The sequence below is a fragment of the Schistocerca gregaria genome, chromosome 4 (genome assembly GCF_023897955.1).
Source record: "Schistocerca gregaria isolate iqSchGreg1 chromosome 4, iqSchGreg1.2, whole genome shotgun sequence".
Taxonomy (NCBI): Eukaryota; Metazoa; Arthropoda; class Insecta; order Orthoptera; family Acrididae; genus Schistocerca; species Schistocerca gregaria.
The window spans coordinates 565855296-565927384 of record NC_064923.1 but is presented as its reverse complement, the minus strand read 5'-3'; the positions used below and the strand labels follow the sequence as shown (position 1 = coordinate 565927384).

Genomic DNA, 72089 nt, shown 5'->3' with positions numbered 1-72089 from the left:
TGCAGGCTTTGTTTAGTGCAATAAAATAAAATAGAGGCATTTAAACAACACTTAAATAATTCTAAAAATAAATGTTATGTAGCATAAATTGAAAATTTCAAATGAGTTTTGCCTTAAATCTTGGTGAATTATGGGTTAATCTGTCTCGTATTGCGCCCACTTTTTGTCCTTCCTCTCCTCCCACCTATTACAGTACATTTCCTCACCTGCTTTTCTTTGCCCTTGTTATCTTCCTCCCCCTTTTCTCTCCATCTTATCCTCCTCGCTCCCTCTGTTCAGCAGTGCCTATCCACTTACATACCCACTGGAAAGCATTCCTTCACTACCCATACAATGTGCCTGTAGTGCAGGGCAGTCTAGATGTCAGGAGTTATCAATGCTTCTCACCCCAACCCCCTCTCCTATAGGATCTAGGCAGTTCTTATCGTCACAGTACTTCTTCCTAGATAATAAATGGTGCAAAAATGGTTCAAATGGCTCTGAGCACTATGGGACTCAACATCTGAGGTCATCAGTCCCCTAGAGGTTAGAACTACTTAAACCTAACTAACCTAAGGACATCACACACATCCATGCACGAGGCAGGATTCGAAACTGCGACTGTAGCAGTCATGCGGTTCCAGACTGAAGTGCCTAGAACCACAAGGCCACTGCGGCTGGCTAAATGGTGCAGCTACCAAATTTGGTTGACATCGAGTCAGTGATCTAGGAGGGGCTGTGGAACACACACACACACACACACACACACACACAAACTCACATACACACAAGAAAACATAACTACAATAATATACCATTTTAAGAAGAATATAAGCACACCTGTGACAAGACGACACATGACCTGTGTACCCCCACAAGGTCGTTAGTCGTGCGTAACTTATATGATTACTTCAAGGCTCTTATTTTTTTAAAAAAATGACTTTTTAGCGCACAACAATCTCCACCATAAAATTCAATATGGGTTTTGTAACCATATATCTTGCGAAATTCTGACAAAGCCACCTTTGTGCTCAGCAACACACATTTGCTCTGATTGTTTACAAAATCCAGGCTGCCATAGCCATAGTGACCAGGTTGATGCCGTGTTCCTTGACTTCCGAAAGACGTTTGATATAGTTTCACGCCGTCGCTTAGTGAACAAAAGTATGAGCTTACTGGACACTGGATGAGAGTTATAACTTAGTGTAGAACTTCCTTGCAGATGGAAGTCAACATGGCGCTCTTAACGGAACGAATTCGGCAGATTTAAAGGCCGTATCCCAAGGGAATGTCATATGCCTGTTGCTGTTAACAATACCCAAAAACATAATCTAGGTTCTAGTGGATAGTATCGGAAGCCTCGCTAACTTTTCGCAGACGATGCTGTTGATTATACGAAGGTTGCCACATCAGTGGCTGTAGCGAAATGACGGAATATCTGCAGAGGACATGCAGTATGTGCATGGACTGGACGTAAATAAGGTAACATGTTGAACACAAAATGGCAAAAGAGATCCATATATGTAGGATTACACTATTACCGACAAATCACTGGAGACGGTAACTACAGTAAAATACTTAGGAGTAACCGTCCACACAGACCTAAGAGTCAAACTAGAAAAGGAGACGCTAGGCTTACATTCAGTGGAAGAATCATAAAGAAATGTAAGCCATTGAAGAAAGAAGTGGCTTACAAAAATATTCGGACAATTATTGATCATCGCATATGAGTCTCGGGCCCGCACCAGGTTGGATTGTAACAAGAGACAGAGATGATATAAAGAAGAGTGGCACATTTTGTCATGGGACACTGCAATAAGTGCGAAAGCGTTACAGAGATTCTCAAAAAGCTCAAGTAACAGACGAAACAACACAGGCGTTGTGCATAAGGGAGAGGATTACTGATGAAATTTCCAGAGGATGCGCTTTGGAAAGAGTTCGACAACATGTTACCTCTTCCAAATACCTCTCGCAAAATGACTTCGATGAGAAAATCAGAGAACCTGGATCCCACACGGAGGCTATCCGACCGTCGTTGTTTTCCATTCACCATTCGCGAATGGAACAGAGAAGGTGATGTATCGTGACCTTCACACCGTAATGCGTCTTGCGGAGTGTATTGTAGAGACAGATATAGACACATTCGAGCCAATACGAATACACGTTCATTTTCGTATTGTGTCAGATGTGCTGCTTCTTTTTCTCAGTATGTTTATAGGTGTGGCTAATGAGTTCAAATTTCAAAGATACATTTCTTTCAGCGTAAGTTTGATGCGACAAAGTTGGGTGATATATGCACTGAGGACTACTCTATAGCCGAAATCTATCTGCAATAAATTCCGATTATTCACGACTGATTGCTGTTTCTTCTATTTTTAAATAGTATTACGATGTATTTTACGTTGGTTAACCAGTTATAACGTAAGAGATATGTCGTAAAGTTTCTACATTAAACAGAATCAATAATGAACCCAGCCATTCGATGACAAACGCTGTCTACAGTACAAAAGTATAATAAGTATTAAAACTGAGTGTGGACATCGAATCTCAAGTTAGTCTACATTATAAATAGTAATACAGTATATTTTATTGATTATCCAGTTTATCATTAATACTTACCATTCCATATCTGAAAGTTGGTGACCCTCACCCGATCTTCTTAACAGTCTGCCCCCATTTTTCCCGGTATTCTGCAACTCGGAGTAGGTGGCCTCATGTTTGTTTGATTTGTCTTGTCTTTCATCTGGTGCATCCAACGTCTAGGTGGTTCCCTTGCGATCTTTTCCCTTCGACTTTCCGTTGGATGATCGTCTTTTCCAAGTTACCCTCATGTCGTTAAACTGTGTGTCCAAAGAACTGCAGGATTTTCTGTGGAAAAAAAAATACTGGACAACCTCTTATCCACTGTGGGTTCTTGAAGAACTGATTTGTGTGTCCCACCATGATATTCTCAGTAACTTCCTATATATCCATATCTCAAAAGCATCAAGTCTTCTGCTGTCCCAATCAGTTATTGTCCACGTTTCAGCCACATAAAGGGAAATTAGGAAACATAAGAGATTTTTGCACTCTCAGTTTAGTATCTTTGGTTAGGGCTCTGTCTTTCCAATGTCAGCTTTGATGCAGCCTTCTTAATCCAGAACAATTCTACACCGTATTTTTCTTGTAGGCACCCCCTCTATCAACCGCTGAACCAGGCAGACAAACTGTTTAATTCCTTCACAAGCCGAGTGATTCAGCTCCCACTATCGATGTCGTTTTATGCAACCTGCAGTGTTATATCTGGCCTTCAAACACCACGAGTGAGATTTTCGTGATCCCTCGCTCGTCACGCACTAATTGTTAAATCTACAGAAGAAATGAAAGGAGCCTTTCGTAGGTTATGTAAGTTAAATTTCGTCCAGCAGTACGTTGTCACTAGAGGCCGTATTTTTAGAGTTATCTGATAAAAACATGAGAAAGTGGCCTTAAAACGCACTCCTGTTCCAACACTCAGCCTCCGCCAGTCAAGTATACTGTTCATGGCACTCCATCTCTACGACTGTAGAAAATTTGCGACCTTACGAATAATTCCCATTTCCCACATTTTTTGGTCTTCGCAGAGTGGCCTTATTACTCCACCGGCTTAGCCGAGCACCTACAAACTCTAAAATTGACGCTTTTGTAAATTTGACCTAACAGATTTGTGAAAGCGTAAAATAAATTACATCGTTGTATTCGTCAGGCCTTCTAACTTCGAAACCACTGTGGTTCGACGTAATTAATTTTACAGTAACGGTTACAAAAGTCGTTTTACCTAATTAGACTCACGGATACGTTTAAGTTAGTAATAGGGGTTATGATGGTGGCATAATAGCCCAACTGATAGAGAACAAAAAATTCATATATCGGGAATAATGCATGTAATTGGGCATTTTTGTACAGTGATAGGAAGGGGAGCCATGAATAACGTACTATCAATTGTGACTGGTGGGAAACAAATGTGGGGGTGGAAGTGCGTTTGACGGTCACTCTTGTACGTTTTTCTTCAATAATTCGAAAATCATGGTCTCCAGTGAAAACGTATCCTAGTACAAAATTTAACTACATTAAAGTTTGTACAAAATGTCCTGTTCATTCTTCCTGTAGGACAGATAGTTAGCACTTAGTAAGCGAAAAAAAAAAAACGAAAATATCACATGTACTTTTTGAAGGCCACATATACTGCGGGTTGCTTAAAACGACATCGGGTAGAGGCAATGGAATCACCTGGTATGTTTTTTGCTGCTAGCAGAATAACTCGATTACGTACATGAAGATGGAATGTTTTCAGTACGTGGTTATAATCATCACATACAATATATACAATTTTGGAGCCGGCCGTTGTGGGCGAGCGGTTCTAGGCGCTTCAGTCTGGATCTGCGCGACAGCTACGGTTGCAGGTTCGAATCCTGCCTCGGGCATGGATGTGTATGAGTCCTTAGGTTAGTTAGGTTTAAGTATTTCTAAGTTCTAGGGGACTGCTGACCTCAGATGTTAAGTCCCATAGTTCTCAGAGCCATCTGAACCACCTGAACACTTTTGGACATGTCATGGCGTTATGCTTCTGCGAAGAAGATATTGACGTCTGCTAAATCAATATTAAGCTTCTGAAAATGACAGATAAACCGGTAAATCAAAATAAAAGTAACTGTCAACTGGTGACTGAATTTTGTCCTGAAAAATATACTGCATCCGTTACGTGTAGGGAAGCTTGTATACTAAATTCTGGTTAACTTTATAAAGAGTAGAAGTCTTGTTGCTAGAGATGTAAGTTGAATGTTTATCTCGAAGATCTCATTCGTTACGTGGATTTACAGGATAAAGGAACGACCTTACAAACAGCCAGACGTCATAGTTACTTTGATCACTTGCAAAAGTTTTTATACCATATACAGTCCGCAAGATATAAAGTAAACCGCTCTATGGATCAGTCTCAGAAAGAGATGTCGTAATTTTTGGTAATTTCCTTAAGTAGTAATTTAGTATTTTTCCTGAAACAAGAGAACCGCAAACTTGAAAAAAATAGAAAAGTTTTTAGTTGAGAAAGGACTGCCCTACGAGCCCCTGCTGTAGAAAAATATACAAAATAAATTTTTTACGATGAAACCTCCTTTGGATCTTAAAAGGAAAACTGTGATTTTGTAACTATGCATTTTTACGCTTTGTCGTTCGAGGAACGCAACAGGAGGACATCACCCCCGCAAAGAAGATAGTTCGCAAACAAAGAAGTATTTACCGCGGTTCGAAACCAGGACTCGGTGCCCGCACTCTTTACGGTCCATTCGTAGGTTAGTGTCCTCGTAAAGCACTAGGGGTCTCTGGATAGACGGCGCGCCATAAAACGAATGTGGCGCCGACTGTCTGCTGCGGAATGTTCCTCCCGTCGGCCTTTGCTTCTCACATTCCAAAACGCCATGCTACACGCTGAGTCATTCTGTCACATCCCTGTGCGCCGTTCTCTCACATTTTTATGACATGGATGCATTTTGCTCACTGATGGCATGAATATAAGAAACGATTTATTTGACATGAAAAAGTAATGACCATCCAGTGTCGGCTGTAGTGGCTTTATTGAGATTTGTCAATTATTTTAGAGTGTCTTCGTAATGAAGGTACATAGTGACAGAATAAACGGTACCTTTGTAAATAACTGGCTTGGACATAGTAGGCATCCTCCAGTATGTACAATGTCCTATGGCAAGTTGAGGCAGTCCAACTTGTTACCAGTGAGACGTCCCACCAGCCGAATTTACCAGACAGCAACCTGACTCGCGTCCATCACAATAGTTCAATGAACTCTGTTGCATTTAGGGATTCAAAGCAGTTAGGTTGCGCCTGGGCCAAAACTAACGGCTGTGCGTCTATGGAGAACACTTGTATTCCAGAATGAAATTTTCACTCTGCAGCGGAGTGTGCTGTGATATGAAACTTCCTGGCAGATTAAAACTATGAACCGGACCGATGGCAGAAAGTTCCATATCAGCGCACACTCCACTGCAGATGAAGATTTCTTTCTGGAACCATCCCCCAGGTCTGTGGCTAAGCCATGTCTCCGCATTATCTTTCTTCCAGAAGTGTTAGTCTTGTTAACGAGGGGAGGTCACGACTTTAAGGATAACAGATTTACTTCAAATTTTGTACACATTTAGTAGGCCATTTAAACAGCATAATGTGCACTACACTGGCGATTCCGAGAAATGACAGAAGTTTTAAGCGTCTGTTATGTAACTGATGTATTTGTGCGTAAATGCTGGACGTTAGAGTTCATCGCGGTCAAGTGATAGCTGGCACGGTAGCTCAGCGTGTTCGGTCAAAGAGCTGGCGGCTCTCTATGTTTCTTTTCATTGTTCAAAAAATTTTCAAATGTGTGTGAAATCTTATGGGACTTAACTGCTAAGATCATCAGTCCCTAAGCTTACACACTACTTAACCTAAATTATCCTAAGGACAAACACACACCCATGCCCGAGGGAGGACTCGTACCTCCGCCGGGACCAGCCGCATAGTCCATGACTGCAGCGTCTTAGACCGCTCGGCTAATCCCGCGCGGCTTTCATTTTATTAAAAAGAAAAAACAACCTGAGTGAAGGTATCAACGATTAACTTCAAAGGGTGTCATTTGACGTCCACCATGACCAAATGCAACGAACAATAAAAAATACTGTTAGCGTTCGAGTTTAGTAAGAAGAACGTTTATGAAGCGACGATTAAACTCCCACTCAAACCTATTTTTTCATCATTTGTCGTATTATTCAAGACGTTTGAGAGGTTATATAATTAAAAGAAGCTTGAAAATTTTGTGAATTTCGCGTTTTTTGAGTACTTACTACTTTTAATTAAATGTAATTAATAGAAAAAACATATTCATAACAATCGTCAACTAGAAGAAACGCATGGAGTTTTCCTGAAAATGTATGCCTGTTGTGATTTGCGAAGTCCGTTATAATGCAGTCAGGTAAGGTACCCGGAACTACTTTGCATCTCGACGCTTCGTGTTGCACACAGGGGTAGGCCCCATTTGGCACTTAACTGTGTAGCGCTGAGACGTTCCTGAGGTAGGAGCAAATTTTTTGAATATCACAGAATTTACACTTACATTACAAAAACGAAGATTTGACCGTGAGTCGAGCCATCGCCTCATACAGGTTCGTCATACCAAACTCGAACAGCCAACCACTTTTCTTTCTGATCTCATTTTTTTCGTCGTTGCATTTGCTCGCTGCGGACGTTCCGTGATATCTGTTCAAGTTTATTGTTGATCCGTTCACTCAGTTTTTTATGACAGAGAGCAGCTAACCCTCTGACCGACCATGCTGAGCTACCGTGCCAGCTATCACTTGGCCACGATGACCTCTGACGTCCGTCACCTACTCACAGATACATCAGTTACATAACAGGCGGGTAAAACTTCCGTTGCGGTTTCCGCGGAATTGAAAAAGTGGTGATCCTTACTAACTGCACATTATGTTGTTCTCATGGCCTACTAAACGTGTAAAAGGTTTGAAGCAAATCCGTGATACCAACGTGACCACTCTTTGTAAGTTTCGCGGGAGAATTTCCGTGAAGTTTGGAAGGTAGGAGACGAGGTACCGGCAGAAGTAAAGCCATCAGGAGGGGCCATGAGTTGTGCTTGAGCAGCTCTGTCTGTAGAGCACTTGCCTGTGAAAGGTGAAGGTTCCGAGTTCGTGCCTCGGTCCGGCATGCAGTTTTAATCTGCGAAGAAGTTTCACGATTTGCATTTGTTTTGGAGTATCAAACCATGCCTGGCGCTGAATCTTCCCAGTACGTTAAAACTATGTGTCCGACGAGGATGCGAGCCCGAAATTCTGACTCTCTTACTGACAGATTTATTTAGAACTTCTAAGGCTTGGTGGGTGAATTTTTTCTTTCTTTTATTTTGTCAATTCGTAATGTACACTTCCTAACTAAAAATATTCAGAGACTCCTATGTTAAGTGGTATTGGCCATTAGATGTCATGGGAGGCGGACCCGCATATTTGAAAAGAGGCAGGGTGTACTGTGCTGACAGTTGAGTATCAGTAACAGGAGAGGGGCTCTGTGTGGGCTGGTCATTGGGTATCACCCGAATAACAAAGTCATCAGGACACTTAAACCCATCCAAAGTTTCCAGAATGAGATTTTCACTCTACAGCGGAGTGTGTGCTGATATGAAACTTCCTGGCAGATTAAAACTGTGTGCCGGACCGAGACTCGAACTCGGGACTTTTGTCTTTCGCGGGTAAGTGCTCTACCAACTGGGCTACCCAAGCACGACTCAGGCCCCGTCCTCACAGCTTTACTTCTCCCTTCTTAAGTTGCCCAAATCGGCTGTGGGTGATTTGACTGTGAAGTGAAAAACGCTAAGAAATAACGACGGGTGTACCAAGGATAGGCACGCCTCATGTACCGACGAACAGGGACCATCGATCATTGCGCAGGGTGACTGTAAAAAGTCGCATGAAATCAGAGGAAGGAATCAGTCGCGAGTTCCGAAGCGCTACGAGCATTTCAGCTACCACAGGGAAAAAATGGTTCAAATGGCTCTGAGGACTATGGGACTTAACTTCTGAGGTCATCAGCCCCCTAGAACTTAGAACTACTTAAACCTAACTAAACTAAGAACATCACACACATCCATGCCCGAGGCAGGATTCGAACCTGCGACCGTAGCGGTCACGCGGTTCCAGACTGTAGCGCCCAGAACCGCTCGGCGATTATCGTTTGTCTCAGCATGACTATGCCGTCTCTCATCAATCGGAATCTGTGAGGCGATGGTTAGTGGACAATTACTCAACTGAAATATACTGAGCCCCAACCCGCACCCAGTATAACACCTTCGGGATGAGTCAGAACAGTGGTCATCAAACAGATGCCTGGATCAATTGTTCGTGCAACCCGCGATTATCGTTTGTAATCGTTTTGTACTAATATGCATCCAGCAACTGGCAGCCTACTCCAAAAAGTCCACTAACATTAAGAGCTTCTTAAGAGTACTCATTAACAAACAAAAATATTTATAGAGACAGTAATATTTTAAGACATGAGTTAGATTGGCCACTTACGTCAGGGGCTGAGAGGCAAGTAGCGCGGCACCTCAAGGATACCGGAATGTGACCGAAGGAATGTTTTCTTTTTTGTCTCTCAGTACGGAAAGCTGACGGGCGTTTGTGTGCGTCGCACCAACCGTTTACAACATAAATTTCAAATGGAAGGAACATCGGTTTGTGAATGCGCATTAGTGACGGCCATCTTCAAATGAGGTACACATTTGTAGCAATGAATAGAAATTAAATTGAGGCTGTTGCAATACACAGCAATATGTGGAAGCATATAGGCTTTCAAAACGTTTAGTGAACATTTGTAATCGTGTCTCATTTTTAAATGTATTATGCAGTTAAGTACAGTTAACGTTATTAATCATTTAACCATGTAGTGCTCAGAAAGTACAACAACAATTCATCAGGCAATCTCATAATTTTGCTTTCGCCGAGGGTGGCAGCAGTATGAAATAGAGAATTATCGACGCGAAGTGTTCCGAGTACTGACTTCTTTGAACGACCAGTGGCCAACTTACAACGCCCGTGCAATAGCTAGTCTATTGGAGGCTCATAACATGCTAATTTATGAGAAAAACACCACACAAACAGGCCTTGTAAGGTCAACGTACCGACCGGCCATCGTGTCATCCTCAAACCTCAGGGGTCAGCGGTTGCGGATAAGGAGGGGCATATTGCCAGCACACCGCTCTCCCGGCCGTTGTCAGTTTCGTGGGCGGTATCGCTATTTCTCCGTCAAGTAGCTCCTCATTAGCCTCACAAGGGCCATGTGCACTCGGCTTGCTAACAGCACTCAGCAGATACAGACAGTGACCCATCCAGGTGCTAGCCAAGCGCGACAGCGCTTAACATCGGTGATCTGACGGGAACCGGTGCTACCACTGCGGCAAGACCTTTGGCTTCTGGTTTATGTAGGTTATCATAAATACCGGGTGATCAAAAAATCAGTATAAATTTGAAAACGTGATAAACCACGGAATAATGTAGATAGAGAGGTAAAAATTGACACACATGCTTGGAATGACATGGGGTTTTATTAGAACAAAAAAAAAACAAAGTTCACAAAATGTCCGACAGATGGCGCTGGACAGCAAAACATCAGTGACTGCATATGACAATCGTGTATAAAAGGAGCTCTAATAATAGAGAATCAGATACGCCAGCAGTCGCAGCACGTTGACGTTACCTGAAAAGGCGCTTTTAGTGAAGCTGTATTATCAGAATGGGGAATGTGCTAGTTCAGCGTTACGATCCTATCGCCATAGCGCCATAGGAAGGGGATTCGAACGGGTAAAGGTCCGTTGGCAAACGCAGCTGTGGCGAGTATGATTTCGAAGTTCGAAGCCACGGGTTGTTTAGACCGTAGACCCCGTAGTTGCCGACCGTGCACAAGGCGTAATAAGGCAGTTCAGGAAGAAATGGAGACTGTAGCGGCTTCGTCTATGCACGGGGAAGTCAGAGCTCGTGCAGTCGCACGTCTCACCGGCATTCCATACACTACCGTTTGGTTGACACTTAGGCGTTCCCTCCGATGCTATCCGTACAAAATCCATCGGCATCATGAACTGTTACCTGGCGATTTAGTGAAGCGGAGGGCATTTGCGGTGTAGGCGTTTCAAAAGATGGCGGAAGATAACGGTTGGTTGAGTAACGTGTTGTGGATCAACGAAGCTCATTTCAAGCTCCGAGGGTCTGTCAACGACCACAACTGCAGAATTTGGGGTACCGAAAATCCTAGAACTGTCGTGGAAACTCCATTGCACGACGAGAAAGTCACGGTATGGGTTGGATTTACCACATCTACCGTTATCGGGAATTTTTTCTTCGAGGAAATGATCGGGCCTTTTTTCTTCGAGGAAATGCGTGATTCTGGTTTTGTAACTGCTACCGTGACGGGTGAGAGGTACGCCGATATGTTACAGAATCGCATCACCCCAGCCTGGCTGATAAACACGTGCTGGAAGGTATGATGTTTATGCAGGATGGTGCTCCATCCCATATTGCTAGACCAGTGAAAGATCTCTTGCGCGCGTCGTTTGGTGATGATCGTGTGCTCAGCCACCACTTTCGTCATGCTTGGCCTCCCAGGTCCTCAGAACTCAGTCCGTGCGATTATTGGCTTTGGGGTTACCTGCAGTCGGAACTTTTGTATTTTTGTGGTTCTAATAAAACCCCATGTCATTCCAAGCATGTGTGTCAATTTGTACCTCTCTATCTGCATTATTCCGTGATTTATTCATTTTTCAAATTTACACTGACTTTTTTATCATCCGGTAATATCAGTACAAATGTGGGTCGAGGTGCCGTCCCACAATGTCGGTATTGGCTCTTGAGTAAAAAAGTTTGACGATCATAGAGTTAGAATGTCGACTTTTCTCCAGGTCCCCACTGACCAACATCACTATGCTTCTGGTTTCGGCTCTTGAGAAAGAATGTACTGGCTTTCTTCCAGACCACCACAGCAATTTAGACATCTCACTGAAACTTACGCCAAGCAGAGTTCAATCCGTTACGTAGGTGAAGGTTGTACACGCCCCAATTAATGTCCCCTAATAGGTGTCCGGCTACTTTTGATCAGGTAGTGTATATTAAACACTTATCACTCATATGTTATTTAATCTTAGTTACATATTTCAGACGGTTCTAGGCACTTTAGTCTGGAACAATGCGACCGCTACGGTTGCAGGTTCGAATCCTGCCTCGGGCAAGGATGTGTGTGATGTCCTTAGATTAGTTAGGTTTAAGTAGTTCGAAGTCCTAGGGGACTGATGACAGATGTTAACTCCCATAGTGCTCAGAGCCATTTGAACCATTTGAACATATAATGACAGTAGCTGAAACGTCATAATAGAGGAAAAATATATGAAGCAACCTTGACAGCGGTATATTAAATAAAGCCAAAATGTTTGCGTGTGACGTAATAGCACCAATTCATGGGAGATAATTTCATTTTAACCCCCCTCACCGACCATCACCACCGAGGCATCATTGCTTTTCGGTGCGAAGAAACAATTGTCTTAATTAACATTATGAAATCAGAGCTAAGTATTATTACGGGCTTAATAATGCAATCAAATGACGGACGCATGCTACATTAAAATGTAGCAGACGGTACGAGAAGTAGATTCAATCAGATGTAGATGTGGGCCAAAAGAGGTTTTGCCGTCTTATCGCGTGACGTCAGCCGGCAGAAGGGAAGTCGCAACCGGAACCGGAACTGCTCCCGCCGACCTGTCTGTTCCGGAAGTAGCGACACCAGTGAGAGCGACTGCGGGGAGCAGTATTCCCTTCAAGGTTGGCGCGCTGCTAACCGCTTTATCGCTCACCCGTGTCTGCTTGTCGCGCCTCTGAGACTATGTGAACTGCTGACTGCAGGCGTAATGGAGTCGTATTTTGTACGCCTCTTATTAAGACTACTAAACCTAAAAGTGGGTTAGGAAGTGAAACAGGCGTGGAAGAAGAGTGGCGTAATATTTTCCCACACGTCTCGCGTAGTTACAGAGAGCCTAAGAGTCGTTACATGCTGAGGTGATGAAAGTCGTACGATACCTTTTGCCTGGCTCGGCGCAGCAGCTCGGCGTGACATGGACTCTATTAGTCGCTGGAAGTACCCTGCAGAAATATTGAGCCATACTGCATACATAGCCGTCCATAATTGCAAACGTGTTGCCAGTGCAGGGTTTTGAGCACGAACTGACCTCTCGATTATGTGCTACAAATGTACGATGGGATTCATGTCGGGCGACGTCAGTGGCCAAGCCGCTGGCTCGAATTGTTCAGAATGTTCTTCAGACCGAACGCGAACAACTGTGACTTGGTAACATGGCGGGGAGGATGGCATTCACGTATCGTACAGCCGTTACGTCGCCTTCCACCATGCCCGAGGCAGGATTCGAACCTGCGACCGTAGCGGTTTCGCGGATCCAGACTGAAGCGCCTAGAACCGCACGGCCATTCCGGCCGGCTGATATTACGTAAGAATAACCTTCGTGTAGCACCATGCCTTAACATCTACATTTCTTGCATCTATGTAATCCTTCTTGCAACAAATCCATTTGCAAAATCCCATTCATCATTGTTATGCAAGTGGGTCGTGTGACTGACGTAACTGTCCAAGCCCGACTCAATACTCGCCCTCAAAGCTTCAGTTCCGCCAGTATCTCTTCTCACACTTACCAAACTTCGCGAAGGCTTCTGCAGACTTAGCGGTACTGACAGAAGTGAAATTAGCAGTGCTGTTCGTGAATCCTGCCTATATTTAATCAGCAAGTAAGTTTCATAGGGCATTCATGGTCTAGCGATCGGCTTGCTTTTCATGATGAGGTACCATGCCCTCACACTCCCGTGGTACAGGGACTGTTTAGGCCTGCATCAGGTCCCTGACCTTTTCGTCAGCCCTCAAATGATACTATGGTGCCGTACGGCGGCCCCACATAATGCCACCCCAAAACAGCAGGGAATCTCCACCTTGCTTCACTCGCTCGACAGTGTACCTAAGGCGTTCAGCCTGACCAGGTTGCCTCCAAACACGTCTCCGACGAATGTCTGGTTGAAGGCATCTGTCACTCTTATCAGTGAAGAGAACGTGATGCCAATCCTGAGCGGTCCATTCGGGATTGTTGTTGGGCCCATCTGTACCGCGCTGTATGGTGTCGTGGTTGCAAAGATGGACCTCGCCATGGACGTCGCGAGTGACGTTGCGCATCATGCAGTCTATTGCGCACAGTTTGAGTCGTGACATGACGTCCTGTGGCTGCACGAAAAGCATTATTCAACACGGTGGCGTTGCTGTCAGCGTTTCTCCGAGCCAGACTCCGTAGATAGCGGTCATCCACTGCAGTAGTCGCCCTAGGGCGGCCTAAGCGAGGAATGTCATCGACAATTCCTATCTCTCTGTATCACCTGCATGTCCGAACAACATCGCTTTGGTTCACTTCGAGACGCCTGGACACTTCCCTTGTTCAGAGCCCTTCCTCGCATAAAGTAACAATGCGGACGCGATCGAACCGCGGTATTGACCGTCTAGGCACGGTTGAACTACAGACAACACGAGGCGTGTACCTCCTTCCTGGTGGAATAACTGGAACTGATACGCTGTCGGCTAAAATGGCTCTGAGCACTATGGCACTCAACTGCTGTGGTCATTAGTCCACTAGAACTTAGAACTACTTAAACCTAAATAACCTAAGGATATCACACACATCCATGCCCGAGGAAGGATTCGAACCTGCGACCGTAGCAGTCGCACGGTTCCGGACTTCGCGCCTAGAACCGCGAGACCACCGCGGCCGGCTACGCTGTCGGACCCCCTCCGTCTATTTTCCAAGTAGAGGTTGAAAAGAGTTGGTGATAGACATCATCCTTGTCTTACTCCTTTTCCTAGCCCACTCGAGTTTGTACTTTGTCCTCTCTCTTTAACTGAGGATTATTTTTTTTACTTCGAACTTGAAATTACAACAACCAGTAGTTTCGCATTCTATCATGAATGGGTCGTAATGGTAAAAGTCAAATATCAGACAAGGAGTGACTTTGTTGCTCATATGACGCGTTTCGGAATTTATCGATCATCAGACATCCAGGAGCTATCACTGCACGTAGATATAGCGTTTCAAGTTGTATGTGAAACAAATATTAGCAGACCTCTGATGACAAACAAATTCCGAAACGCGTCAATATAACAATAAAGTCATTCGTCTCCTGGTGTCTGACTCTTACCTGATTATTATCGAAATGGTCACCTGGCACCTGCATGATATTATTTCACGTTTATATTACTGAGATAAAAACATTCTCGAAAATCTTGGAATCCCTGGGACCGATATCTGTCCAGAATTAAAAACAAACAAGAATGGTCGATATTCTCGATTCCCGGAATGGATCAACTGTCTACATACATAATCAGGTTTGCACAGATCCCTCAGTACGTGGCTCCTACTACTGCTCATGCATGGTTGTTTATATCTTTGGGTTCATTGAAATCTCTGAACAGTCAAATGGACTGTGTCTGTGATACAGTATCCACAGTCAATGTCTGTCTTCAGTAGTTCTGGGAACTGGGGCGATGTAAAATTTTTTTTTGATGTGTGTATGTTTTCAGAGGCGGTAATTTGGAACCAGCCCAGCATTTACCTAAACGAGCTTGGCAAACCACCTAAAAACGACATTCAGGATGACCGGTTTACCAGACACGGTAGTTAATATGTCTCACTGATTCGCTGCGAAAATGTCTCAGCTTCCTGTCTCGCTACACAGTGTGTTGCAGCTTACGCTATACGAGCAGATCCCATTACAGTTAGGACTGGAAGTGAACACAAAACTTACACAAAGAATGGTGGTGGTGCGGGTCAGGGATTATCATCTGCCTCGAGATGACTGGGTGTTTGTGTTGTCCTCATTTTATCATCATTCATGAATGTGTTAGTTTAGAGTGAGCAAAGGTTGGGAATTTGTACGGGCGCTGATAACGGCGCTGTTGAGCGCCCCACAATCCAAACATCACCATCTCCATCATCATCGACCACATGACACATTGTGGTCTGCGGTGCGTGAGGTCTGTTAAAAGGCCAGTTGCGAGTAGGACTCGCGTACTGAGGGTTCCGTACAAACCTAACTATGTATGTAGACAGTTCATCCATTCCGGTAATCGAGAATCTCGACCATTCTTGCTTGATACTCGTATTAATTCTGGCAAGATATCAGTCACAGAGACTCCAAGATTTTCGAGAATGTTTTTATCTAAGTACTGTAAATGTGAAATAATGTCATGCAGGTGCCAGGTGATCATTTCGATAATAATCCCAAGTGCCTCATTCCGGCAGACCCGGTCGCAAGCCGGCCGGAGTGGCGCTACAGTCTGGAACCGCGCGACCGCTACGGTCGCAGGTTCGAATCCTGCCTCGGGCATGGATGTGTGTGTTGTCCTTAGGTTAGTTGGGTTTAAGTAGTTCTAAGTTCTAGGGGACTGATGACCTCAGACGTTAAGTCCTATAGTGCTCAGAGCCATTTGAACCGTTTCGAACCGGGTCACAATGGTAAAACTCAGACACCAGGAAAAGAATGACTTTATTGTTCATTTTACGCGTTTCGGAATTTATCTGTCATCGGAGGTATGCGAATATTTGTTTCACACACACAACTTGAAACGCTATATCTACGTGCAGTAATAGCTCGTGGATGTCTGATGACCGATAAATTCAGAAACGTGTCATATGAGCAACAAAGTCATTCCTTGCCTGATATTTTACTTTTACCGCTGCAACCCATTCAGATACAATGCGGAGCTACTGTTTGTTTTAATTTCAAGTTCGAAGTAAAAAAAAAAGTCTCAGTTGAAGTGAGAGGAGAAAGTACAAACTGGATTGGACTAGGAAAAGGAGTGAGACAAGGATGATGTCTATCACCTACTCTTTTTAACCTCTTCTTGGAAAATATGATTGACCAATGCTCATTAGATGACAAAGGAGTAGAAATTTGAGGAAGTAGAATAGGGTGTTTGAGGTTTGCCGATGACATGGTCCTTTTTGCCAAAGGGGAAAAAGAGTTACACGATTTGGTGGACACCATTGAAGCTAATGGAAAAAAAATATGTAGTGAAAATTAACACAAAGAAAACAAAAGTATTGGCACTTGGAGGCAATAAAAAAAATAAAACCTATGGTGAATGGAGAAATACTGGAACAGGTGCAAAATTTTAAGTATCTTGGAAGCAGAGTAGACACCGACTGGAAGTGCACCACAGAAATTAAAACGAGAATAGCAATGGCAAAAGAGGCATTTTATAAGAAAAGGAGAATATCTGCAGCGGTCTGGACAGAGAACCCAGGAAGAGACTCATAAAATGTCTTATATGGAGTGTTCTTCTATGTGGCGCTGAAACATGGACTTTGAGGATGAAAGACAGAGAAAGGCTGGAGGCTTTTGAGATGTGGACATGACGGAGGATGGAAAGAATAAGTTGGATGGACATAGTAAAAAATTAAGAGGTACTGAGAAGAGTGGGAGAGCAGAGACAATTACTAGAAGTAATAAAAACAAGAAAAATAAATTAGATTGGGCGGATAATAAGAAAGAATGACGGACAGATATGAACAGCTTTAGAAGGTTATGTAGAAGGGAAAAGGAAGCGAGGAAGGATGAAATTTCAGATACTGGATGACGTGATGGACGGTACAACATACAGCAGCATTAAGAAGGAAGCAATGGATCGCAGAAAATGGAGAGGCAAAGGACCTGCTAATATAGCAAAAACTGATGATGATGATGATGAACAACTGCAAAAGAAATATTTTTTTCGTGTGATATAATTACTAATTAACAATTTTAGGATTATGACCTGTAGATTAAAACTAAAGAAACTGCAAAAAGGTGGGAATTTAAGGAGATGGGACCTGAATAAACTAAAAGAACCAGAGGTTGTACAGAATTGCAGGGAAAGCATAAGGGAGCAATTGACAGGAATGGGGGAAAGAAATACGGTGGAAGAAGAATGGGTAGCTTTGAGGGATGAAGTAGTGAAGGCAGCAGAGGATCAAGTAGGTAAAAAAACGAGGACTAGTAGAAATCTTTGGGTAATAGAAGAAATATTGAATTTAATTGATGAAAGGAGAAAATATAAAAATGCAGTAAATGAAGCAGGCAAAAAGGAATACAGACGTCTCAAGAATGAGATAGATAGGAAGTGCAAAATGGCTAAGCAGGGATGGCTAGAGGACAAATGTAAGGATGTAGAGGCTTATCTCACTAGGGGTAAGGTAGATACTGCCTACAGGAAAGTTAAAGAGACCTTTGGAGATAAGGGAACCACTTGTACGAAGATCAAGAGCTCAGATGGAAACCCAGTTCTAAGCAAAGAAGAGAAAGCAGAAAGGTGGAAGGAGTATATAGAGGGTCTATACAAGGGCGATGTACTTGAGGACAATATTATGTAAATGGAAGAGGATGTAGATGAAGACGAAATGGGAGATACTGAAAGACCAGAGTCGAAACAAGGCCCCCGGAGTAGACAACATTCCATTGGAACTACTGACGGCCTTGGGAGAGCCTGTCCTGACAAAACTCTACCATCTGGTCCCAAAGAAAGCAGGTGTTGACAGATGTGAAAATTACCGAACTATCAGTTTAATAAGTCACAGCTGCAAAATACTAACGCGAATTCTTTACAGACGAATGGAAAAACTAGTAGAAGCCGACCTCGGGGAAGATCAGTTTGGGTTCCGTAGAAATGTTGGAACACGTGAGGCAATACTGTCCCTACGACTTACCTTATAAGCTAGATTAAGGAAGGGCAAACCTACGTTTCTAGCATTTGTAGACTTAGAGAAAGCTTTTGACAATGTTGACTGGAATACTCTCTTTCAAATTCTAAAGGTAGCAGGGGTAAAATACAGGGAGTGAAAAGCTATTTACAATTTGTACAGAAACCAGATGGCAGTTATAAGAGTCGAGGGACATGAAAGGGAAGCAGTGGTTGGGAAGGGAGTGAGACAGGGTTGTAGTCTCTCCCCGATGTTACTCAATCTGTATATTGAGCAAGTAGTGAAGGAAACAAAAGAAAAATTTGGAGTAGGTATTAAAATCCATGGAGAAGAAATAAAAATGTTGAGGTTCGCCGATGACATCGTAATTCTGTCAGAGACAGCAAAGGACTTGGAAGAGCAGTTGAACGGAATGGATAGTGTCTTGAAAGGAGGATATAAGATGAACATCAACAAAAGTAAAACGAGGATAATGGAATGTAGTCGAGTTAAGTCGGGTGATGCTGAGGGAATTAGATTAGGAAATGAGACACTTAAAGTAGTAAAGGAGTTTTTTCTATTTGGGGAGCAAAATAAGTAGAGTGGATATAAAATGTAGACTGGCAATGGCAAGGAAAGCGTTTCTGAAGAAGAGAAATTTGTTAGCATCGAGTATAGATTTAAATGTCAGGAAGTCTTTTCTGAAAGTATTTGTATGGAGTGTAGCCACGTATGGAAGCGAAACATGGACGATAAATAGCTTGGACAAGAAGAGAATAGAAGCTTTCGAAATGTGGTGCTACAGAAGAATGCTGAAGATTAGATGAGTAGATCACATAACTAATGCGGAGGTATTGAATAGAATTGGGGAGAAGAGAAGTTTGTGGCACAACTTGACCAGAAGAAGGGATCGGTTGGTAGGACATGTTCTGAGGCATCAAGGGGTCACCAATTTAGTACTGGAGGGCAGCGTGGAGGGTAAAAATCGTAGAGGGAGACCAAGAGATGACTACACTAACCAGATTCAGAAGGATGTAGGTTGCAGTAGGTACTGGGAGATGAAGAAGCTTGCATTAGATAGAGCAGCATGGAGAGTTGCATCAAACCAGTCTCAGGACTGAAGACCACAACAACAACAGGATTTTTTCCTTTACTTGTAGTGTAAAACCTTACTTCTTGCCAATTTCATCATTTTAGGTCAACGGAAAGTACCGTACAGGATTTCACGAGTGACTGCGGGTATCAAAATATGTGACATATTGATTACATGGAGCTCGTAGTTAACAACTATTACACCGCCGAAGGACATAGACCTCAGTATGTCACATAAAGTTCAAACTGATATGTCTACCCGTTCCTGACACAAAAGGGGCTTAACTGACGGACGGACAGACAATCAGATAACAAATTACACTTTTTTCCGTGTGATGTAATCATAAATTAATAATTTTCGGATGTTTTTCCTTTGGTTGTAGTGTAAGACCTTGCTTCTTGGCAAATTTGAAGACTCTAGGTCAACGGGAAGTACCTTGTAGGTTTCAGTGTGTGAATTTGCCAGTGTCAAAATATGCTACTTAAATGGCCGTTTCTTTTCATTGCTTTGACTCAAAAGCTTCGCTTTTCTACCTCGTCAAATGACCGTAGACTGTAATATGTGACGTCAATCTCAACTTGGTACGTGTACTCCTTCCTGAGCAAAAATGCTTTTTAACAGTCGAACAGACGAACCTACAATTAAGTGATCCTATAAAGGTTCCGCTTTTACCGTTAAAGGCACAGAGTCTTAAAAATATCCGAACTTAACTTTTACGTGATAACGATTCGTGCTAACGAAGTGATATTGGCAACACTGAACTCGCTACAACTTCCACAGTGACCACATTGTTTCCATTCAGACTATCTACATCGGTTTAAATCTATATCGATTCGCAAACCATTTTGCGTGACAGGAGATATTCCCCATCGTAAGACGTATTAGGGTTTCTTTTTGTTCCATTAGCTCAAAGACAGCAGGAAGACTGCATGCTTCATTGCCTCCGTGCACGCTGCACTTAATGTATTACCTTCGCGGTCCCTAAGGAAGCGGTACGTAACAAGCTCTAGTGTAAGCCTAGGTTGCTCACTCAGTACCTACTTTGTGCTTTACAGGGATAGCTGACCTCCACCTCCAAGCGTGTGACATTCAGTTTTTCAGTATTTCCATGACGATCTCCTTTGGATCAAACAAACCCAAAACCATTCGCGCTACACTTACTTGTGCGCTTTTAAAATCCGCTACTAGTCATAACTGTCACTGGCTGTACACATTCGAGAAATATTGAGGAAAGGATAGTGCTAGCGTTTTTAAGGGATGTCTTTTCACGAGAGAACTTCAAAAACTAAATTACAATAGCCGTCCCACGCTAGGACTACTGCGCAACAAAGAGTGACACGTTGTCAGAAGAGAGTGATGTTCTGGGTTTCCTGCAGACACCGTTCTGCTGCGGTGAGCGTAACAGATGTAACAGTGTGGGAGTGAAATGGAGCGACAACTGGAAACGTACTCCAACGTTGAAGTACGCGGCTGAGTACGATTCTTGTGGGGGAAACGCCTACACTGTACACAGATCCACCATGAAACTATGGCAGTGTACGAACCAAACAGTGTCGCGCGCAGCTGTTGTGTAACGCTACCAAGAATTTGACCAATGCCGCACAGCGGTGTGTTACGCTGACCGGGAATAAAGGCCATCGGCCTCGACAACAGGCGACAACGTCCAGGTAACAGAGAAACAACGATCCAAAAAAAATTTTGAATCGAGAAACAGATTCGCAGTAGTCAAAGATTTTCCGACAATGAGGACGTTCACACAGCGGTTCCTGAATGACTCCACGACTGCGGGGCGGGTTTCTATCGTCGGGAAACTGAATGGTTGGTAGAACGTTCTGACTGTTGTTTACAGAAACTTGGTATGTTGAATAAATAGTGCCATGTGCTTGTGTCCCTTTGAAGTGAGGGGCAACATCCGATAAAAGTTACTTGACCCGCCTTAGTAAAGTGTAGCTTATTTTCTGAAGTCTCCTAGTACACAGATTGCTTTTTCCTGTATCCTACAAATGAAGTGAAGTGTACAATCTGCTTTACCTACAATATTTCATTTCTTATGGCCACAAAGTTTTTCACCTATCTATTTATATGAGCTGGCCGATTCCATTTGAAGTACCCTCTGTAGCTGACAAGGTGACCGTACGAACTTCCCCTCACCGATTTGATTCAAACTGACAGGGAGTGAAGGCCACGGCTAGGCTTTCAACGCATGCAAACAGGAAGGCACAACTTCCAGTCGTTTTGGGGAAGATTGCGTTTGAAAATTTTAGGCGTGCTTATATAGCCTACTTTGCATTGTCAACATTACTCCAGGAGTCCGCATGCAAGCGAGTAAGGGCTTAGTTTTGTAAAGGCGAGTCTTCTAGATCGAATCGCACTGCCGTCACTATTTTCCCCAACTAAACCTAACAAAAGATTTACTATGACGCTGCAAATTATCAATGTTTAACGATTAATTTATTATTTTCATAATCTTTATACTGAAAAATAGAGAAAAAAGATTTTTGGGCAGCGGGGTTGGATTTAAAAACAGGGCTTTCAATTAAATTACACTGAAGAGCCAAAGAAACCCAGCACACCTGCCTAATATCGTGTAGGGCCACCGCGAGAACGCAGAAGCGCCACTACACGACGTGGCACGTACTTGACTTACGTCTGAAGTTGTGCTGAAGAGGACTGACACCATGCATCCTGCAGGGATATCCATAAATTCGTAAGAGTACGATGGGGTGGAGATCTCTTCTGAATAGCACGTTGCAAGGCATCCCAGATGTGCTCAATAATGTTCATGTCTGGGGAGTTTGGTGGCCGGCGGAAGTGTTTTAACTCAGAAGAGTGTTCCAGGAGCCATTCTGTAGCAATTCTGGATGTGTGGGGTGTCGCATTGCCCTGCTGCAATTACCAAAGTCCGGCGAAATGCACGATGGATATGAATGGATGCAGGTGATCAGACAGGATGCTTACGTACGTATAACCTGTCAGAGTCGTATCTAGACGTATCAGGGGTCCCATATCACCCCAACTGCACACGCTCCACACCATTACCGAACCTCGACCAACTTGTTACGAGCTGCTGACTTGCAGGGTCCATGGATTCATGAGGTTGTCTCCATACCAGCACACGTCCAGCCGCTCTATGCAGCTTGAATACAAGACTCGCCGGCCAGGCAACATGTTTCCAGTCATCGACAGTCCAATGTCGGTGTTGATGGGTCCAGGCGAGGAGTAAAGCCTCGTGTCGTGCAGTCGTCAAGAATACACGAATGGGTCTTCGGCTTCGAAAGCCCATATCGATGGAGTTTCGTTGAATGGTTCGCACGCTGACACTTGTTGGTGGCCAGGCATTGAAATCAGCTGCAATCTGCGGAAGGGTTCCACTTCCATGACGTCAAACGATTCTGTCCAGCCGTCGTTGGTCCCCGTTCTTGTAGGATCTTTTTCCGGCCGCAACGATGTCGGACATTTGATGTATTACAGGATTCGTGATATTAACGGTACACTCGTGAAATGGTCGTACGGGAAAATCCCCACTTCATCGCTACCTAGTAGATGCTTTGCCCCATCGCTCGTGCGCCGACTATATCACTACGTTCAAACTCATTTAATTCTTGACTGCTATTGTAGCAGCAGTAACCGATCTAACCACTGCACCAGACACTTGTCTTACATAGGCGTTGTCGAATGCAGTGCCATATTCTGTCTGTTTACATATATCTGTATTTGAAAACGAATGTCTAAACCAGATTTTTGGAATATTGTGGTAAAGTCTTATGGGACCAAACTGCCGAGGTCATCGGTCTCTAAGCTTACACATTGTTTAATATAAATTAAACTAACTTACACTAAGGACAACACACACACTCATGCCCAAGGACTCTAACCTCCGACGCGGGAAGCCGCACGAACCGTGACAAGCCGCCCTAGACCGCTCGACTACCCCGCGCGGCTTCACCAGTTTCTTTGGCACTACAGTGTAGTATAGCCATTTCATTTTTATTACTGTATCTCCATTTGCGAAAACTACACTCCTGGAAATTGAAATAAGAACACCGTGAATTCATTGTCCCAGGAAGGGGAAACTTTATTGGCACATTCCTGGTGTCAGATACATCACATGATCACACTGACAGAACCACACGCACATAGACACAGGCAACAGAGCATGCACAATGTCGGCACTAGTACAGTGTATATCCACCTTTCGCAGCAATGCAGGCTGCTATTCTCCCATGGAGATGATCGGAGAGATGCTGGATGTAGTCCTGTGGAACGGCTTGCCATGCCATTTCCACCTGGCGCCTCAGTTGGACCAGCGTTCGTGCTGGACGTGCAGACCGCGTCAGACGACGCTTCATCCAGTCCCAAACATGCTCAATGGGGGACAGATCCGGAGATCTTGCTGGCCAGGGTAGTTGCGTTACACCTTCTAGAGCACGTTGGGTGGCACGGGATACATGCGGACGTGCATTGTCCTGTTGGAACAGCAAGTTCCCTTGCCGGTCTAGGAATGGTAGAACGATGGGTTCGATGACGGTTTGGATGTACCGTGCACTATTCAGTGTCCCCTCGACGATCACCAGAGGTGTACGGCCAGTGTACGAGATCGCTCCCCACACCATGATGCCGGGTGTTGGCCCTGTGTGCCTCGGTCGTATGCTGTCCTGATTGTGGCGCTCACCTGCACGGCGCCAAACACGCATACGACCATAATTGGCACCAAGGCAGAAGCGACTCTCATCGCTGAAGACGACACGTCTCCATTCGTCCCTCCATTCACGCCTGTCGCGACACCACTGGAGGCGGGATGCACGATGTTGGGGCGTGAGCGGAAGACGGCCTAACGGTGTGCGGGACCGTAGTCCAGCTTCATGGAGACGGTTGCGAATGGTCCTCGCCGATACCCCAGGAGCAACAGTGTCCCTAATTTGCTGGGAAGTGGCGGTGCGGTCCCCTAAGGCACTGCGTAGAATCCTACGGTCTTGGTGTGCATCCGTGCGTCGCTGCGGTCCGTCCCAGATCGACGGGCACGTGCACCTTCCGCCGACCACTGGCGACAACATCGATGTACTGTGGAGACCTCACGCCCCATGTGTTGAGCAATTCGCGGTACGTCCACCCGGCCTCCCGCATGACCACTATACGCCCTCGCTCCAAGTCCGTCAACTGCACATACGGTTCACGTCCACGCTGTCGCGGCATGGTACCAGTGTTAAAGACTGCGATGGAGCTCCGTATGCCACGGCAAACTGGCTGACACTGACGGCGGCGGTGCACAAATGCTACGCAGCTAGCGCCATACGACGCCCCACACCGCGGTTCCTGGTGTGTCCGCTGTGCCGTGCGTGTGATCATTGCTTGTACAGCCTTCTCGCAGTGTCCGGAGCAAGTATGGTGGGCCTGACACACCGGTGTCAATGTGTTCTTTTTTCCATTTCCAGTAGTGTATAATGCGTAACCTATGGAGTATTGCACAAACCGGGATGATACTGATCATAGAAACATGGAAAACAATAATCATTGCGACATGTATCTCATGTAATGGAAGCCAAATTTTTACACGTGTATCAGTTTGTCATTGAGTCTATTGCAAAAGAAATTTGGTTTACATTCATAAACGGCTCTCGGTTGTGACACACCTATCACGCACTACGCATCTCTATTGTTAGAACTGCGGGCAATGGACACACAAAAGAAAGATACAGCAAGGGAGATTCGATCCACAAACCTCGCCATTATGAAACTAAGAGCTTACGCCCACGTTTGCGCACTCTTTAAATACTAGTAACTATAGGAAGCACATAAACTCGCCTAAAATTTTCAAATTCAGTTATCTCGACCACGGTTGAGAGTTGCGTCTCGCTGTTTCCATACGCTCAACTCCTAGTTGCGTCCTACACACTCTAGGAATATTAATGAAATAGGCGAGGTTAAGTTCGTACGGTCCCCTTGTAAGTGATCGGTGCCTTCCAAAGGACCCGGGTTCGGTTCCTGGCACTGCCAAGGACTCTCTCCTCTGCATGAGAACTGGTACGGTACCCACTCGGCCTCTTGCTGCCAAATGAGGATCTACTTGCCCGAGTGGTAGCGGCTCTACGGTCTAGAAAACCTGCAAAACGGCCGGGATAGCGGTGTGCTTACCATGCGCCCCTCAATATCGACGCAGCGAGGCAGAGAACGACACGGCGGCTGGCCGACATTCCTTGGGCCATCACGGCGTGGACAGAGAACAAGATTCTATTTGTCACTTGTTGATACTGTAGTCGTGCGATGCTACAATTTTGCGTACTATATAATGAACAATTTTACGTTTTATGAGTATTTAAAGGAACTTTTTAATTCTTGAACTGTATACCTTTAAATCTTATTACGTTCTGGCTGAATATTTACACTACATTGTAAATAAACGCATCATCTGGGAGAAGTCTGAGGTTACTACGAGGGTGTGCTGAAAAGTAATGTCTCCGAATTTTTATGTTACAACTGTTAAAGCTGTTTAAATAAAACGAACTTCATCAACATTCTACGTCTTTATTCTTCAAGTCTACATATTTGCGGCCCTCTACCGTTAGAGGGTTCCGAATTGTAGCGTGTAACGTGACGGTACGTAACGTAACTATGTCGGTGCGTGAGAAACGGCGTGTTGTAATCGAGTTTCGAATTCGAAGCACGCTCTCCTTCTGCATGGCAACGCCAGAAGTCACACGTGCGCTGCAACTTCTGCGACAGTATGACGCTTTGAGTTTATTGTCATCGATCATACTCCATACAGTCTCTATTTTTCTACACCTGATTTTCACATCTGTTTCCAAAACTTAGACACAACCTTCGAGGACTTCAATTTGATAGCGATGAAGCGGTGGAAGCAGAGGTGACGTTCATAAAAAAAATTCGAAGGTATTACTGTCCAGCAAGCCATTGTACTAATTTTGTTTGGCGGGTCATTAAAGTACATCTAGAACAGTAGGTTCCAGCTCACTTTCCTGGACACGTGTGATGACACTTTCACATTTGTCGATAACCTTGCATACAATATAACATGCTGCAACCTCCCCACCGAGAAATTCTGAATCCAGTCACAAATTTCATTTGATATCCTGTATGATCGTACTTTCGATAATAGTGTTGGCGTGGTGCTAGATGATCTCCCGAAGACAAGAAATACTGCATGTACCTTACTGCCTTTACCCTGGGCTTTGAGATTTCCATGTCAGAAGACGGCAAGTTGGAATTCACATTGTTGCTGTTCTCGCAGTTCGTCTTGGTTGGCATACAAGGCATAGTTCTGTTCTGGGAACATCATGGCGTTTGATCTCGGAATGTCTTTTAGGATTCCAAGACAGATGGATGTGATTAATGTTGGACTGTAGCTTTCTGGACCACTTCTTCCGTTCTTCCCGGAAAGCCGAGCAAGACTCAAGAACTGCTGGCAACAGGGCCTTACGAGTGACATCTTTTGTGGGTGAATTAGACTTCCTCGGAATATTAGTCTGGCGTTTGCAGTGCTTATCTCTAGATGTATAAAATTCTGCATGTTTGATGGTTGTGGCCGATTCCGGCGATTGACTGCCGATCATGTGTGAAACGGTATCAGATATTTTTCAGATTGCACTACTGAGGCGCATTTGCATTGCATTTATTTGTTTTTACAATCCCTTGCCAGTCGTTGCACCGGGTGGTGATGATCAGCGAATCGCTCTGCACTTCCTAACACTTATCTAATGATTTCGCCAGTTAATTGTGTGTATAATCGGCGCAGCGCTGCATCAGTGCTTAGCAACAGACCGTGCATACAGTCGGTAAATAGGCCGTCAGAAAGAGGCAGTTGCCACGCAATAACAGAAGGTGCGGGGAATCCAGGTCACCCGCAAACGATGCGTGACGGATACTGCCGAGGCCCTCGGGTCGTTTTTGTTCAGCGCTCCGTTAGTGTAGAGGAGAAAGGCGGCGGAAGTTCCTCGCAGCGAATTTCTAGCTCACCCAACAGACCACCATAAGGAGACAGCCCATTTGGAAGGACAGCGACCATGATTTCCGACGTAAACACGCGATAGCAAGGGCGTAGGCGGCGATTAGGAGCGAGGCACGCGAGTTTGATAGCTAAGATCGGTTTGACAGGAGCACTTGGGGACCAGTTCACACCTCTCTCCGCAGGTGGCGGTGTCTTTCACACGTGAAAAGCCCAAGCAGAAAGATTCGTTGCTTCCAGACGGGAAAACCGGGGCTGCTTAAGGGGCACAATGGAGACGTCATGGCTGCATTAGCGCGATTATGTGAAAAATAAACTTATTCAGATATTAATACGTATGCTCCATATGTGTCACTGAAAACATAGAGGGGTTATCTTAAGCAGAGAAAAAGAGGTGATCACACAAGTGAATACACGCTTTCGATATCTGCATTAGTTTGTACGTTATTGTAAATTAAATATCATGTATATTTTCTGAACTATAAATACAAAAATCTCGGTAACACATTGTGCGATTACAACAAACAAGGTCTCTACGGATACATCTCATTGAGCTGTACCAGAAAATCATAGCAGACTCTCTGAAATTTTACCGACTTTTAAGTGCCAGGCAGGAATGTGTTCACGCAGTAAAAACAGCTTTTCTTGCTAAATAACCGTAAAAATGCTAAAGGTAGTTGCAGCACTAGAAACTAGAAACTATTAGAACGTATAGTTTAAATTATTTATCGATACTTATTTCTAAAAACCTTTAAAACTAAGGATACCCACATGAAAATGTTGTTTATAAAGGAGCTATGTCAAATAGAAGAAAATGAACGGCAGCATGAGATTTCTCGGAAAATTTCCGTACAGACTGATTTATAATAGGTATGTTAAATGTTTAAATTATTAATTTCTCCAATAGTCTTACGAAGTCATTGATTTGACTTCAGCGGTCGTAGACCGAGGGCGGCGGCTACCTTTAAACGGGAAGTTCGGTGTAATAGTAGACTGTCTTGGGGGAAGGGGTCAGTCTCTGTGAGCCGTTGTGTTTGATGGGCGCCAGTATAGCCGCCGTTTGTGAGTGCTGAATTACTCCAAGACCCCAACTCAGGATTTAGAGAATTTCATCTTGGGTCGTTTGTAGAAACTTGTGATTTCTGTGTGTGTGGAATCAGCCTGTGTGTCCAGTCTGGACTTACAGAATTTCCTCGTGTGTCGATTGCTAGAGGGTCAAACTCGAGGGAACTCTATAAATGTTTGGTTAATGCACGAAGCTAGAGGTTGGACTTAGTTTAATTTTAGTGGGAAGTCATTATGGGACTTGTAGTTTGAACTGTTGCTGTGGACGTTTAACGATTTTCTTGGAGAAAGCTCACAGGATTATCGTGAATTAATGGATAGCCTCCTCTGATATATAAACCCCCGATCTGACTGTTGAGTTTTCAGAGGATAAACTGCGATTTACAAATTTTTTATTTTCTTTTTCATAATTATGGGAGAAGCAATAAACTTCAAGTACAAGAAACTTTAACCAAAAGTGAGTACGTACCTAATATCTAGTTTAGGAATTCCTAACTGAATTTAATTAAAACAATATTTTGTATACATTGCGGCAGGTGAGTGAATATTAGTACATCCACATCCTTCGGAGGCCATTTGAACTGTATTGTGATGGGTTGCGTGTGGTTGCTATTTTCGTGCTCGATCACTCCGAACTGATTTATGAAGGAAAGGCGAACTGACTAACTCGAATTTTGGCAAGTTTTACAAAACGTTTGTTCTTCACTCACCACGGCATTAGGAAACGTCCGTGGCACGGGCGCACCACATACCGCGAGCAGCGTACGAGGTGCTTCCAGAAAGTAAATTCCGATGATCGATAAACACAACAAAAAATGAACTAAATAAGATGTATTTATTGGATTATTTATATAGGTCCACTGGTTACTTCTCAACATACTCACCACTATTGTTGAGACATTATCGTAATGGTGCACCATCAAATGTACGCCCATTTCGTAGGAGGCTGCCGCCAACGTCCAGACACGAAGTCACTTCCGTCTGCCCCTCAGCGTCGTTGCGCAGACGTTTTCCGTCAGAAAATTCTTCAAGAGACAGGACCGATGAAAGTCACTTGGGGTGATATCAGGGTTGTAGGGCGGGTGCTCGAAAATCTCCCTTTCAACATTATTCACATTTCGTGTGGCGTTTCCTGTATGGGGTCTTGCTTTGTCATGCACGAGCGTAATGCCTCTTGGCAGCATGCGTCGTCCTCCTCAAATTTTGTGATTACTGACAATACCCATCAGCATTTACAGTCTCCACTCGCGCTGAGAGGACACCACATGGATCCCAAAAGACAGTGCATGAGATTTTTTTCTGCTTGAATTTAGCCTTCACAGGTAAACCACTACTCCGCCAATGCACGGATTGTTGTTTAGTTTCTGGTTTGGCGTGCGACAGACGTGTTCCATCCTCAGTGACAACGAGGTCGAGATACTCGTCGCCTTTATCTGCGAATCACTGAAGGAATGTCAATGCTGCGACAGACCTTTGGGTTTGTGGTCACCCGTCAGTTGCCTTGGCACCCATACTGCACTCATTTATGAAAACCAAGCCACCGAGAGACAATTTCGTGCACCAATGACCGTGACATCTGACGGAATTGACGAGAGATTTCTGAAACTGTGAAGCGTAGGTTCTGCAAAATTGGTTGCTACACACTTCCCATCAATTCTGGTGTCACCAGGGACTCACGGCCACTACGGTCGTCAGCGAATTTCCTGGACTGTCTTCTGACTATACTGTCGCTCATAATGTCGTGTCCATACACGTGGTGCAGTTGGCGATGGATCTCTACTGGAGATTGCGTCTGACGTGCAAAATTCGGATGACTGCTCTTACCTCGTAACTGGCGGGAGACGTTATCAGACCAGTCATTCTATTCTAGCGCTGTGCGAAAATCACCACAGTCACAAGACGGCATTATGCCTTCTCCCTCCTGCTGGGCAGGCTCTTTCGTGTCCGACTGCTTATGCCATATCTGGACGCGATCGGAACTTACATTCTGGATGCACCTCGTATATAAAGGTAAAATGATGTTATTGAAATTCATCCGAAGAAAGTCAGGTAATGTTAGAAGAAATAGATTGGGAAATTAAAAGCTGAAAGCAGTCGATGACGGCTGTGGAAAAGAGTGTGTAAGTACACAGACTGACAATAGGCATAAACGCATTTGAAAAAGAGAAATTTGTTAACATCAGACGTAAACTTAAGTGTTAGAATGTCTTTCCCCTAAGTATCTGTGTGAAGTGTAGCCTTATGTGGAAGTGAAACGCGTATGATCAACAACACACACAAGAGACGAATAGAAATATTTGAAATGGCACATCACGGATGAACTCTGGAGATGAAATGCGACTTGAATAAATAATGAAGAAGTACTGCGTCGAAATAGGAAGGAAACAAGTTTATGGCACAAGCTTGCTTACAGAAGCGATAAGTTGACGGGGCACATTCTGCGGCATCAGCTAATAACCATTTCACTAATGGAGGGAAAGCTTGAGGGATGAAAAGTCTGATGGGACTTGGGCTGTAAATACTGTTTATTTTTAAAGTAACACACAGGAAACTTAATATATATAACAATAATGTTCCGTAGGTCACCCGGCCCTTTATCTATCCTCACTCAGTTTCTAGATGGTTTCTCACTTTCGGTTTCTAGCGGAATCTGATTGGTTGGTTGGTTGATTTCGGGGAGGGACCAAACTGCAAGGTCACTGATACCACCGGAATAGGAAAGGAAGTCGGCCGTGCCCTTTCAAAGGAACCATCCCGACATTTACCTGAAGCGATACGCGGAAATCACGGAAAATCTAAATCAGGATGTGTAAATGCTGGTTTGAACCGTCGTCCTCCCGAATGCGAGTCCTGTGTGCTAATCACTGCGCCACCTCGCTCGTGGTGGAATCTAGTAAGACACTGATCACATGCGCAAAGAAGGCCATCGTTATGAGGGTACGCCCGATAGGTATGCAACACACTTAACGTCCAGGTAACGCAGATACGATCTTGACTGACCAAAACTACTACGAAAACTACCGCAGTCTAATCTCTGCGTTCAATTAGTCTGCGGTAGCCTACGATGGTTTTAAAACTCTAACTGCAATGCAAGGTAACAATAACGGTATCGGTATCCCCTTCACCCGTATAAAACTGCAGCAGAGACGTATCACAATTACTTGTTTGTACATCACACAGATTGAAAATTTCTCTTACGAAATGTGACACGTGCGTATTTTCGGTTCCTCCTGTAGTAGCTAACGTCTTCTGCTCATATACTATAATGTTTCCAAGGCAGATACAATAAGGGTAGAAGACGCTGCGTGGCAGTGAGTAGGCACTGTTCACATATCATTCCCCTCGCCAGAGTCCAGATTGTCTGCAGGAGGCGACACGCCTGCGTCAGCAGTTGGGTGGTCTGGAGGTTGCCCTCCGTCTGTCCACCTGCTGACGAAGAGAAACGACCGCTCCTCTCCACAGCCGTCGCAGCGTCAGCGGAGAGAATCGATTCTCGGAATCTCGCTTGCCAGGAGCGAGGGGAGCCCGAGCCCACCTCTTCCCACTCTACAACATTGAGCTCCAGCCATGCGATATGTTCAGATGAACCGATTTACGGGATGTAAGAAATGAAAGAGAAGGAATTTTCCTTTAGCTCATCTTAACAAGAGGCCCGAGTAAGTCATACGTAACATATGCTCTCATGACCGGCTGTAGGGTATGGGAGGCGGGGGTTGCGAACTGACCCACCACCCAGGACAGCAAGATTTTCGGGGTCGCAAAATGTTAAATTTCAGTATGCTCCAAAAGGATCAATTAAAGAAGTGAAGAAGTGTGAGGATAATTTGGAAGTATAAATAGTTCCCAAATTCTAGTTTCTTTCTGGAAATTATCTTCGGTGTTGTGCAACACTTGAGAAACGTAGCGCTGTTGTTGTCACCTTGGATTTGTCTTTTAATATAACAAAGCTTGTTAGTGGCAGTGTTGGCACCTCTGTTTCTACCATGCATCTACACAATACTGAAATATCTACGTCAGCTTGAAAAGCCTTACGGAAGCAAAAAACTTTACAATAAGGAAATAAAGATACATATCACCATATGATAGTGTACCAGTTCCCACACAGCAACCTTAAGCAACTCTAGCAATATCACAGGAAAAATAGTGTGTAATGAATAAATAAAGAACAATTAAAATACGAACTTCCCTCCACATACCATAGTCTCTCCAATCCAGACATTGTGATTAAGCAGGGTTTAAACGTGGAAGGATTCATGGAATCCTTCCCCTACCTACTCATTCGGATCTGCCATTATACCATTTACATAGTTGCCCTTCCTGCCACACATCTGTTAATAACTTTCTTTCTATTTTGTTTGTAACTTCTTTTAGGTTTTCTGTTATTTCCATTTCTTTCTGTGTTGAAACCACAATCAGTTGGTATTACTGTTAGGATCAAATGGTAAAAAACTTCGGATGCGATTTCATCATTAAGACTTTGAGAACTTATTTCCCACGACTTCTACTAATAAATGAGAAACAAAATGAAAATTGACTTCTTTTTATCAATTCCATCAACGTCCCCGTTTCAAGATGAAGCACAAGCTCGGAATGTTTCAGGTATGGGAAAAGAAAGCTGCCGTGCTTTTTCAAAGGAACCATTCCGGAATCTGCACGGAAAGATTTAGGGAAATAACGTAAAAACTACTTCTGGATGGTCGTGCCCAGTGAACTAACCAGTGCGTCACATCGCTCGAGAAGATCAGATGGACTGATCGAATAAGCAATGAAGGAGTCCTGTAACGGTTCAAAACGAAATTAATTAATAACATAGATGACGGATCTAAAATGGAGGACAGTCGGACACATATTTCTACATGACAGTGCTATAAACTGTAGCTGAAGGCATGTCGAGAGGAAAGAATGGACGGCAAAGGGCTACATCCATACATATTATAAAAATGGACATGAGTGTAGGTGTGTGTGTTTCCCACATCTCCTCCTAGACCATTGGACAGATTTCAACCGAACGTGGTACACATATCCCTTAATGTCAAGCAACAATCGCTGTGGGATAAGAACCACCTACCTATTATAGTTCAGAAGATATGACATCATAAACCATCTGACGCATAATTCATGATGTTTAAATTTATTACTTCTATGCTACTAAGTCTGTTCGCAATACATTTCACAGATAGCATCCACATATGCCGCTAAATGCAAGTACAAAATTATATCATGGTAGGACACATACCTCAGGAGTTCTGTCATAAACGCTGAGACGCTTGAAGAACTGCCGCATCATCCGTGATGTTTAAATTTATTACTTCGTTGCTGCTAACACTAATCACAACATATTTCGTGGATAGTATAAGAGATATGACGTCGTAAGCACTGAGATGCGTGAGAAAGTGCCGTATCATGCATGAAGTTTTGATACATTTATTCTTTACTACTAGGACACCCCTACAGTCGAGTCAACTTAATGATATCACTGATACCCGGCAGCGCTTTTGACATTTTTTAACTGCGAAGGCGAAAACATTGAGCTATGAAGATGCGTTTGCATACAAACGTTTACAAAATCGTGTTGTAGAAACACGAAGCACCTGCTTCCAGCGTACACAAACTGTCCGGGGTAATGTGATAATACATTTGTGCATTACGCATATTTCTTTGTACGACTGTTACGTATTTTCAAATGTGTTTTCACGAATACATGGAAATGAAATTTTTTCGATATTACACTACGAGCACATTAATTTTTGAAACTTCCTGGCAGATTAAAACTGTGTGCCCGACCGAGACTCGAACTCGGGACCTTTGCCTTTCGCGGGCAAGTGCTCTACCAACTGAGCTACCGAAGCAAGACTCACGTCCGGTACTCACAGCTTTACTTCTGCCAGTATCCGTCTCCTACCTTCCAAACTTTACAGAAGCTCTTCTGCGAACCTTGCAGAACTAGCACTCCTGAAAGAAAGGATACTGCGGAGACATGGCTTAGCCACAGCCTGGGGGATGTTTCCAGAATGAGGAAGGTAGGAGACGGATACTGGCAGAAGTAAAGCTGTGAGTACCGGACGTGAGTCGTGCTTCGGTAGCTCAGTTGGTAGAGCACTTGCCCGCGAAAGGCAAAGGTCCCGAGTTCGAGTCTCGGTCGGGCACACAGTTTTAATCTGCCAGGAAGTTTCATATCAGCGCACACTCCGCTGCAGAGTGAAAATCTCATTCTGGAAACATGGCTAAGCCATGTCTCCGCAGTATCCTTTCTTTCAGGAGTGCTAGTTCTGCAAGGTTCGCAGAAGAGCTTCTGTAAAGTTTGGAAGGTAGGAGACGGATACTGGCAGAAGTAAAGCTGTGAGTACCGGACGTGAGTCGTGCTTCGGTAGCTCAGTTGGTAGAGCACTTGCCCGCGAAAGGCAAAGGCCCCGAGTTCGAGTCTCGGTCGGGCACACAGTTTTAATCTGCCAGGAAGTTTCGTATCAGCGCACACTCCGCTGCAGAGTGAAAATCTCATTCTGGAAACATGGCTAAGCCATGTCTCCGCAGTATCCTTTCTTTCAGGAGTGCTAGTTCTGCAAGGTTCGCAGAAGAGCTTCTGTAAAGTTTGGAAGGTAGGAGACGGATACTGGCAGAAGTAAAGCTGTGAGTACCGGACGTGAGTCGTGCTTCGGTAGCTCAGTTGGTAGAGCACTTGCCCGCGAAAGGCAAAGGTCCCGAGTTCGATTCTCGGTCGGGCACACAGTTTTAATCTGCCAGGAAGTTTCATATCAGCGCACACTCCGCTGCAGAGTGAAAATCTCATTCTGGACATTAATTTTTGTTTTTTTGTTATCACTTCTAATAGAAAATTGGCAAAACGAATATACCCGCAGTGCAGGGTTTCTCAGGTGGTGAGAATATACGAGGGTTGTCCAGAAAATAAATTCCGATCGGTCGCGAAATGGAAACCACTGGGAAAATCCGATAAAGCTTTGCACAGATGTGTTGGGCAGTGTCTCTAGTATGCCCGTCGATCGTGTTGCGTCGCTCTTTCCAGTTTTGAGTGAACAATGAGTACGTAAAGATGCGTAGGGAATAGCTTCTCCCGTCAAGTATGAGGGCCTGGTTAGAGATTTCTCCTGTGTCATGCAGCCCACATAACACAACTGTCGAGCAGTTCCGTCTTCATGCCAATTCTCGGCCGCACACTGCAGGGGCAATGAAGACGCTCCCGCAGCGTTTCTGATGAGAAGTGTTTGATCACTCACAATACAGTCCGTAATTGGCTCCCCCTGAGTCTCATCTCTGCTCACGAGAGCCGCTGGCTATGAAGACAAAATTTTCCCACAGACAACGAGTTGCAGACCAGTGCAGATAACTGGCCGATAGCACAGGGGGCTGCTTTCTATGAAGAGGATATTGGAAAGTTGATACAACACTACGACAAAACTCGAAGTTGGAGCGGCAACTATGTAGAGAAGGAGGTGGAAGGTGTACCTAACTGTTGCAAATAAAACGTTTCTGGTTTTCACTGTGGTTTCCATTTCGCGACCGTTTGGAACTTACTTTCTAGACAACAATCGTATAATGCAGACAGTTGAAGTGCGACGCAGTATTTATACTGAAATGAGGATGCCTGACACACCGAAAGAAAGGGATACTGGGAGTCGAGCAGTCTTGTTCCGATTGCTGGCATGTTGTGATTGGCAGCATCAGCCCAGTCCTCGCACGGTAAGAGAGCCTGAGGAAACCTGCGTTGGCTAATTTTGGTTTGTAGCTGTCTAAGATCTGCTGTCTTTATATTATGCCCTTAGTTTAGATGTATCCATTATGTTGTGTTGAAAGGTACTTACTTCTGACATGATTAATAAAACCATCAAATGTCCTCTACGTATTAGAGAAATAACACTTTTGCTACATTGTCTAGAGAAATTTACACAAAAATTATCCACAAATACTAAAAGTTGGTGATCGATAATCAACCACAACTCGGAATCAATATTAAAAATTTTAAATATAGAATTAGAAGGAGATTTGATTTATTACATTAGCCATCGCTCAATATAAGTGTTGTTCAAAAGAGAGTAGGTTATTGAGCCTTAAAAATCTTTGACCACCTGCGCAGTGATGTGAACAATACAATAGATAATGAAATTAACTTCAAACGCAGACCCAAACAATACAGGATGATTTAAGCAAATCAATGTTATATCTGGCCTTCAAAAACCACGCGTAAGATTTTCATATTCTCTCGCTTGCTACCTATTAGTTCTACAGAAAGAAAAATGAACAGAACTGTTTTGTAGGGAATTCAATGTAGTTAAATTTTGTGCTGGGATACGTTCCCGCCAGAGGCCGTAGTTTTAGAGTTATTCAAGAAGAAGGTGCAAAAGTGACCTACAAACGCACACCCACGCCCACACTACGCCACCACCGCTCAGGGTTTCTAGTATGTTGCTTATAGCAATCCCGTGGCGGTGGGCCCAGGTTCTATTCCCGGTTGGGTTGGAGATTTTCTCCACCCTGGGATTGGGTGTTTGTGTTGTCATCATCATCATCGTCTCCTCATCATCTTCGTTTCCTCCTCATCGGCGTGCAAGTAGCCGAAGTGGCGTCATCTCAAAATACTTACAACAAGCGATCAGGCTGCCCGTCGGGAGGCCCTCGCCACACGACATTTCATTTCACGGCACTCCCTCCTGCTACTGTGGAAAAATTACCGAGTTTACGAATTATTTCCCATGCTCGACTTCTTTTGGTGTCCATTGATCGGGCCATTACGCCACTGGCTTAGTTGGGCACTTACGAATTGTAAAATTGACGTTTGTATATTTTACCTAACAATTTTGTGAATTTTGACAACATGAAATAGACACTTACGCATAGTTGTATTCGTCAGGCCTGCTGAATACGAAACTATACTGTTCTTGTAAGATTTAACTTTGGATCAAATTTTCGACATAATTAGCTTTAGGTTAACGTTTGCAAAAGACTTTTTTTTCATTACCTTCATGGGTACGTTTAAATTAGTAATGTTAACGAAATAGCCGACTATACTGATAGCGTAATAGCCCAATTAATAGAACAGAAAAAGGTCGAATATCCGGAATAATTAGTGTAGTCGGAAATTTTTGTACAGTGGTACGAGGAGTGACACGAACAAACCACTAGAAATCCTCACTGGCGAGGAATGAGTGTCGGGGTGCAGGTGCGTTTGATGGTCATTTTTATAGGTTTTTCTTGAATAACTCGAAAAATACGGCCTCTAGCGAAAACGTATCCCAGTACAAAATTTAACTACATTTAATTATGGAAAAAAATGCTGTTAATTTTTCCTGCACTATTAATAGTTTGTACGTAGCGAAGGGGAGAGAATACGAAAATCACACGCGTGGTTTTCGAAGGCCTGATATAACAGTGCGGGTTGCATAAAACAACGTGGTTGTGACAGCTGAACCATCCTTTATCTGCAAGAAAATTCTTTCCGCATTATAGAAGAATGTCTAAATATGTGATATTAAAATGTGTGTGTGTGTGTGTGTGTGTGTGTGTGTTTGTACAGAGAATTTGTTTTAAGTTTGTAAATCAAGTGATACGTTTCACATAATGACAAGAGACCGCAGCTGACATCCACCAAACGCATAAAATGGACTGAAGACTTCTTAACAGAAAAACCGTACATTATTAGCTGTAAGACAAGTCAGTCAAATCAGTGGCGTACCGCGGAGAAGAGTAACAGGGCAATTATCGTTCACATTGCGCAGCGGGGGAGTTGGTTTCTCATACTTTTACCAGATACATTTTTCCATATACCTTAAGTGGAACTGGTGATCGCATAGTGGAATTACTCGAATTGGATAACGCACTACTTTGTAAAATTACATAAGAAACTTCAGTATAAGCACGACAATCATATACTCCACTCTGTCGTGTTTTCTTTGTAACATTGACAAACGCCGCTTCCGCACATATATTGCCATGTAAAACTATGTAACACAAGCAGTCGACAGTCTCTAGAAGTATGTGGCAGCTATTGTGGGACTCAATAAACAACCACGGTTTGGAACTGTATACAGATAGCTCCAGGCTATTATTCTAAGTTAAACACCGTTTTGAATGTGAAGTGAAACAGAATGTATTTGCCCAACATCTGGATACGGTAAAAGCTGCGCCTCTTTCCGTTTTACTGTTTTTTTTCTTTTTTTTCCACCCTCTGCAGCTCGTTACGCGGTTACCTTTGATCTGAAGGCTGACATGAAGCTGAAGAGTAGTTGTTAGTTTCGACTTACGGCCTTTGATCTTCCGAGAACAGCGATTCTAATTTTTACTGTGTTCAAATCTGCTTTGCGTCGAAATGCGTTTGAATCTTCCTGGAATAACTGAGAATACCGTCAATCATTAAATTGTGAAACTGTTCTCCTTCAGACCCCCACCCACCGACCCCCCTACACACACACACACACACACACACACACACACACACACACACACACAGAGAAATAGTAAAGAAAACTTCATACACTCGGATATCACAGCACGATTCTTAACATTGTAGCAATTTGAAAATATCTACAGCGAGGCTTAGTCCTGGCATATTTACGGTAGAAATTTGGCATCAGTGCAACCACATTTACGAAAAGTCTCTTCGCTGTAGAAAAGAGTAGTGTGACACAAGGTATGTAAATAATTTAGCTACGTGTTACTTACGAGTGGAATGGGCTATGTAGATGAAGTAGGCACTCAGGAGAAGATGACAACAGAAGCACTAGTGGAAATACGGGGGAATTACGGACAAAGTTAAATATGTCAGTTTACATTGATGAGCTGAAAGAGTAACGACTGCAACACACATGAAAGTGTGTAGCGCGTAATAAGAGGACAGCGTGGACGACTTTAGCGAAAATACGTCTTACAAGTGGCATGATAAAAACTATTGTCCTCTCACTTCTGTATGAGTAAGTAATTGCACGTGTTTTTAGTCAAAATGCACTGTAAATGCTGCGTAACGATTCAGAAACTAGGCTCCATACGGTGCAGGCTAAAATTAGCAAACAAAAACAAATACTTCTATAGCTGGAATCGAATCGTTCGCTTAGAGTGTTCCGAACTAGTCACATCACTAAATAGCGCTGTTATTGCGTCGTGCAGAAAGTATCTGTTTTACATAAGACTACAGAGTCACCAAGCTGCCATTCTTTGACGCTACATCTGCATCTGCATCTACATACATACTCCGCAAGCCACCGTATGGTGCGTGGCAGATGGTATGCTGTACCATTACTACCCATTTCCCTTTCTGTTCCACACTCAAAATGAGCGAAGGAAAACCGACGGTCTATATGCTCCTTAGGAGTTCTTATTCCTCTTATGTTTTTGATCGTTACGCAAAAAGTACGTTAGCGGCTGTAGGATTATTCTGCAGTCAGCTTCAAATGCCAGTTCTCAAAATTATGTCAACAGCGTTCCTCGAAATGAACATCGGCTTCCCGCCAGGGACTCCTATTTGAGTTCTCGAAGCATCCTGATCGAAGTAATAGATTATCATCTAGCCTCTGAATTGCTTCATTGTCTACCCTTAATCTAACCTGGTGCAGATACCAAACACTCGAGCTGTATGAAGGAATGGGTCGCATTCGTGTTCGACACTGAAGAGCTAAAGAAAATGGTACACCTGCCTAATATCGTGTAGGGCCCCGCGAGCGCTCAGAATTTCTGCATCACGACGTGATGTGAACTCAACTGATGTCTGAAGTAATGCCTGGGGTGGGTGGGGAGTGACACCAACCATCATGCAGGCTGTCCAAGAGTACGAGGGGGTGGAGATGTAGATCTGTTCTGAACAGCACATTGCAAGATATCCCAAATATGCTGAATAATATTCACGTCTGGGGAGTTCTGGGGCCAGCAGAAGTGTTTAAACTGAGGAGAGTGTTCCTGAGAAACTCTGTAGAAATTTTGAACGTCTATGGTGTCGGCTTGTCCTGGTGGAATTTCTCAAGTCTGTCGGAATGCACAATGGACATGAATGGTTGCAGGTGATCAGACACGATGCTTACATACGGGTCACCGGTCAGAATCGTATCTAGACGTATCAGGGGGTCCCATACCACTCCAAGCGCACACTCCCCACACCATTACAGAGCCTCCTTCAGCTTGAACAATCCTCTGCTGACATGCAGAGTACATGGATTCATGGGTTGTCTCCATACCTGTACACGTCCATCCGCTCGATACAAATTGAAACGAGACTCGTGCGACAAGGCAACACGTTTCCGATCATCAACAGTCCAATCTCGGTGCTGGCGATCCAGGCGTGGCCTAAAACTCTTTGCCGTGCAGTCATCAGGTGTATGCGAGTGGGCCTTCGGCTCCGAAAGCCCATATCGATGATATTTCGTTGAATGTTTCGCGCGCTGACGTTTTTTTGATGGCCCAGCACTGAAACCTGCAGCAGTTTGCGGAAGGGTTGCACTTCTGTCACGTCGAACGATTCTCCTCAGTCGTCGTTGGTCCCGTTCTTGCAGAATCTTTTTCCGGCATCAGTTATGTCGGAGATCTGATATTTGACCGGATTCCTGATTTCACGTACATTCGTGAAATGGTCGTACGGGAAAATCCCCACTTCATCGCTCCCTCGGAGATGCTATGTCCCGTCGCTCGGACGCCGGCTTAACACCACGTTCAAACTCACTTAAATCTTGATAACCTGCCATTATAGCAGCAGTAACAGGTCTAACAATTGCGCCATACACTTGTTCTCTTATGTAGGCGTTGCCGACCGCAGCGCCGCATTCTGCGTCTTTACATGCCTCTGTATTTGAATACGCATGTCTGTACCAGTTTCTTTGGCGCTTCAGTGTATATGCGGTCTCCTTTAAGATCAACCCCTCTTACGCAGTACTCTCCCAATAAAAAGAAGTCTATCGCTAGCCTTCCCCACTAATATCTACACATGCTTTTTATGCTTCATAGGGCTTTGCATCGTTGTTCCAACATAGTTAATCGACCTGACTGTGTCAAGTAGCACTCTAGTAATGCTATATCAAAACATTACGGTATAGTTTCTCCTCCCCATTTTCATTAACTTACATTTTTGTACGTCAACTTTCAGCCGAGCCTTGAGGCGCATTTTCTCTAGAGTTTAGGTAGACACATAAAATTTAGCATTTACAAACTGTTGCTAGAGCCTTTCCAAACAAATAATCGTATGTTTCATTCGACGCCTATTGTCGGCGGCGGACACCGATGAGTTTCTCCTTACAAACAATTTCCTTTTTTCTTGTAAGTACAATTTTATGTTGCCATTCGATAGAGCATCCGAATTTAATCTAGTACAATTTTCGTATTAATGATATGCTTTAACAAGAACAGCAAAACAAGAACTATGACCACAACTCCAGCCAGCAGCGACTGAGTATTCCTGGTAAGTGACAGTACTTACACTGAGGTGACAAACGTCATGGGATACCTTCTGGCATCGTGTTGGCCCTCCTTTCGTCTTGCATAGTGGAGTAGCCCGGCGTGGCATAGACTCACCAAGTCGTTGGAAGTCCCCTGCAGAAATATTGCGCCAAGCTGTCACTATAGCTGCCTAAAATTGCAGAAGTATTGGCGATGCAAGACTTTGTGTCCGAACTCACCTTTCGATCACCTCCCATAACTTTTCGATGGCGTTCATGTCGAATTACGAATTAGCTTGTACTGTCGAAAAAGTTCTTCAAACCAGTCACGAACAATTATGGCCCGGTGACACCGAACATTGTCATCCATAAAAATTCCATCTTTGTTTGGGAACATGAAGTCCATGAATGGTTTCAAATGACCTACAAGTAACTGAATATTGCAATATCCTGTCAATGATTGGTTCTGCTGGACCGGAGGACCCACTCCATTCCGTGTAAACACAGACCACACCATTCTCGAGCCACAACCAGCTGGTGCGGTGCCTTATTGACAACTTGTGTCCATGGCTTCGTGTGGTCTGCGTCACACTCTAACCCCACCATCAGCTCTTACTAAATGAAATCGGGACTCACCTGATCCGACCACGGCTTTCCAGTCATCTAGTGTCCATCCGGTATGGTCACGGGCCCAGGAGAGACGTTGCAGGCGATGTCGTGCTGTTAGCAAAAGTACTCGCTTTTGTCGTCTGCTGCAACAGGCAATTAACGCCAGATTTCGCCGCACTCTCCTAACGGATACGTTTGTCGTACGTCTCGCATTGCTTTCTGCCGTTATTTCACATAGTGTTGCTTGTCCGTTAGCACTGACAACTCTATGTGAACGCCGCTGCTCTCTGTCGTTACGTGAATACCGCGGGCCACTGCGTTGCCGTTGGTGAGAGTTGTTGTTCTTGTCTTCAGTCCAAAGACTGGTTTTAAACAGCTCTCCATGCTACTCTATCCTGTGCAAGCTTCTTCATCTCTAAGTAACTACTGCAACCTACATTCTTCCGAATCTGCTTAGTGTATTCGTCTCTTGGCCTTCCTCTACTATTTTTACCCTTCACACTTCTATCCAATACTAAATTGGTGATCCATTGATGCCTCGGAATGTGTCCTACCATCTTTTAGTCAGGTTGTTACACGAATTCCTCTTCTCCCCATTCTATTCATTACCTCCTCATTAGTTACGTGATCTACCTATTTAATCTTTATCATTTTTCTGTCTCAACTATTTATTGACCATGTTTCACTTCCGTAGATGGCTACATGAAATACAAATACTTTCAGAAAAGACTTGCTTAGACTTAAATCTTTACACGATATTAACAAATCTGTCTTCTACGGAAATGCTTTCCATGCCATAGCCGGTCTACACTTTATATGATTTCTTCTTCGACCATCATCAGTTATTTTAGTATCCAAATAGCAAAACACATCTACTACTTTAAGTGTCATTTCGTAATCTAATATCCCTCAGCATCATCTGATTTGACTACACTCCATTACCCTCATTTTGTTTTTGTTGATGTTCATCTGTTCATCTGTTCTGTTGATGTTTTCAAAGGATGCTTTGAAAACACTGTCCATTCTGTTTAACTGCTCTTCAAGGTCCTTTGCTGTCTGACTGATTTACAGTGTCGTCGGCAAACCTCAGTTTTCATTTCTTCTCCATGTATTTTAATTCGCTCTCCAAATTTTTCGTTTGTTTCCTTTACTGCTTGCTCAGTATAAAGATTAAATAACTTTAGCGATTTGCTACAACCCTGTCTTACTCCCTTCTCAACCACTGCTTCCCTTACATGCCCTTCGACTCTTATAATTCCCATCTGGTTTCTGTACAACTTGTAAATAGCCTTTCTCTCCCTGTATTTTACCCCTTCCACCTCCAGAATTCGAAAGAGAGTATTCCAGTCAACATTGTCAAAAGCTTTTTTTCAAGTCTACAGATGCTGTAAACGTAGGTTTGCCTTTCCTTAATCTATCTTCTAAGATAAACGTAGTGTCAGTATTGCCTGGCGTGTTCCAACATTTCTATGGAATCCAAACTGATCATTCCTGAGGTTGGCTTCTATCAGCTTTTCCATTCGTCTGTAAAGAATTCGCGTTAGTATTTTGAAGCCATGACTTATTGAACTTATAGTTCTGTATGGTAGTGGTTATGACTGAACTTTGGTATTCTTGGGACATTCTTGACGTTGTCGATGTCGGAATATTGAATTCCCGAACGATTTCCGAAATAAAATGTCCCATGCATCCAGCTCCAACTACCATTGTCGTTCGAAGTATGTTATTTCCCGCCGTACGGTTAAAATCACTTCGGTAACCTTTTCACGCGAATAGCCTGAGTACAACTGACAGGTCCGCCAGTGCACTGCCCCTTTACACTTAGTGTATGCGATACTACCGCCATCTGTATAAGTGTATATCGTAATCCCGTGACTTTTATTACCTCAGTATATAGCACACGGACAGAGCGGCACCCTAGGCGAGAAGTAAAGGACACGACGGACAGACAAGACGAGAACAACAAATGTTCGCCGATCTCTCGGCGTCTGCTGTTGTAGTAGACTGATCGGGAGTACGCCAAACAGCCTCTGCACTAGAACGGGCGAGTACACTTGTCACGTTGGAGACGTACCCGCGGAACGTATCGCATCCACTCCTGGCTTGGCTGACTCGCCCCTTACTTCTCGTCGGCCGCTGTGACCGATCGGATCTAGGCGCTTCAGTCCGGAACCGCGCTCCTGCTACGGTCGCAGGGTCGAATCCTGCTTCGGACACGTATGTTTGTGATGTCCTTAGTTTAGTTAGAGTTAAGTAGTTCTACTCTAGGGGACTGATGACTTCATAGTGCTTAGAGCCATTTGAAACATTTGAGCCTTACTTATCGCCTAGTGAGCCGGTCCAACTGTCAATCTGCCGTAAGTGTACTTCGCCTGACAAGAAGTGAAACACCCAGAAGACACGGTCGGATGTTATTGTATCTTCCAGCACGTACTCACCACGGTTGGTCTGTAGATGGTTACAATTGCAATTTTCTGTGACTGGTAGAAGAGCCACCACAGTGCATTAATGTTGTTCGTGTTTATTATTGTTACCAGGCCTGGTATGGCTTACAAGAGGCGTCAACAGCATCAGATATTGCCTACTCACTGCGAAGGACACGAAGATACGTCGCCCTCTTGTGAGACAATGTTTTCAGCACCTGTAATCAGTGGCTTCAATTTTGGTCTCCATTTAGCCTCTGGTCGAATTGTGGGGCATTGGGATGTGACCGTTGCCCGATACTGGACTTCATGTTAGCGTGAGGGCAGTCTTACTGGTCGGTATGTTCCAGAAGACCACGTCTCACCACCACAACCATCACGTTACACTCCAAGCACATCGTAGGCCCTTCACATCTGCACCTGTCTTCTGTGAACAAGTAATGGACTCCCTGCAACATTCTGCTTCATCCCGGACCTTTGGTCGGAGACTTACACCAGCTGAACTACGCAGTTACACTCCCACACGTAGGATGCCGTTAACGCCACACCAGGACACAGACGGCAATGTTTGGAATGGTGCAACGATCAGCAGGCGTGCACTGCTGATGAATGACGTTGCACGATGAGTAGTGGTGCGGTAGCGTTCTCGCTACCCACGCCCGGGTTCCCGGGTTCGGTTCCCGGCGGGGTCAGGGATTTTCTCTGCCTCGTGATGGCTGGGTGTTGTGCGCTGTCCTTACGTTAGTTAGGTTTAAGTAGTTGTAAGTTCTAGGGGACTGATGACCATAGATGTTAAGTCCCATAGTGCTCAGAGCCTTTTTTTTTTTTTTTTTTTTTTTTTTTTTTTTTTTTTTTTTTTTTTGATGAGTAGTGGTTCCGCGCTATCCTGGATGACTGTTGTCGGTGAATATGGCGGTGACCTGGAGAGAGGTTCCCTTGTCCCAATGTTTTGGAAAAGCACAGCGGTGTTACGCCTAGCGTCATGGTGAAGGAAGCCATCGAGTATGACTTCAAGTCATGGCTGGTGGTGACAGAGAGAACTCTGAGGGCATATTGATACGTCACGGACAACCTGCATCTTCATCTCATCAAACGGTATCGTGACACCATTTTTCTACGGAACAATGTTCGCCCACCTGTCACGTATCTCTACAGTGTGAGTGATTTTAAAGTACTCCCTGTAAGATTCCCATATCTGTCCCCGACAGCACATGTGTGATACCAGCTTCGGACGTCAGCTCGGTCCTTGATATCAAGGACCAGATATAAGAGTCGTGTGCAAACTTACCTCAGAAGATGATACAACGACTTTATATTGTACTATGGAATAGAGTCAGTGCACGCATCAAGGGCTGACAGCATGCAACTTCGCACTGAGAAGTGGGTTCATACTGCCAAATTATTTTTAAAGTAGATTCCATTTTGCAATCGCTGAAACAATATCATATATCCTCTCGAGCGTGAACTTTCATTTCGTTTCCTCCTCTCTTTCCAGGTGCTTCATTTTTTCTCAGCTGTTGTACACCGCAGCGCAGCGGTGATACCCGCATTTACAAAACGCTGATCCGCCATATCCACTCCTACGCTAATTTCGGCTAGATATCCTCTCCACAAAAGTTCTATCTCTGCTTCCAAATCCTTGAGCGCCACGCACTCCATTTTGCTTTTCGTATCCGTTTACGTTCTACCACGTTCATCCTCAACAAGTTCCCGCCTCACTTCACCCACAATGAACGCTCTTCAAATCCTACACTTGTTCTGTTCCTGATTTACATAAATGACCTAGGTGATAATCTGAGCAGCCCCCTTAGATTGTTTGCAGATGAGGCTGTAATTTACCGTCTAGTAACATCATCAGACGATCAATTCCAATTACAAAATGATCTAGAGAGAATTTATGTATGGTGCGAATAGTGGCAATTGGCACTAAAAAGTGCGAGGTCATCCACGCGGGTACTGAAAGAAATTCCATAAATTTTGGGTATACGATAAATCGCACAAATCTAAGGGCTGTCAATTCACCTAAATACCTGGGAATTACAATTACAAGCAACTTAAATTGGAAAGACCACATAGATAATATTGTGGGGAAGACGAAACAAAGACTGCGCTTTGTTGGCAGAGCACTTAGAAGATGCGACAAACCCCTCTAAGACAGCCTACATTACACTTGTCCGTCTTCTGCTAGGATACTGTTGCGCGGTATGGGATCCTTACCAGGTAGCACTGACAGAGGACATCGTAAAAGTACAAAGAAGGGCAGCTCGTTTCGTGTTATCGCACTATAGGGGTGAGAGTGTCACTGATATGATACGCGAGTTGCGACGGCAGTCACCGAAACAAAGACGATTTTCTTCGCGGCGAGATCTACACTACTGGCCATTAAAATTTCTACACCAAGAAGAAATGCAGATGATAAACGGGTATTCATTGGACAAATATATTATACTTGAACTAACATGTGATTTCATTTTCACGCAATTTGGGTCCATAGATCCTGAGAAATCAGTACCCAGAACAACCACCTCTGGCCGTAATAACGGCGTTCATACGCCTGGGCATTGAGTCAAACAGAGCTTGGATGGCTTGTGCAAGTGCAGCTGCCCATGCAGCTTCAACACGATACCACAGTTCATCAAGAGTAGTGACTGGCGTATTGTGACGAACCAGTTGCTCGGCCACCATTGACCAGACGTTTTCAATTGGTGAGAGATCTGGAGAATGTGCTGGCCAGGGCAGCAGTCGAACAGTTTCTGTATCCAGAAAGGCCCGTACAGGACCTGCAACATGCTGTCGTGCATTATCCTGCTGAAATGTAGAGTTTCGCAGGGATCGAATGCAGGGTAGAGCCACCGGTCGTAACACATCTGAAATGTAACGTCCACTGTTCAAAGTGCCGTCAATGCGAACAATTGGTGACCGAGACGTGTAACCAATGGCACGCCATGCCATCATGCCACGTGATACGCCAGTATAGCGATGACGAATACACGCTCCCAATGTGCGTTCACCGCGATGTCACCAAACACGGATGCGACCATAATGATCCTGTAAACGAAACGTGGATTCATCCGAAAGAATGACGTTTTGTCATTCGTGCACCGAGGTTCGTCGTTGAGTACAGCATCGCAGGCGCTCCTGTCTGTGATGATAGCGATAAGCTGCTATCCGACGTTTATCAAAGTCGTAAATTTGATGGTACTCATTTCTCCTCCTTACACGAGACATCACAACGTTTCACCAGGCAGCGCCGGTCAACTGCTGTTTGTGTATGAGAAATCGGTTGGAAACTTTCCTCATGTCAGCACGTTGTAGGTTTCACCACCGGCGCCAACCTTGTGTGAATGCTCTGAAAAGCTAATCATTTGCATATCACACCATCTTCTTCCTGTCGGTTAAATTTCGCGTCTGTAGCACGTCATCTTCGTGGTGTAGCAATTTTAATGGTCAGTGGTGTATTTCAATCACCAACTTTCTCTTCCGAATGCAAAAATATTCTGTTGAAACCCACCTACGTAGGGAGAAATGATCATCATTATAAAATAAGAGAAATCAGAGCTCGAACGGAAAGATTAGGTGTTGCTTTTTCCGACGCCCATTCGAGAGTGGAATGGTAGAGAAGTAGTATGAAAATGGTTCGAGGAACCCTCTGCACTTAAAAAGTGTGAATTACATAGTAACCATGTAGATATAGATGTAGATTGTTTCCATTGATGAGAAATCCTGGTACGCTGCCGCTTCATTACCAATACAACCCACCGACCGTACGCCTACATACAGTCCACACCCTACTCAACGGAACTTGAACCGACTCCGTCAACCAGACGATGAAATCCTCCCCGATATTTATGCACACTAATGACGGAAATGCATCTAACTCCTGTATCCCTCTTTCCCCATCTCTTCACCTCCTCATACTAGGCCCTACCAACATTCAAATTCCTCCTCCCTTTGCATCTGCTCCTGTATACCGCAAAACCAACCTTCATTCCTATAAAAACCAGTCAGCGGCCCAAATATGTACAGTCACATCTTTCAACCCTACAAGATACCCAACATCTTCCTATCCCCAAAACCTTTTTCCCCCAGGGGAAAGAAGTTCAGCTTTTTAGTGAAAGTAAATGTTCCTTTTTAATGGACGTCACCAACTTCAACAGTTGTTTTCCTTTTTATCTTTTAGTCCGTTTGGTTTTAATTTTAAGGAAATCATTAGTTTAACTTTATATATACATCATCAAACATCCATCTTCATATAAATTTTAAAAACGTTTGTAAATTTGCATCCTTTAATTGTGTTTTTAACGTTTTTACTTATATTTTATACCTTTTGTCTGAAGGGCAGCGTGTTCTACCGCTGGGCATCCACCCTCTGCTCATATGGAAAGAGAGAAATGAAGTAACAATGACGAACAACAAAAAGAAAAGAAAGAAAAATCTGAACTCGGTCGCTTCTGGTTCGAGTACTGGCTATTCTTCATGTTCTCTCTACTTGTCGACACATGTCTTAAAATTTAATATTGCCCTACATTAGTTTGACACTGCTCCAGCTAATAAGAAGATAAAATTTCACTTAAAATTTTATTTGTAAAAACAAATCTATGTTTGCCGTTGAAGCAGGAGTCGCAAGAAACAATGATGAGCATTTCTTGTCGCAGTCGACTTCATCTATTCATTCAAAAAAACGAAACTGCAGCTATAGTATCTAACGAAACGGCACAGAAGTATCGCCTGACAGCTGTTGCGACACGACCAGTCACACAGATGTAGGTTTTCCTTGGTCTGCCTAAATCGCTTAATGCCGGGATGGTTCTTGTGTAAGTAGGCTGTTTAGGTTTTCATATTGCTAAGGAAAAATTATACATAACTGTGCTTAAACTGACACACAATATTTTTGGCGCAACGCAATCTCACTTTCAATAATCCCTACAAAAGAATGGACCTGACTAACATTAACCTATACGTTTCAGGTATCACTTACCTCACAAAAATCTTGGTTACTCGAACTACTGCAATACAGCGAGCACCACTACTGCCAGCTAAATAAAAGATTCAAACTACTGAAGGCACTAACTACTGATAGGCATAGTTAGCAAATGAAAAATTTTGATAGAGAACAAACAATTTATTTACCTTCATAGTCATAATATATATAGCAGTTCATGACATCCATTCTTACAAATTTCAAAACCCCGCCATCACTCTCCCCACATCAACCATTGCTGGCGGCTCACCTCCAACTGCGCAACGCTACGCGCTGTTAACATCCAGCTGACCAACACTACAACGGCAGACGACAATGCAAACTAGCCACAGACTGCGCACAGCACAGCCAGTGATTTTTCAACCAGAGCGCTATGTGGCGTTACCAATATGAAAACCTAAACAGCCTACTTACACTTGTCTTAATTACACGACTGAACTTGTGCTCTGTGTTCAGTCTTCACGTCGTCGACAAGATGTCATAAACTAATAACCAGTGTCATCAACGGATCTGTAGAAGACGATTTCAAGGTGATATCCGACGAAGGCTGTGACATCGGCGTAGAAATTAGATGCACAGATAATGCCAAGAAAACGTCGTACGCAAACAGGAAGAACTTGTATTCCGTTAGTGTTATAGCAGCCATTGCATTGATCACAAGCGCATGTACCGCCTCACTGTACAGGAACGTACACCTGCACAGGACCGCTGTTCGGCTAGTCTGGCAGAGTGTTTATGGTGAAACCTCTTCATCACTTTTCTTTCTTCTTAACCCTCCAATTCCCCATCTGAATAGGTTGGGCTGTTTGCGATCTCTAACCATCCTAGAATGTGGATGTTTTCAGTCACATCGCAACATCAGAGTATTGGGACGTAATATCCAGTCGTCAATCGTTATACATATCACCCAACCAACGAAAACCTCGGGACCATCTTAGTCGGAAATTGGTCGTTGTAAATGTTTTTAATCTGTTGGTAGTACAAGAACATCCTAGTAAAAAATATGTTACATTTAGTCACCTGCGTTATGTCAAAGCCGATGATTCAGTCGACGTATAATGTGGAGCAAGCACTGCCTTTCGCTTCGGCCGCCGTTGCACTGACTTTTTTTAATTTAATGCTTTTCATTTCAAATTGTTTCAAAATCAGCTCATAACAGAGCCCAGTTCTGTCATCCAAATCCCAGGAGGGGCTGCGAGTTGGAATGAGAATTTCCCAGGGCACTTCCGGCAGCGGTATTTGCCTTGCAACCATGGGGGAGAAGCTCCCGGACACGTTTGTCTGAATCAGGCTACTGGAACAATTTTTAACTTTTCTCGGGGAATCATATTCCATAGAAAAATATGAAGACACAGTGTGTATGTGAATCTGTGATAGTGAGTATAAGAGATTAAAATCGGTACTTTGATCGAGTAGCAAAGGGGTGCCCCTATGTCGCCCTTATTGTGAATGAGGCGCTATATCAGATCAGGTTAAAGAAGACAGAGTGAGTGATTTCAATAATGAAAACTGCATCAGTTACTTATTTTTTGCTGCTTAGTACAACGCGTTTCGAGAATTTATTCTCATTTACAAGTGCATTTGTGCAGTTGTTTACATGAATATGTTTGGTGATGTTGGCACGTGTGATTTTCTGCCTCTCATGCATCTTTTCGAATTTAGACTGCAATCGGGAAATCAGACAAAATCAGTTTTGAGGGTTTTTAAATGTTGATGTTTAAAATGGTATTTTTGTCCTTGATTAAGGAATTAAATTTCCTATGTGAGATCACGATTATTACTAACGTTATGTGAATAAAATCATCTTGATTGCTAAGTAAATTTCTTCATTTATCGCGTCGTTCCGGCAGTTAGCAGTAGTGTACTTTTGTTTTAATTTTATTTTCTAACCCCCCGACTTGATACTTATAAAAATGCAGACTTTTTTAAATTACGTGCATGGAAAGTCTAACACAATTTAAATGAGTAAAGTTGCATACTCATGACTAACTTTTTAACGGCCATCAGTCAGTGTAGCGTTCACTTAAGATTGACAGGCATTCACCTAGTCTGCTAATAACGACTATACCTAGTGTGAGTAACGTAGACGAATTGTGCCAAAGTTTAAGCAGATTGTAAATAGTGTTCTGGAGAGTTATTTGCCTAGTAAGTGGACAAAGGATGCAAAAGACCCATCATGGTTTAATAACGAAATTCGACGGATGCTTAGGATGCAGAGGCTGTTTCACTCTCGGTTGAAAAGGTAACGCATAAATGACGACAAGCGAAGGTTAGTATATATTCGTGCGTCTGTGTAAAGAGCTATGCGCGAAGCATACAACAGTTACCAACGTCACATCTTAGCAATCGATTTGGCAGAGAGACAGAGAAAATTCTAGTTATATGTAAAATTGCTAATCGGGTCTAAGGCTTTCATTCAAGCCCTTGTTGGCCAGTCTAGTCTGGCAGCTGAAGATAGCAAAACGAAAGCCGAAGTTTAAAATTTCACGTTCAAGAAATCGTTCACACATGAGAACCGTGCAAACATACCGTATTTTGACCATCGGACAGACTCCCGTGTGGACAATATAGAAATAAGCATACCTCACGTAGAGAAACAACTGAAAGATTTGAAAACGAATAAATCACCAGGTTCGGAATGAATCCCAATTCGATTTTACAAAGAGTCCTGTACAGCACTGGCCCCTTACGTAGCCTGTATTTATCGCGAATCTCTAACCCAGCAATAAGGCCCAAGTGAAAAAAAAAAACGCAGATTGCTCCAGAATATAAGAACTTCTGAATGTTTCAGAATCATTGAGTATATACTCAGTTCGAATATAATAAACTTTCTTGAGGCTAAGAAGCTTACGTCCACGAATCAGCATGGTTTTAGAAAGCATCGCTCGTGCGAAACTCAGCTTGCCCTTTTCTCGCATGATATACTGAGAACTGAGGATGAAGGGCAACAGGCAGATTCTATATTTATAGATTTCCGGAAAGCACTTGACACGGTGCCCCATTGCAGGCTATTAACGAAGGTACGAACATGTGGATTAAGTTCACAGATGAGTGAGTGGCTCGAAGACTTCTAAATAACAGAACGCAATAAGTTTTGCTCGACGGCCAGTGTTCATCAGAGACTAGGATATCCTCAGGAGTGCCCCAGTGAAGTGTGATAGGACCACTATTGTACATAAATGATTTGGCGGATAGGGTGGGCAGAAATTTGCGGTTGATGGCTGATGATGCTGTGGAGTCGATAAGGCATCGAAATTAAGTGACTGTAGGAATGCCGTATGAGGTGGAACGAGCATGCGAGAACTGTTGTAGGGAAGGAAAATGGTCGACTTCGGTTTATTGGGAGAATTTTTGGAAAGAGTGGTTCACATATAAAGGGTACCGCACAGAGGACGCTGGTGCGACCTATTCTTGAGTACTGCTCGAGTATTTGGGACTCGTGCCAGGTCGGATTGAAGGGAGACATCGATGGAATTCTGAGACGGGGTGCTAGATTTGTGTCTGGTAGGTTTCAACAACATGAGAGTGGTACAGAGATGCTTCGGGAATTCAGGTGGGAATCCGTGGAGGTAAGGCGACGATCTTTTCGAGAGGCGCTAGTGAGAGAGTTTACAGAACCGGCATTTGAAGCCGACTGCAGAACGATTCTACTGCCGCCAACATACATCGCGCGTAAGGACCACGAATATACGAGAAATTCGGGCTCATACGAAGACGTACATACCGTCGTTTTTCCCTCGCTCTAGGGGAAATGATAAGTAGCAAGTAGCGCGGCTGGCTGAGTGTCTATGTAGGTGTAGGTGTACACTACAGATGCATAAACTTAAATATTAAATTCACTTTGTACTAACAGAAAGTGGCGATTCACCCCTGAATTTTAATCCCACCCTTACTTTCATCATTGTTTCTTGGATGTATAGGGCGTATGCCGCCCCTCACCTAAAGCCCTCTGGGCAGCGTCAGTGCTACCGAGGACGAGGGCATGCGGCAGCCAGGCAGAGGAAGTCAGTCGTTCGAAAGTGCATTTCACGATACAGCTACCCTTTCACATCCAAAGGATGAAACGATCAAGGGAGCTGTAAAACAACGATGTGGACACCTCGAAAACCAGCAGACTGTCTAATTCAATTTAAGTAGGCTGTTTAGGTTTTCTTATTGGTAACGCCGCTTAGCGCTCGGTATGAAAAATCACTGGCTGTGCTGTGTGCAGTTTGTGGCTGGTTTGCATTGTTGTCTGCCATTGTAGTGTTGGGCAGCGGCAGCTGGATGTTAACAGCGCGTAGCGTTGCGCAGTTGGAGGTGAGCCGCCAGCAGTGGTGGACGTGGGGAGAGAGATGGCGGAGTTTTGTAATTTGTAAGACTGGATGTCATGAACTATCATATATATTATGACTATTAAGGTAAATACATTGTCTGTTCTGTATTAAAATCTTTCATTTGCTAACTATACCTGTCAGTAGTTAGTGCCTTCAGTAGTTTGAATCTTTTATTTAGCTGGCAGTAGTGGCGCTTGCTGTATTGCAGTAGCTTGAGTAACGAAGATTTTTGTGAGGTAAGTGATTTGTGAAACGTATAGGTTAATGTTAATCAGGGCCATTCTTTCGTAGAGATTTTTGGAAGTCAGGTTGCGTTGCGCTAAAAATATTATGTGTCAATCTAAGCACAGTCGTGTATAAATTTTTCAAAGGGGACGTTTCATACAATATCCGGTGGTAGGATGCAATATTCGGAATGATCACGTGACAGTCCCAGGGTATCCCACAAACGGAAAGCCGCCGCCTTCTTAGCTCCGTGGTGGAGCACTAACAGTAGAGGAGAAAAACCGCATCGAGCACGCCGCTCCGTCTTCGTTCCTTGTTGTTCCCTCTTGGTTCTTGTAAGTATCGCATAATCTTCGGCTTCCTTCAAACATCTTCCTGTGAACGCCTTTTGTAGGTCGGCGGATCCTGCTGAACTACCGTAATTGTTAGTGCAGCAGACAGACATAGTGGATGGCTTTAAACTCTGAGGCAGGCGTTAGATGACAGCTTATAACGAGGCCGAGAATGCCACGGCTACCAGTTCCTCGCACCGACGACTTTCTGAGTGGCTAAGCGCTCACGGCGCGCCGCTCCTGAGCCACATCACGGGGAAACGGCGGCCAGCCGTCTCCGTGCCGTTTACTCTCGCAGCAGAATTCCCCCCGGCGGGTGCCGAGCCGCCGTATTGGAGCCATCCGGGGAATTGGGCCGCGTTAGCGGGAGCGCGTTTCCACGGCGCCGCTTCGACTATTGTGGCCGGTTCGCCGAATCGCCGGGAGCCCGCGCGCTGTTCGCCGCACGAGGCCCTCCAGCCGCCGATTTGCGTGGCTGTGGCCCGCCTCCCTCGCCCGCCGCCACTCCTACACTCCGATGCATTTCCTCACGGCTCCCCACTGCCATAAAATACGCGTGGAGCCCCCTTCTAGCAGCTATGGCCGACTGACGGAAAGCGATGGAAGTCGCTACAGTCCGACACTTGGACCTAGATTGTGAAATAGCAGTAAAGAAAATACGTAACACCTGTAATCTTAAAAAGTTTTGTTGTCTTCACTTCTTGGACTGATTTAGAACAGCTCTTCACTTTAGTCCATTCCGTAAAATCACTACTTCTGAAAAATCAGTACTATATCGATATACTAAGATGATATCTGTTCTTTCGGACATCTTAGTATACAGGGTGAGTCACCTAACGTTACAGATGGATATATTGCGTAAACGACATCAAATACTGACGAACCGATTCCACAGACAAAAACGTACGGAAGTATGTTTTTTAACACAAACCTACGTTTTTTAAAAATGGAACCACGTTAGTTTTGTTAGCACATCTGAACATATAAACAAATACGTAATCAGTGCCGTTTGTTGCAGTGTAAAATGTTAATTACATCAGGAGATATTATAACCTAACGTTGACGCTTGAAACCTCCGACGTTTAATTGCGTGTTGTAACAGACACGGGCCATTGTCGGCGAGCAGCATCTGCAGGGACATGTTTACGATGACGACCGTGTTTACGAGTGTGGCTGTAGTGCACTGTTGTGGTTTGGTCTAGCTGTCGCAGTGTCCGCGTGTAGCGCTTGCTGCTTTTGTTATTCTCCATTCGTCTCCGCATGCAGATCAACTGTAGTACACCGTGTTACCAGACGTCTGTGATAGTGTAGTGTTGTAGGAACTGTGACCATGGTGTATTCGAACTCCGAAAAGACGGAGATGATACTCATCTATGGCGAGTGTCGACGAAATGCAGCTGAAGCCTGCAGGGTGTATGCAGAACGGTATCCGGACAGAGAGCATCCAACGTGCCGCACAATGCAAAACTTCTACCGCCAACGGTATGCAACAGGTATGGTCGTAGCACGCAAACGGGTCCGTAACAGGTCCGTCACAGGAGAAGCGGGTGCAGTTTGTGTGATAGCTGCTGTTGCCATGAACCCACACATGAGTACACGGGACATTGCGAAAGCCGGTGGACTGAGTCAAAGTAGTGTCATGCGCATACTGCATCGTCACCGCTTTCACCCGTTTCATGTGTCGCTACATCAGCAATTACATGGTGATGACTTTAATCATCAAGTGCAATTCTGTCAATGGGCATTAACAGAGAATGCGTTGCAGTTCTAACTGTTTACCGATGAAGCGGGTTTCACAAACCACGGGGCAGTGAATCTACGGAACATGCATTACTGGTCCGTGGACAACCCTCTCTGGCTCAGACAGGTAGAGCGACAGCGACCGTGGACTGTAAATGTATGGTGCGGAACCATTGGCAACCACCTCATTGGTCCTCACTTCACTGCAGGGGCCCAAACAGCTGCAACATACATCACGTTTCTTCAGAATGTTCTGCCAACGTTGCCCGAAAATGTCCCACTGGAAATGCTTCGACGTATGTGGTATCAGCATGATGATGCAGCAGCACATTCTGCAATTAACACTAGGCTGACCCTTGACAGGATGTTCGACGGGCGTTTCATAGGACGTGGAGGACCCATAAATTGGCCAGCCCGTTCTCCTGATCTTAAACCCCTGGACTTCTTTCTGTGGAGTACGTTAAAGGGAGAATGTGTACCGTGATGTGCCTACAACCCCAGAGGATATGAAACAACGTACTGTGACAGCCTGCGGCGACATTACACCAGATGTACTGCGGTGTGTACGACATTCATTACGCCAGAGATTGCAATTGTGTGCAGCAAATGAGGGGCACCACATTGAACATCTATTGGCCTGACATGTCGGGACACACTCTATTCCACTCCGTAATTGATAACGGAAACCACGTGTGTACCTGTACCTCACCCCTCATGGTAATGTACATGGGCGTCAGTGAAAAAGACCAATAAAAAGGTGTTAGCATGTGGACGTAATGTGCTGTTCCAGTCTCTTCTGTACCTAAGGTCCATTACCGTTCCCTTTGGATCCCTACGTAATTCGGTGCTCTCCGATACACACGATCGAACAGCGGAGGAGTGGTACTCAAGCGTCAACTTTAGGCTACAATATCTCCGGATGTAGTTAACATTTTACAATGCAACAAACGGCACTGATTACGTATTTGTTTATATGTTCTGATGCGCTAACAAAACTAACGGGGTTCCATTTAAAAAACGTAGGTTTGTGTTAAAAACATACTTCTGTACATTTTTGTATGGTTTGTATTAAACAATTACACTAGCCCCTCTCCTCACGTTCGGTCTGTGGAATCGGTTCGTCAGTATTTGATGTGGTTTACGCAATATATCCAGCTGTAACGTTAGGTGACTCACCCTGTATATATAGTTAAGGCTCACCAGCCACTTGACCATCTTCTTCTGTGCGAAAGCACAAACAGTGCCCGAACTCACGGGAATCGGCAACGCGCCGCGAGTAATGCGTATAATGTGCAGGGGCACTACGAATGTAGTGCGGGACAATACGTTGAGAATGTGGGTTTCACGGGAGGCGTGCCAGAGATAAATTCCCGCAGTCACGCTATCCTCTATGTTCTCGGTGCCTAAGATGGATAGAGCGTCTGCCATGTAAGCAGGAGATCCCGGGTTCGAGTCGCGGTGGGGGCACACATTTTCATCTGGCCCCGATGACGTACGCCAACGCCTGTAAGCAGCTAAGGATGTTCATTTCATTGCAACTACTATATCGGTCTGATAATGCAATACCGTTCCAACATGTTGCTGCGTTTGCAACAGATAACGTAAGAATTAATCTCAGAACAATTCGAGACTTATTAGATTGCATTTGCCGCATTTCTGGCCGGTTTTGTCTGACAACACTTTAAGTGTTTATTTCACACCCATTAAGTCGATTCATTTCAGTACAGTGTATTTCGTTCAGTTCATGCGAATTCTCACTCCAGGATAAGCCACGACATTCCATCAAATCCGCGCCTCATTGTTCCTATTCCCATATGCTCCTGTGTCCGTAGTATTCGGATATCGTAAGTGGAAACGTCAGCGACAATAAACATTTCAGACGGTCTGTAGGCGCGCTGAGATATTTCAATGAATAAGGCAGCTGCTCGTAGTAAGTAGAAAATTCGCGTCCGTATCCGATCTGATGCATGTTTTCAATTACATATATTCATGGCTATTAATTAATTGGGTTATTTTTGCCTTCCCTCAGGAATCGACCCAATAAGTTACATGTACACTGTCAATTTTCTTTGTCTAAGTGCTTAGTGTCGTATTTTTCTGCAGTTATAAGCATAGGTCAGGTCAGTTTACGACATTGATTCTTAATTCTACCTTCTAAAACTCCATCTGTTGTTAGCCATGGAAAACTAACAGTGAGGTGTAACCCTGGCTTCGGTGTGGTGTGGCGGAGAGTGGAGTGTGGAGTCTGGGGGGGGGGGGGGGGGGGTTGTGTACCACTGTGCGCTACGGCGGGGACGAAGCCTCTCTGTCGTTTTGGGTCCCCAGTTCAAAACAATACAATACAAGAGTGCGGTAAATATTTCAGAATGTTTGACGCTATTATGGCGACTGTGTGTACATGTGGAAATTAACTTACACCTCTTTTACTTTTTATCTTTATTGGATTTCGATTCCCCCCGCCCAGAGGGGGGGCTGGCTGGCAGCAGCACTTAAACCTAACTAACCTAAGGACATCACACACATCCATGCCCGAGGCAGGATTCGAACCTGCGACCGTAGCGATCACGCTGTTCCAGACTGTAGCGCCTACAACCGCACGGCCACCCTGTCCGGCCCGGTAGTGTAGTAAAATAATTTGTTACTGTAGGACACCACCAACCTAAGTATCTTTCATCGCAAGAGGAATAAGAAGCCGAAAACTACGGCAAACTTCAACAAGTGTATATCTAGACGTGAACGGACGTGTGTAAATGAATCCGTCGCTTCGAAACCTCTTACGGCGCTGTGTAAATAAATAGAACTTTCAATAGTGACTGGTTGCTGTTTTCTTCTTTGTGTCAACATGTATAAAGCCAATCCAGCAAGGCAGGAGTTACTTCCCTGTGTACGCTAGTGCCATTGGTTTCCCTAGGCTGCTCCAGGCAGTGTTTAGATTGCCTTCCACTTTGGCTAACAGTCAACACCAGTCTAATGTTCCAATCTGGAGGCGTGGTGTCGGCTGCACCGTGTTCACGCCCTGCGTCCGCTTTGGCAGCACGCTCTGCGGGACGCTCCCACGCGAGTAACGGTCAGCTGAGCTGAGTTGAGGATACGAGGTGTGTCTGGCCGTGCGTAACCCAGCCCAGGGCCAGCGCTCTCACACTCGCATTGTGTATACACCAGTGTGTACGTAAGTGTACCAAGTCGCTGCCTTAGAGAATTCATTGCCGTGCCATGTCTCTCGTAGCGTGTAAACACAGGTGGCATCGAAATAAAGAGTGCCTGGTTATAAAAATCTCCCTCCAGGAGGGTTGTATTCTACTCCACGAAACACCAGAAGTGGCTACTAACGGACCTTGAAGAAAAAACCTTGTCGGCCACTCGCGTCCCAAACATGTTCAGAGAGCGACAACTTGGGGAAGCATACAGGCATCAGAAGTAAAGGGGTAGGCGAAGTATGGAAACACCTAGAACACATTACCACGCCTAATAAGGCGCAGGAAAACATTGGGCTTTCAAAACAGACTCCGGTAGTCGTCTCGGAACGAATAAATGCATATCCTATATGGTTTGCAAGTTTCAAGGAAATCTTACAGCATTCTTCGTGCAAAATGGTGGCGAGGCTCAGGTGACCATGATGCAGATGGATAGTGGTCATGTACTGTTCTCTCCAAAGTTCTCTCCTTGTGCTCGCAAAGCAAGTCAAGCTGTGTGAACAGGGGCCCAGTCGTCTTGGAACAATCACCACCTTTGAGGAACACCATTGTACCACTGGATACACCTGGTCAGCCAAAATGGTTACTTAATCGTTGGCAGTAATGTGACCTTGCGGAGTACCCATTGGGCCCATGCATACCACGATATGGCTGCCCATATCATCACCGACCCCCCGCTATGTTTCAGTGTTGGAACGTGAACTACGCCAAAAGTTGGGAACACAAGACTCATCCTACGAAATGGATTTCATCCACTGCTACGTAGTCCAAGTTTCATGGGTACAGCACCATGTTTTCTTGTTTTACTCATTTGCACCGCTGATGAGTGGTTTTGAAATTCCAGCTCAGCCTGCAATTTCGTGCTTATGGGGGCTGCCTTCATATTGTTTTGCTGCGGACGGGGCTCCCGTGTGCGACATTCAGTTCTGCAGTGATTTACGCTCCTCCTCACGTTCAATTATTTTTCTTCACAATCCTCTTCAGTTTGCAAGATCCCCTCGCTTCTAAACTGATACTGTTATTAGCTGAGCCGCGAGTATGTAGAGGGTGGTATATGTGACGTACAGTATAATTGGTCAGCATTTACACCCGGAATTTGCAAGTGTAAGTCGGGACCTTCCTTGATCGGCCTTGGTGGGTCGTGTCGTCGGATTTCCTCCTACCTGTGCGCGGTGCAGCTCTCGTAAATGTCGTCCCGTGCAGATTCTTCATTGGCGCATTGGATTTCTCTGTCGGTGGAAGCTAATTATCTGAAATTGCTGTCGATCAACTTTGCTGTAATATCACGTTTATTCCTATTAGATCTATAATGAAACACTCATGCCACAAACTACTCGTAACTGAGACCGTGGCTACCATCGAACAAGATAGGAAGACCTGTTAACGCCGACTGCCGACTTTGGCGCGCTGTCCGTATCTCTTACTAGTTTCGTCACAGTTCGTGGACTTCCGATCAAGTTCGCACTTACTAAGATATGCATTTGTTAATAAACGGGTGTGAATTTTAACGAGGCAAAATTATGATAAATAGATTTAACCAACCAGAGGCTCCTCCTAGTATTCATGTTGTCATAAATGACTTTAATTATTAAATATAAATAAACGAAATCGGTGACTTTGGCGCCAAGATGGCGGTACTTCCCGTCACGTATATTTTCCAGGCTGATGCTTGTTGCTACGGTGCAGCGCCGAGCCCCACCCCACTACGCTGTCGCATATGGTCGATTTATCGCCTAGCCAGCCAGTCGTGGGAAATGCTCTCCGACTCATGGCTGGTTACGGACTACAGCACTTCCTAACTATCCTGAATACATAAATAAGAGACAATAATTTATTAAAACTGGTACAAATTTCTTCCTCACATAAGAGGCACCTTACAAATTACCGTCAGTCAAGACAACCTTTCGTCCGCTTTGTGGTTTAGCGGATGACGTTTTCCTGCTTTCCGTGTAGCTGTTATAAATCTTCGGTTCTGTGCCTCTTGAAACACCAAACACTTCGCCTACCTTAGTAACACGTGCGAATTCAGTTAGCTCTTATTAAATGTACCCACAACTACACAGAACACTGTTGTGACCGTCACTAAACCTGCACCATATTGAGGAAATTGCATAGGCTAAGTGTCGTTCGTGGTCAGACACAACAACGCAACCTGCAAGCTCGTCTCTCATCTGCATGTATGTCCAAGCATGCATTTCTCGTCATGTTCCCACATTATTTTCAAGCTCCTGTATTAAAGAGTATCTGGTTATAAATCCTGAGAAATCCCTCTCCTGACAGCTTCTATATGAGTCCAAGAGACACCAAAAGTGGTTGCTGGGGGACTTGCCAACCACTAACATTCCATACACGTTCAGTGAGTCACAAGTCAGGCGAGCGTACAGGCATTGCGAATATTCGTATCTGCCGTTCTTAGAACTGTGGGACACATACCCACTAGGAATAACACGGGGTATTGCACGTACAAAAACAAGGGCTGGTCGAATGGCCACTGGTTTGTTCGAGTCGCCAGAGAGCGTCAAAAAAATGCTGAAAACTTCAACTGTCAGACGCCAATTATCTCGTGAAAGCTTACGTACGAAATTCCAACAACCTGCATGAAGTGGAACTACAATTATACGGTGTTCTGAAATTCCAGTTACAAATCTCTAGGACTTGTAGAGGTGAGTGAGTACATAATATTTTGAATAGAAAACCATGTCCAGAAACGTATATTATACGTTCTACGACGGTTTCAATTGATATGTTTAGCTCATCCACTTCTGTTTGTGGCATCGAATCAGGCGTGACGCGGCGCAATTATTAGGTAACAATTTGAAAGGAAATTTAACGAAACATCCAATTATCACTTAAGCACATTTTTTGTATTAACACTGCAGCATTACGTGTTTACGTTATTCAGCATACTGTACGTACTGATGCCTTACAACAGCGGCTCGATGTGGCGACTACCAACGTAACGTCGCTACAGACATTGTACCTACGAAGCTCGTTCTGGTACACACACTCAAAAAATGTTCAAATGTGTATGAAATCTTATGGGATTTAACTGCTAAGGCCATCAGTCCTCAAGCTTACACACTACTTAACCTAAATTATCCTAAGGACAAACACACACACCTATGCCCGAGGGAGGACTCGAACCTCCGCCGGGACCAGCCGTACAGTCCATGACTGCAGCGATACACAATCAATCACACCTGGTGTCCTTCAATTTCTAGTGCAGCGGCCAGAACTCGTACCAGCAGATCTTCCTCTGTCACTGCAAGAGTCTCATAAGTTAAACTTTGCGTAAGGCCCTACAAGAAGTAGTCATCCTGTGTACCCTACTGCAGACCAGAACAAGCAATGCTGAGAGTTTTCTCTTTCCCTCAGCAGACGTGGACACGTTACACATCTGAATTTAAACCTTCGTAGAACGAAAACGGTACGTTTCTGGACATAGGCTCCCGTTCAAAATATTATCTACTCACTCCGCTCTATAAGTTCTAAAAGTTTGTAACGGGAATTTCCGAAAACCCTGAGTATTACAGCCCCCTTAGTATCATTACCGTAGGGGCCTCTAAGACAAGCTGGTACCACTTTGAAACTCAAGAGTGATCTCTTCCATTGAATTCATGCGATTAGTTTACAGCCACCTTTCACAATGATCAACCGACCCTCCCGGTCAGTACCTGAATTCCCCCTTGTCTTGGTTTAACAGTTCTTGTTCCTTTGCGTTTGCACTTCGCAGTCACGTGACCAGTAGTCTCCTAGGGAAGCTTTAGAAAGTTGAAATGTCCCCGATCGATATGTTACACAGGTGACTTCCAATGAATTGTTCACGTTAGAAGTCGCAGAGCTATCCTGACGATACCATTCTGCGGTCACTATTCTACAAACAACACAATATCCGAGTCTCCTATTATATTGACGGATCTGTCTCTCTTTATATCTAGTGTTTATTTCCGCATTACATAGAGTTTCCGGATACACAGGTAGTGTAGATACCCATAACTGATGAGGAAGCCAATGAGAAATCTAGGAGTCGTGCATCTATAAATAGCTGCTGGTGTCACTGACGACGATCTTTAACAGAAGAAAGAAAAGAAAGAAAACTTGACAGCTTTAAAACATTTGCGACATTTGACAACTTGCGAATCAATATCCCAGTCTAATAGCTGACGTTAGCTTTACAATCTTCTGAGGATCCTCAGATCCCCTGTAAACCTCTCTATCCCGAAAGCAATCCGGAAACAGGACCTGAATGCTTCACAGCTACACCTCGCTCTAGACAAAAGTGACGAATCTATCTCGCTAGCTCAATGACGTAATAGGTAAGTGTCAGACTATATCACAAAGATGCACAGTTCAGTGTTGTTACCATGAGCTTTTACGTCATTTATCACTTGTTGCCCCTTTATCAATGATTTGATAACGATAAAAGTTCCAAGAAGCGCTGTGATTCCAAGCCCACGTTAAACTGTAGGATGGTAGAAGGCAACAGCGTGCCTAGTAAATCACTGCGGCGTTCAAGCCTACCTTCGATCCAATGACAGATTTACTTTTACATTTAGTGCTTCAGTAGATTCTTAAGAGAAAGGTTCGCCGTTGTCTCAAATTCAGGAAAAACTTTGACCCGTTTTCTGTCCAGATTAAATTCGGAAACAGTTGTCGAGGTCGTAATCTCATTGCGGCCTACCCATGCGAGTGCTTTGTTTCAGCTAAGAGACAGAGCGCGCGCACACGCGCGCACACACACACACACACACACACACACACACACACACACACACACACACACAGTGGCGGTGATTTACTGATTGTCGGAGAGTATATAGCAAGCGGCTGCCCGCCGGCCTTTTGTGTACAGCAGAACAGCAAGCACCGCCAAAGCCTACCAGCAAGGTACGCGGCAAATTCCAAAGGCAATGGCAGAGGCTGGCGTGCCTGGTTCAACGCCCAGTCTCTATCTACCTCTCTCTCTCTCTCTCTCTCTCTCTCTCTCTCTCTGTTTCTAGCTCTAGTTCTCCTGTCACGAGGGCGTACGCGCCTCTCACCTACTAACCAGACTGTCAGGTGACTCTGATTCAACAATTAGCACTGGACGGCTGTGGACGCGATGTCTTTATTCACACTCCGTGGCGCGGTGTCCCTATAGGTGGAAGTTTAACTTTGTTCCTACAACTCTGGTATGATCAGGTAAGTACAAATTAGTAGTACAAGGCGTCTCAAAACAATTCGTGCCATTTCACATGATTAGATTTTCTACGTGAATGAAAATCGAATATTGGTATAAATTTCAAGTTTCGCATACATTTACAAAGTTTTTATATTGGAAAGAATATTCAGCAGTTACCCGGGTGTATCCTTTATATGCGTGCACATGCAGCCTTGGAGTACTTCTTAATATACAGGAGGTTTCACAATTTATGTTACACACTTCTAGGGGTGCCTTTGTAGACCAAGTTTTACATACGAACCCACGTCCGGGAACGCCATCCAACGACTCTGGAGAGTTACAAATGTTATAGGCACCGGCGCCTGTAGATTGTGTGTGTGTGTGTGTGTGTGTTTGTGTGCGTGTGTATACAGGGTGTTACAAAAAGGTACGTCCAAACTTTCAGGACACATTGCTCACACACAAAGAAAGAAAATATGTTATGTGGATATGTGTCCGGAAACGCTTACTTTCCATGTTAGAGCTCATTTTATTACTTCTCTTCAAATCACATTAATCAGGGAATGGAAACACGCAGTACAGAACGTACCAGCGTGACTTCAAACACTTTGTTACAGGAAATGTTCAAAATGTCCTCCCTTAGCGAAAATACATGCATCCACCCTCCGTCGCATGGAATCCATGATGCGCTGATGCAGCCCTGGAGAATGGCGTATTGTATCACAGCCGTCCACAATACGAGCACGAAGAGTCTGTACATTTGGTACCGGGGTTGCGTTGACAGGAGATTTCAAATGCCCCCATAAATGAGAGGCAAGAGGGTTGAGGGCAGGAGAGCGTGGAGGCCATGCAATTGGTCCGCCTCTACCAATCCATCGGTCATCGAATCTGTTGTTGAGAAGCGTACGAACACTTCGACTGAAATGTGCAGGAGCTCCATCGTGCATGAACCACATGTTGTGTCGTACTTGTAAAGGCACATGTTCTAGTAGCACAGGTAGAGTATCCCGTACGAAATCATGATAACTGCTCCATTGAGCGTAGGTGGAAGAAACTAAAATGAGCTCTAACATGGAAATTAAGCGTTTCCGGACACATGTCCACATAACATGTTTTCTTTATTTATGTGTGAGGAATGTTTCCTGAAAGTTTGGCCGTACCTTTTTGTAACACCCTGTATATATTTAGAGGGAGATTCAGCGACAATGCTAGAAACTTTGTAGGATGATGGAGGAGGATAAATGTATCAGTCTGAGCTAAAAGTCCATATACCAGAAACAAACGAATCGAAAGTTATAAGCGAAAACTGTTCTGATACTTCTGACAGTGCAGTACATGTACTGACACTGGTATTGTCACGATTGCAGGGCAGGTAACCAGCAGAAGTGGTAGTATGGACCAAAACAAGGAAAAAATGTCCAGTAAACATGGCTTCTAAAAGGCATACCTGAGGAGCTATGACCTCCTGTTCATTACCGCTACTGTGAAACATATCTTCTTCATTGAAAAAGTGCTCATACTTCCTCAGGTATGCATTTTAGGGCCTATCTTGACTGGACAATTTTTCCTTGTTTTGACGCATACTATCTCCTCTCAATGTAGCCTTTCCTACAATATTAGCAACAACAGTACCACTACATGAGTTCCACTGTCAGAAGTATCAAAATCAGAACGATTTTCGCTTATAGCTTTCGACTCGGTTCATTTCCGTTACAGCGTGCCTTATCTCAGATTGATAAATTCCTTCTCCATCATCCTTGAATGTTTGTACCATTATCACGGAAGCACCCTATACACGTACATACATTTACAGCTACCGGCGCCTATAACTTCGACGCTCTGGCTTCCTCTGTAAAACTTGATACAGACGTCCCCTCTACAACCTCTATAAATGTGTAATATGAGTCGTGAAACAGCCAGTACATTTAGGGTCGAAAGTTTTAATTTACCTTTCTTTTTAAAAAAATGGATGTATTGTGAAATAGAAATAAAAGACCTCTATAAATATCTGTATAATAATGAATACCTTACAAAAATGCCATGTTCACATTACTGGTTTCCGCAACAAGTTGCCATCCTCAGTTATGATTAATAGAGTAAAAAGCATCGTCACGACATACAACAATTACATGTAAGTACTTCGAATATAATGAAGTCTAAAACACGTCAATTAATGTACATATATGTAATTATTATATATCTTGCAGTAACTACATCTCAAGATAGCAACTTGGACCTGAAACCAGTAACGTGGATGTTACATATTTTTAAGTGACGTGACGTAATAAATTATTATACTCTCATTTACCTTTCATGAACGTGGCTCCATCGGACGCACGATAAACATCGAGACGGTACTCAAACTAGTGCCACAGTTTCACCAGCGCCTCTGGAGCTACCGCATTCCCTGCTGTTGATATGTGGCGTCGCGGATCCTTATCTACGTCGATACTCCCCAAACCACCTGACTGTGTAGGTGGAAAGCACCACTAACCGGCCTCTCCCCTGTTCCACTCGCTAATGGCGCGAGGGGAATAATGATTGTCGGTAAGCCTCTGTATTAGATCTAATTTCTCGAATCTTCGCTTTGTGGTAATTTCGCGAGAGCTATGTGGGTGGAATTAATATGTTCTCCGACTTTCCCCCGAAAGTACTCTATCGAAATTTCAATAGTAAACCTCTCTGTGATGTAGTGTCTGCCACTGGAATTTGTTGAGCAGCTCTGTAACGCTCACGTATGGACTAAACGATCCCGTGACAAAACACGCCGCTCTTCGTTGGATCTTCTCTATCTCTCCTATCAGTTCTACCTGATAAATGTCCCAGACTGATGAAGATTACTCAACTGGCGTCTTGTAAGCCACTCGTTTCTACCAGCGTCATTGGATGGGGAGGAGTAAGGACGGAGTCTTCCACAAATCCACGTACAAAATCCATACATTGTACGAACAGGCGACTTTGGAGGCCTATGATGGAATGTGACATCCGCACACCCTATACATCGCGAAGGTGCGTTTACACCTGTGAGCCTTGCGGCCAGTTGTCTTGCGGCTGTAGCTTGCTCCACACTGAAGTAGAGGCGCCTGCTGTGAACTCAAGTGCGAATGAATACGTGGAGTGTCAACCCTTCAATGAAAATCACGCCGTACAGTTGTAACTAAAGACCAAATGTTGAAACGGAGAAAGAAAGACGGCTTTTGTTGCCGTCTTATCACCGCCCCGACTCGACGTACGTAGGGTAATGAGCGAGCTTGCTACCGGCATCACCAAGACTCCTACCAGGGAACACGTGAACCGGCGGCTTACAACTGACGCCACAGAATGCTTTGTAGTCCTGTGGAACTTAAAATGAACTCCTATCTGCATTAGTATAGAAAATGATGTCTCGTGAAATGAGATAAATCTTTTTTGGAACGGCCTGTGTATTTCGCAGTATTTCTTCCTAAGGTAATGGTGAACACAAGGACCAGCCAAAAAGTCTCTCCATAGAAGTCAGCAATTCTGTAGTTTACCTAAAAAGGGTGCATCAGTTTTTCAACGAAACTCCCCACTTCCATCAGTGCGCAACAAGATAAGAGGCATATTCCGAAAGTAAACGCCATTTCGTTATGTTTAAATGTTGGCTGCTCACAACGAAGTTGTACGGTAAAGACCAAAAGGTGTGGATCTGTCCAAGCACCACTGCTCTGGCTGGCGAACTTTCTCAAGTAGGACACATCGCTATTTATACGACTGTCACGAAAAATTTTGATATCTCAAATTCCAGTGCAGTCTTTCTCCACATGCCGCTGCCCGTATTAAGGATAAGGTTCAGGATATCAGGTGAGAACTTTCAGAACACCCATCCTACTGTCCCAACATTGCACCCAGCCAATGTTACTTTTTCCTGCACCTGAAACAATGATTTGCTGGACGCCAATTTGAATGAGACGAGTAAGTCAAGCCATCGTTGTCAATTGATCCAGTTCTCAGTCATAGAAGTTCTGTTCATAGATGTGGAAGCAGCTAATACGCCGTTACGTAAAGTTCTCGAAGGTGAACCGCACTTACGTGGAAAAGAAAAGTATGTTTGCTGGAAAAGGTCACCGCCACTAAACGGTTTTTCTACTGAGTATACTTTTTATCTGTTTTGCATGTAGTTGGTCTTGAAAACTTGAGTAGTATTGGCAAGTATTTTTTTACTCTGCAAAGCAGTCAATAAGTACAAGTTGTGGCGCATCTGCGCGACAATAGCGGCAGCCTGGAAGACAATACATGGGCGTTCCAGAAACCGACTGTGCATGCAGCTGCAAGGAACCCAATCCACGGTCCTCTGTTGCCCTGTACATAGTCGATAAAAGTGCAACAGAGGAAGGCACCACACCAGGTCTGCAGCTCCACAGGACTTGGAGATTACAAATATTATCAACATAATCATTAATAAAGAGGCTAATATATTTATAAAATATCGTCTGTAGTAAATTTAACGTCCCGTCGACACCGGGTCATCAGAGTCGAAACACAAGCTTGGACTGATTCAAGGATGACGAGTGATACAGGCTGTGTCTTTTCAAAGTAACCACACCGGAATTTGCATGCGGAAATTTAGGGAAGTCACGAGAAACATAAATGCATATGTCCGGACGCGGAATTGAACCATCGTCCTCCTGAATGTGAGTCCAGTGTACTAACTACTGCGACGCCTCGCTGGCTGAGTTTGTGTTCCTTTTAGTTTGGTAGATGACGATGATGATTGATTTGTTGGGCGCTCAACTGCGCGCTGTCCGCCCCGGTAGCTGAGTGGTCAGCGCGACAGACTGTCAATACAAAGGGCCCGGGCTCGATTCCCGGCTGGGTCGGAGATTTTCTCCACTCAGGGACTGGGTGTTGTGTTGTCCTAATCATCATCATTTCATCCCCATCGACGCGCAAGTCCCCGAAGTGGCGTCAAATCGAAAAGACTTGCACCAGGCGGACGGTCTACCCGACGTGGGGCCCTCGTCACACGACACTTCATTTCAAGTGCGCGCTCATCAGCGCCCGTACGAAGTCCCAATTTTTCACACAGTCTAACTTTTTACACAGTCCAATTTTTTACACAGTCCAATCTTAACAATGTCACGAATGATGATGAAACGACGAGGACAACATAAACACCCAGTCCCCGTAGGCTGATAGAAGAGGGCTTTCGAAATCTGTACCTATCAACGAAATGCCATCCAGCAATCCAGTAAAATGCACTTCTGCATTACTCGATCAACTTCTCTAACCTTCACTGTTCTTCTACAGCACTACATTTCAAAAACTTGTACTCTCCTCCTGTTTAAATGATTTTTTGTCACCTTTCACTTGCATGTAAGACTACAATCCAGGCTAATACTTTCATAAAAGATTTCCTAACACTTAAATTTGTATTCCGTATTAACGCATGCTTTTTTTCCAAAATAGGTTTTCTTGTTATTACCAATCTACATTTAATAAGCTGTTCATTTCTGTCATCAGTATTTTGCGCCTAAGTAGCAAACGTCATCGGCCACTTTTGGCGGCTCATTTCCTAATCAGATTCCCTCAGCTTTGTGTTCGGAGAGGGTTCGCCTTGAGCAAAACGAAAATTTTCTTTTTCGTTTTATTTCCCTGAAAGTTTCCGCTGAAGTTTCAGCATCATCATCCTTTGAAATAGGAAAAATGCTCTTTACTAATTGTACGTATATAAGTTTGAATATTTGAGACAGTATTTACATACCTGAAAAACAGAAAAAGTCTTATGTATATATCTTGTTACCATATGTTGTGGTTTCCCCGGATTTTTGTGGTTTTTATTGTATTTGTTTTGTTTCACTTTTTGATTTCTTCATTGTCTTCAATGTGAAGGCCTGCACTAAGTAACTTTCACTGTAACACACGATTTTTCTTTTTATTTCCCAAACGTGTATTCCGTTCAACTGAACTTCCAGTTAGATTTTTCTGCCGCCCAAAGAATAGCAACATCATTATCACGTCTTAAAGTGTTTACTGTTAGTCTTTGAATTTAAATTCCGTTTCGGAAATTAGTACCTGACTTGACTTTTTTTATCCTTTAATATGTACAAGTTATTTTGCAGCAAATTTTGGTCTAAAGCGTTATATTACGATGAGCATTTGAATTTGCGGAACCAGACAATATGTCGGTCCTCTTTAGTATTATGTTTGCAAGATGAGACTTTGAATTCCGTGAGTTAATTGGTTACGTAGGTTGTAAAATATTATGACTACGGAGTAAGAGGCTACATGCGGTGTAAGGGTAATTAAATTTCCGGAGAGTGTGCGGACGTCCGTGAATATATATTTGCAAATGTTTGTCTGCAGCGACCAGAGACTCCATTTGCGGGATATGGCAGTGTGCACGCTCATAGGTCTCCCAACTGTGGACGACATGAACTGCGGAATTCCCTGTTCGCTGCGTTCTCCAGTCCCGAATATTTTCCCCGCCGCTGGCTGTGTGCGTGTACGCATATCGATTAGTCGCCTACAACAATGGCAGAGAGAGGGGGAGGGGACAGGTGGCGCTGTACAAGGCACAGCTTTTAGTCAGATTGTGCGAGTTATAGCAGCCTTGGGCGTGCTCCTAATTACTGCGAGGTGGCTGACTTTGCGCTATCACGATACTTCAGTGGGGTTTCCTTGTTTGTAGCCGAGAAGTAGGTGATGCAGCCTAGCTGCTCTAATCGTATTTTTCGTGTGTAACTGTTACATTGACTTCGAATGAAGGGTTGACTACAAATTTTTGGAACAGGGAGACCAGAAATAGGCTTGTAACCTGCAAAATAATACCATGTGAAACATAGGCAAAAAAGTATCTTCTTGTGTGCTAACTTCGAAGGCTGTTCGGAAATTAAGGAACGAGCGGTCGCGAAACTGAAATCACAATTAAAATCCGATTACACATTGCGAAGATACGTCGAGCAATATCTCTAGTATGCCAATGATAATGTGACGTTTTTTTTAAAGTCCAAAGTGCACAGTGAGAGAGTATAGATGCCTAGAAAATAGTGTCTCTAGCCACTATGGGTGCCTGCCGAAAGATTTCGCCTAATTTCATGCAAACCCACATAACTTAACTGTCATGCAGTTAGTTCTTCATGATAGTTCTCGCCCGCACACTGCAGGCGCAACGAGGACGCTCCTGAAGCATTTTCAATGGAAAGTGTTCGACCATCCACCGTACAGCCCGGACTTAGCTTCCTCTAATTTTCATCTCTGTTCAGAAGAACCATTAGCTATGAAGACATTTTGGCAAAGGCGACGAGCTACAGTCCAGAGTAGAAAATTGTCGGAAAGCGCAAGAGTCTGTATTCTATGACGATTGGATTGGGAAGTTG

The 72089-nt window shown here is 44.2% G+C and overlaps 4 non-coding genes across 4 annotated transcripts; 3 read left to right on the top strand and 1 right to left on the bottom strand.

The window, feature by feature from the left end:
* Positions 1 to 34182: 34182 nt before the first annotated feature.
* Trnas-cga (transfer RNA serine (anticodon CGA)) lies at positions 34183 to 34257 on the bottom strand. Its single transcript has one exon. It is a non-coding gene; the product is annotated as a tRNA-Ser (tRNA).
* Positions 34258 to 34479: 222 nt separating this feature from the next.
* Trnas-cga (transfer RNA serine (anticodon CGA)) lies at positions 34480 to 34554 on the top strand. Its single transcript has one exon. It is a non-coding gene; the product is annotated as a tRNA-Ser (tRNA).
* Positions 34555 to 34767: 213 nt separating this feature from the next.
* Positions 34768 to 34842, top strand: Trnas-cga (transfer RNA serine (anticodon CGA)). Its single transcript has one exon. It is a non-coding gene; the product is annotated as a tRNA-Ser (tRNA).
* Positions 34843 to 35055: 213 nt separating this feature from the next.
* On the top strand, positions 35056 to 35130 carry Trnas-cga (transfer RNA serine (anticodon CGA)). Its single transcript has one exon. It is a non-coding gene; the product is annotated as a tRNA-Ser (tRNA).
* The last annotated feature ends 36959 nt before the right edge of the window (positions 35131 to 72089 follow it).